Raw genomic sequence first — 72,089 nt, 5'->3', positions numbered from 1 at the left:
GTTTCTTTGTCTTCAAACCATTTGTCATTTGGATATTTATAAAAGACGTTATGGGTATTTAAGCAGAAGGTGTCCGACAAGGGAAAATTTTAATAGGATGTACAACTTGTATAGCACAAGTGCAAGGTACAACTCGACGAAGCACGGGCAGATTCTTTAAACACGGATTTGGCTTATTTCTTTCATTTCTCTCATTTGGCTTGGATTATTTTGGAGAGGATTTCAAGGGGGATTTCATCAAGCATCAAAGGTGAGTTGTTTCTACTTATTTCCAAGTTAAATACATGGATTAGAGCTGAAAACTTACGTAATTTATGGACAAAAATGGTGGTTTAGGGCTTGAAACTTAAGAGGATTAAATGAAGATTTGAGGGGTCATTTGAACTCTGATTTTGGTAAATTCGATATGTACGGATTCGTGGCGAGACAAGGAATCCGGTGATGTGAATTTCGTAATTTTTTGAGAAGTGGGCACGGGGCTCGGGTTTTGCGAATTTCGTGAATTTCGATATTTTTCGAGTCTTTTCGATTGGGTTATATTCCCTTAGCCTATTGTAATGTATTCGTTGTGGTTTTGACCAGATTCGACGCGCGAAGAGGTAAATTCGAGAGGCAAGGGCATAGCGGAGTAGACGTTGGACCGTCTTGAGGTGAGTAATGATTTTAAATGATGCACTGAGGGTTTGAAACCCCGGATTGCACAACATACTGCTATGTTGAGATGAGACACGCGTTGTATGACGAGCGCGGGGTCATTTACTATTGGGGATTGTGACTTGGTCCATCCCAGTTGATATTTTTACCGCGTAATTGATAAAGATTTATTGTTTTTCACTATGATTGGGCTTATTGCCATATTTGGGCTTCGTGCCAATTATCTGAAATCTTTTGTGAATTTACATCACTATTTTCCTCACGAATTGAAATATTATTTGAACTCAGTCCAATTGAATTATATTATTTTGTGAACTCAGCTACATTTATACTCAACTCGAGATTTAATGATATTTATAATGCTGTTGAGCTGAGCACTATTGTTTTACTGATGCCCAAGAGGCTTATGATTATTTTCTGGACTGATTGAGGCCGAGGGCCATACGTGAGGATATGTTGAGTGATGTGAGGAGGCTTTCAGGCCTCGAGTGTTATATGAGGAGGCTTTCAGGCCTCGTGTGTGATGTGTGAAGGCTTTCAGGCCTATTGATATTGCGCTTGGGCTGTAGGAGCCCCTCCGGAGTCTGTACACACCCCCAGTGAGCGCAGGGTACCCAGGTGAGTTGGGAGTGGGCCCGAGAGGCCGTTGCTTGTGTGTGGTGAGTTGGGAGTGAGCCCGAGGGGCTGATGTTGTGTGCTGGTGAGTTGGGAGTGAGCCCGAGGGGCTGATACTATACTGAGATTTACATATTGAGCCCGAGGGGCAAGCTTTTGATTTATCCTTACTGTGGAAATTATTTGTCTTTACTGTTTTAAAAGAAGAATTATCTGATACTCACTATTTTACTGTATAACTGATTTTACTGCTTGGGATAGCGCTATATTGTGCCGTTATGAGATTTCATGTTTTCAGTCGTTATTTATTTTTATTACTCACTGGGTCGGAGTACTCACATTACTCCCTGCACCATGTGTGCAGATACAGGCAGAGCTAAGTTCGCTCCTGAGCGCTGATTCTTTCCAGACCAGGCGATGACTAGGAGTAACGAGGTAGTTGTTGACGTCCGCAACCCCGTTTTTTCCCTTATCTTTGTTATTTATGATAATTCCAGACTTTGTAAAATATTAGTAAACTTTGTAGTAGCTCATGACTTGTGACACCCCGATTTCGGGCTGAGTTGGGATGGTTTTCCTTGTTCTATCACATTTATTTCGCATTTAAAATTATATTTCCCATGATTTAGACTTATTCCTGCTAAGTAATTATAAAGAGATGTATTGTTTTGTCGGTTGGCTGGCCTTGTCCTCATGAGAGGCGCCATCATGATCGGGTTGGGATTTTGGGTCGTGACAAGTTGGTATCAGAGCCTAGGTTACTAGGTCTCGCGAGTCATGAGCTGGTTTAGTAGAGTCTCGCGGATCGGTACGGAGACATCTGTACTTATCATCGGGAGGCTGCAGAACCTTTAGGAAAAACTTCATATTCTTGAATTCTTAATCGTGCCTCCTTGATTCAGCTTGAAAAAGTAACTTTTACAGTTCCTTCCACATATTCGTATGCGCGAACGAATGCTCAGTATTAGATGTGCCTTGATGGCTTGTAATTCCCCGATCGATGGGCGAGGTGTAATCTCTGTGAGTTTGATGTTAGGCCAGTCGGGAGGACTTGAGGCCGGATCATTGCCTATGGCTTGAGCACCGGGGTGTTGATTATGTGAGCAAGTGTTTTGAACTTATATGTTCGGTATTGTCCCTATTAGTGGGAATGATGGATGGATAGCTACGTGATGAGCATGTTACAACTGCGAGATGTATCTATATGACTTGGAAGTGACGATGGAGACCTGTTGGATGATAGATGGACTATTAAGTGTTTGATTTTTCATTTTGATGGTTTGTCAAGTTGTGGATGTGTTGTTAGGATGGTTTTGGTGATTCTCTGGCAGGTGGATAGGCCCAATTACAAAGGAAACTCTGCCGAAATTTTTGAAAAATTTGGGACTTAGTAAAAAAAAAAAATTATCGCCTAATAGTGGTCTTAACTGTTGTGTGAGTGAATGAAGGAGTGAGTTTAATCTCACCATGGTATTACGACAGCAATAGTGTATATGTGTTGTGATCTATGGCTTCGAGCCAAGTTGGGGAGTTTGCTATTGATTAGATAATTGTGTGGTCATGTGCTATGTTGGTTCCGGTTTGAGGCATGCTGGTGAATCAGCTCTGGTTACGAAAATTGGTCCGAAGATGGCACGAGTGAGGGAAAACTTGGACAAAGGCTACATGGTGCTTTATAGATGTGTGGAATCACAGTATGTCTTAAGTTGTCATTGGTAAAGAATGCTCGGTGCATGGAGCAGGAAGATGTTTGGTTGTACTGGAATGAGGTCATACCCTACGGTGTCAGAGTGCTAATGAGGCACGTGTGGTTATGTTCCTTGGATCAGGTGAATTGCATTTTGAATAAGAGTAAATGACTTGAGAGAATGGTTCTAATGTGTTCGAAAGTCGTGTAATAGTGGCTTTGAGCTAAGTGGGAGAGTCCCACCGCTTACGATTGGGTTGCATGGTTAATTACCTGCGTGAATTCTGGTTATTAGCGTATTGATGGGTTATTGCGGCTATGGAAAATGACTATGAGTGGTAATTTGAGTAAATGAATTGTTGAATGCATGTTATGGTTAGCCTTATTGGCTCATGTTCAGACTTGAGGGAAGATTCATGATTTATGCCTCGTATAGGTGCAGGCTTCGAGGGAAGTGATCCCGCTGGGTGCTTCATAGAGAGGGTATTCATATGTTATAAATTCAGTGGAGTGGTTGCATTCGGGGCCAAGTCGGAGCGGGTGGCTCTCAGTAACGGTCCTCATGAATTCAAAGGGCAAAGTGTGGTGCCTAATGATGTCGACATTATAGATACAGATAAGAATCAAGCTTTGTAGCAGCTTATGAGAAGGTGCCCAAAATGTTCTATAATATTTTGACTTGCGGTGTAGCATTTGGGAGACATGAAATGGTTCATGGGATTTGAGACAGCATGGTCTCATGATTTAAGGTCACTCCGAAGGAGTGCAGATGGAGTATGTTATGTGTTGAATGGAGAAGTATTATTTCTAAGGCAATTAAGGGTAAATTGGAAGGAGGTAGGTTGATTAGCCATAGTTGAATTGGCATATTGGTGTCAGTGATCAGTTCTTTCAGCGTGAGCAAGTTATGCAAGTGATTTGTGGCGGTACGTGTGAGGCTTGTCGGCCACCATAATTGATTTTGTTCAGAAGCATTCTTCTGTTATGGCTTGTTATGTGGAGGCCAATCCCGGAAAGGTTATGGTGGCTTGGACCACTACTTAGATATTGGCATATTCGACGGTTATGAGAATTCGCCTGTATGTTGCTATAGTTCTCCCGAAGTAAGTTAAATGGAAAGTCTTATGTGATGAAATATTAGCCTATCGGCGGTTCCAGAGTTGTGATGGAAATCATGTCTATCGTATATCGGCACGTGAGGTGCAGTGAGTGGTATGGAATTTGAAGTAAGGACCAAGGTCGCAGTTTGGTCAATGACTGTGATGTCACAAGCTCGGATGAGCAGGAAAGGAGTTCCAGTGTTTTGAGTAAGATGGGTATTGATGTCAGTATCACCTGAGACCGGTGTTCTGTGAGAAAGGCTTTGCATCCTGGTTAGGGATTCTTGATCACTTTTCAGCGTTAGTGCAGCCGGTGGTTTGAATGTGCGAACCCGTTAATTATTTCGGAAGATGGTGGGAGCTTGTCCCACAGGAAGATTGTATAAGTGTGACATGTAGTCACTTGATTAATTAGAAATTTAAACCAAGTATGAGAATTTTGGTAATATCATCCATTTGAGAATTTATGCCTGGAGGGCACTCTGCTTATTGGGTTATAGACCTGTGAAATATTATTGGCCTAGCTTGGCACGATCAGAATCGGCTTGAAGTCGATGGATAGATGTAATGTGAATAATGGCTCTATATCAGGCCAGATGTGTGCATTTTAGTAACGCGGTCCTCATGGAGGAGTAGTTAGGTTGATGTTTCATTGTTAGATATTTCGCGTAATGATACATTGCGCCGTGTGAGTTGTGAGATGACTTGAGAATTGCTATGTGTTGAGAATCTGTGTAGGAATGACGTTATATGAGCATCTTGGCTCTTGAAATTCAGATTGTACATCGCACCTCAGTTGTGCTTGAGTTTTGTAGCTTATAACGCTATATGTCCCTCAGAGATATTATTATGCACTTAGCATGCTTACGACCGATACTCGGTATTTTGTTGTAATGAGCAAATTTGGCTCGATGTGCATCTCCTTATGTGAGATCTATGTGTGGATCGGGTGGCACGCCGCCATGGGTATGTTATCTGGATCGGGTTGCACGCCGCAACAGTGTGATGTTGAGTATAGTTTTCTATATGCTATTTTGTATGCCTTGCTTCCTGTTTTCTAAGGAAAGTCTGTATTAGTGTGTGAGATTGGTAATTCCTTCCAGAGTTTGTTTTCCTTTTGTACCGCGTTCGAATTGGTAGCTTATTGGCATATTAGGGCATCATATGCGGCTTTTGATTATGTCTGGGGTGGATTATTGCATGAGCAGTTCGTAATGGGTGAGACGAGATCATTGAATTCGAGATCAGCGCAATCTAAGTATATGAAGTAAATTAAGGGGCTAAGACCATTGTTTGGTTCATAATAAGGTGATAGTTCTTGCCAGAAGTATAGATCCAATGAATTGTTGATTCAACAGTTGATTATGAATTTCAGCACATCTCTTCAGTCGTATCGGTGTTGTAAAAACTAGAGCAATAACTATGTAGGTCATGAGATGCAATGGGAGCATCAGATTTGTGGAATTTCAACTATTATGTTTAAAGAATGTTATTGTGGTCCTATGAGTAAAGTGATGCAAAGTGTGAATTCAGCAAAGTTATGCAGCCATGTTTGCGTACAACATGTGGAGATTGATATGGTGGTCGTATGATGGAAACAGGCTTGGCAGGAAATTTAGGATGTTGGAATTGGACCTAATGGCTTATTTGCTTGAATAAGAGAGTATATCTACAGAGTTATCGAGCTAATGTGCTCAACTGAGTGGTGGTAGCACGAGAAGGTGCATGAGGTGTTAAACAAGTGATTTCAGACTACTTCAGTGTAGTTCTCAGCACGTTCGAGGACGAACGTATGTTTAAGTGGGGGAGATTGTAACGACCCGATCGGTCGTTTTGAGCTCCGGCGCGTCATTCAGCAGTTTGAGGCCATGAGAAGTTTCATCTCAGGTATATTGACTTGTATGTATGGTCAGAATTAAAATTCAGGAAGTTTGGAGTCAAATCTAAATGGAAATTCTCTTTTTGAAAGCTTAAAATTGAAGAAATGAACTAGGATTGGAATTTTGAGTAAACTACCTCGGAATTGGGATCCGAAGGTTCCACAGGTTTGTATGATAATTTCGGACTTGGGCGTATACCCGGATCGGGTTTTGGATAACCCGGGAGCGTTTTGGCGCCTATTGTGGAAGATAGCATTTTAGAAGAAATTGCATCAGTTTGGCTTAAAATGCATTTCAGTGTTATTGATGTCCGTTTGGAATTCCGAGACTGGGAGTAGCTCCGTATGGTGATTCTGGATTTGGGAGCGCGATCGGAAGTGAATTCGGAGGTCCGTAGGTCATTTTGGAGCCGTTTGGCTAAATATAGAAATTTGAAGGTTTTTGAGAAAATTCGACCGGAAGTGGAAATTTTGATATCGGGGTCGGAATGCGATTCCGAAAGTTGGGGCAAGTCCATAATGTCGAATGTGACTTGTGTGCAAAATTTGAAGTCATTCCTGAATGATTTTGGTAAGGTTTGAGACACTTAGTCTCTTTTAAGGAAGCTTAAGTTGGAAAAGTTAACCGGATATTGACTTATGTGTTAGAGCGCTCGAAATACAAATTTTATGGTTCGGATAGCTTTGTTAGGTGATTTGGGACTTAGGAGTGTGTTCGAAATATTTTTGTGATGATCGGTGTAGAATTAAGCTTGAATCGGCAAAGTTAGTATTTTGGCGAATTCCGGTTGATAGGTAAGATTTTGATTCGAGGCTCGGAATAGAATTCCGAGAGTTGCTTTAGCTTTGTTATGTCATTTTGGACTTGTCTGCAAAATTTGAGATCATTCGGACTAGTTTTGACGTGCTTCGACATCGGATGTGAAAGTTAGAAGTTTCAAAGTTCATAGGTTTGAATCCGATGCGAATTTGGTGTTGTGATATTGTTTTGAGCGTTACGAAGATTGGAACAAGTTTGAACGATATTATGGGATATGTTGGTATGATTGGTTGAGGTCCCACTGGCCTCGGGTGAGTTTTGGGTGGTTAAACGGACTATTTCATCTTTGAAAAAATTGCAGGAATTTTTAGGTTTCTACTGTGCCCAGAAAATTTCAAGCGCGAGGTGTCCAGTTTGGAGGCTCATATCTTGTAATCTATAAATAATCAGAAACATTGCAAAACACGAAAGTTGTAGCCCTTACATTCTAGTTTTCAGAAAGTTAAACCATTAATGATTTAGATATTATCTCAGAAAGTTATGATGGATCGAAAATGGCTGGTAAAGCGATTTCGACAGAATTTACGGATGCGCTTTAGAAGCTCTTATCTCGGGATATATAAAGAGTTATATGGTTTACAACCTATCAAATTAAAGATCGTCGAGTGTAGTTTCTAAATCTTCAAACCATTTGTCATTTGGATATTTATACAAGACGTTATGGATGTTTAAGCAGAAGGTGTCCGATAAGGGAAAGTTTTAATAGGATGTACAACTTGTAAAGCACAAGTGCAAGGTACAACTCGACGAAGCACGGGCAGATTCTTTAAACACGGATTTGGCTTATTTCTTTCATTTCTTTCATTTGGCTTGGATTATTTTGGAGAGTATTTCAAGGGGGATTTCATCAAGCATCAAAGGTGAGTTATTTCTACTTATTTCCAAGTTAAATACATGGATTAGAGCTGAAAACTCAAGTAATTTATGGACAAAAATGGTGGTTTAGGGCTTGAAACTTAAGAGGATTAAATGAAGATTTGAGGGGTCATTTGAACTCCGATTTTGGTAAATTTGATATGTACGGACTCGTGGCGAGACGAGGAATCCGGTGATGTAAATTTCGCAATTTTTCGAGAAGTGGGCCCGGGGCTCGGGTTTTGCAAATTTCGTGATTTTCGATATTTTTCGAGTCTTTTCGATTGGGTTATATTCCCTTAGCCTATTGTAATGTATTCGTTATGGTTTTGACCAGATTCGACGCGCGAAGAGGTAAATTCGAGAGGCAAGGGTATAGCGGAGTAGACGTTGGACCGTCTTGAGGTGAGTAATGATTTTAAATGATGCACTGAGGGTATGAAACCCCAGATTGCACAACATACTGCTATGTTGAGAGGAGACACACGTTGTATGACGAGCGCGAGGTCATTTACTATTGAGGATTGTGACTTGGTCCATCCAAGATGATATTTTTACCGCGTAATTGATAAAGATTTATTGTTTTTCACTATGATTGGGCTTATTGCCATATTTGGGCTTTGTGCCAATTATCTGAAATCTTTTGTGAATTTACATCACTATTTTCCTCATGAATTGAAATATTATTTGAACTCAGTCCAATTGAATTATATTATTTTGTGAACTCAGCTACATTTATACTCAACTCGAGATTTAATGATATTTATAATGTTGTTGAGTTGAGCACTATTGTTGTACTGATGCCTAAGAGGCTTATGATAATTTTCTGGACTGATTGAGGCCGAGGGCCATACGTGAGGATATGTTGAGTGATGTGAGGCGGCTTTCAGGCCTCGAGTGTTATGTGAGGAGACTTTCAGGCCTCGAGTGTGATGTGTGAAGGCTTTCAGGCCTATTGATATTGCGCTTGGGCTGTAGGAGCCCCTCCTGAGTCTGTACACACCCCTAGTGAGTGAAGGGTACCCAGGTGAGTTGGGAGTGGGTCCGAGAGGCCGTTTCTTGTGAGTGGTGAGTTGGGAGTGAGCCCGAGGGGCTGGTGAGTTGGGAGTGAGCCTGAGGGGCTGATACTATACTGAGATTTACATATTGAGCCCGAGGGGCAAGCTTTTGATTTATCCTTACTGTGGAAATTATTTGTCTTTACTGTTTTAAAAGAAGAATTATCTGATACTCACTATTTTACTGTATAACTGATTTTACTGCTTGGGATAGCGCTATATTGTGCCGTTATGAGATTTCATGTTTTCAGTCGTTATTTATTTTTATTACTCACTGGGTCGGAGTACTCACATTACTCCCTGCACCATGTGTGCAGATACAGGCAGAGCTGAGTTCGCTCCTGAGCGCTGATTCTTTCCAGACCAGGCGGTGACTAGGAGTAACGAGGTAGCTGTTGACGTCCGCAGCCCCGTTTTCTCCCTTATCTTTGTTATTTATGATAATTCCAGACTTTGTAAAATATTAGTAAACTCTGTAGTAGCTCATGACTTGTGACACCCCGATTTCGGGCTGAGTTGGGATGGTTTTCCTTGTTCTATCACGTTTATTTCGCATTTAAGATTATATTGCCCATGATTTAGACTTATTCCTGCTAAGTAATTATAAAGAGATGTACTGTTTTGTTGATTGGCTGGCCTTGTCCTCACGAGAGGCGCCATCACGACCGGGTTGGGATTTTTTATACATTTTTTACAAATTTATTTGGTATTTTAAAAGCTAAATTGCATATAATTGCAATTTTAGCCTATTTTAAGACTAATAGCATTTTATAATTATGAAATTGGTTCCAATATTTTTAAATTAATATTTATATATTATTAACTGATCCAGTACTTTTAATTTGCTTTCAAAGTCATTTTTACTATTTTTATAAAATAGAAAGTTAAAAATTGGTTATTTAAAATCTGACCCATTTTTTATTTCAATTATAGCCAAATTTGATCCCCTTAATTGACTCAATTTCAAGCCCAATTTCGGACCAGCCCAATTTAAATTTAACCCACCCCTGACCCAACTAATTTAACCCGCCCGGCCTTCCCTCTTGATCCAGGCCATTGATCATTTTGATCAACGACCACGATTTTCCCTTTCCTTTTTAATTCACAAACACTACCCTAATCCCCTCATTTCTCATCAACCGCCGCCTCTGAATTCTCAAACTCTCTCAAATACTCTCTAACCTTCCCTAATCCTATCCCCCTCTCACCGTCTTCCACCATAAACTCACCGGAATCCATGGCTTCTCAAGCCATGGGAGTCTTAAACTCACCCCCTTTGCTCTTGTACACTTGGTACTTGAAGATTCGGGGCCTGACCTCGAAGGTTCTCACTCAAATCTTTGTCGGCTCGAGGTTTCACGGCCATCTCCGGCTTTGCTCTGGCGTATCCTGGTCTTATGAGCCTGTTTTTGACTTCTCCGACTCGGATCGGAGACCTTTTCAAAGCCTTTCTCATTCTAGGGTTCTTCTAAAACCCTAACCCTTCGAGGTTTTTTCCGATTTTTCTTAGATCTGTTATATATCTATGCTCTACTTGGGTTTTCAAACCATTTCCCCAATTTCTTCTTTTAATTTTTTTTAAGGTCTTTCTTTTCCAATCTAGGGTTTTCTAAAATGTTTAAGTGATTTCTGACTTTCCTTTCCTTTATTTATACTTGATCCTACTATGTTCTTGTATTCTTCCTTTTATCATGCTCTTGTATGACTATCTTACTGTGTTCTTCTATATGTGTTTTTCTGCTATAATTTTCTGATGTTTTTGTGTTCTTCTACTGTACTTTCCTACTAAGTTCTTAAAGTTCTTTGTTTGCCTTCTACTGAGCCCTGTTTAAGTTCCTTTTAGAAAAACTCCTTAAGCATGTTTCTTCTACTATTCCTACCAGTATTTCCATTATGTTCTGTGAATCTCTCTACTGTATTTTTCTACCGTGTTCTTAAGTGTGCTTACTACTTTTTTTCTACTGAACTTTGTTTGAGTTCTTCTAAAAGAGCCTTTTAAGCATGTTTCCTCTACTATTCTTATCAGTATTTTCCATTCTATCCTCTGAATCCTCCTACTCTTTGCATGTTACTTTGCTATCATATTCTCTCATGAGTTCTGAAAGAAGCATGTTAGAAGCTTCAATTCTCATCTGAAACCTCTACACATGTCTCGACTTAACTTGCTTGCCCTCTCCTTTATGTTTTTTGGTTTGTTTGAACTAGGGCTTTATTTCAAAGACCCCTTTGCTCTTTCAGACTGGTTTTAAACCTCTGAATGAGTTTGTATATCTTTGTTTTCATACAATGTTGAACCTTTTCTTTCTACTGATTTTACAAAGGCATGACAGTTCTTTCTTGTTTAATCATGTCTGTATGATTTTATATGTGTGTTGAACCTTTCTTCAAAAGGCTTTCCAACTTATGATTGATTCAAAATCTTTTTTTTTAGGATTGATTGATTGTTACTAATTTTCCTTAAGTAAAACCTTTCCTCACTTTACCTGACTTGGTTCATTCATACAAAGCCTTTAATTTTGATTTCTTGGTTGTTAACTAATTTCCTTTCCTTACTTGCGCAAACCGTGTGCTATTAGACTTTTTCCTTAAATAAATCTCTGTGTATTTACCCTTCTTGTACTGCTTTGGAAAAGGTTTTGATCAATCCCTTTCCTTAATTAGTTTTGCTCGGTTGAAATTAGAATACCTTAATCAAAGGGAAATTTTTGTAATTGATTTTCAAATCATTCTCCTACCTTATTCTGCTTGCCTTCTACACTATAAAAGGGCAAGACCCTTTTGCACTTTAACACACTCTCAATTTAACACTTTTATACTACTCAAGTATCATAGTTCTCTAATCATAGCATTCTGACTATTTGCTTGCACTTTGGCTTCACAAGACTACTGCTTTCTTTTCTTGTTTCTTGAAACTGGTATGTTCTAGTTTGATTTTCAGCCTCATCCCAATGTGTTTATTTTACAGCTTCTACACCCCTGTCTGCTTTACTGCCTATGTTTAATGTTAATTTCTTTTACTTGTTTCTGCTATGAATCCCTATACCCCTATTCCCCTCTATGTGATTTGAGTTGTAGTTCATGACATGACAATATGCAAGTTATTGTTCATGTCTGGACTTGATCCCTTAGAGGATCCTGACTCCCAAAACAATATGTTCTAACAGGCTTGTGGGGTGTGCCAGCACTTCCCATTGCTTGGTATGCCCACTAGCCTATCCCTGTTTCTCTTCCGCTTCCCTTTTCCCCTTTTCAAACTCTGCACTTACACTTACTCTTAGTTTCTAAGCTCTGCCCCCTCATGTAAGCCTTGCCTTGGGACCTTGAGTTCCCTCTAAACTTGGATACTCGAGAGCTGGCCCTTCTAAACTGCACTATGTTCTTAATCCTATATGTGTTTGGGTGTGAGCACTGCCCGGAGTCCATTTGAGACTCTTAGGAAACTCTGACACATCAAAATAAGAGAAAGGCTTTGGTTCATGATCTCTTGAAGTTGGTTCATCTCATATTTCAGACCTGGAGTCTGAATTAGGCTCCCCTTTCTTGTACTTTAATTTCTGATGTAAATTTGCTTTTCTTATTCATTCTGGACTATAGTATAGAAAAAAGGGAGGGTAAATCATGCATGCCCTAGGGTTAGATATCATGTTCATAGGTATTTATTATACTTCTGCAATCATGTCCTACTTTCACTTCTGCGTTTTCATATAGAAATCCTGTTTATAGGTTCCACATTTTCATATAGAAATCCTGTTTATAGGTTCTGCATTTTCATATAGAAAACATGTCTATAGGTTATACATTTCATAATGCTGAATATCATATAGATAACCTGTCTATAGGACTTCTTGAATTCCGTATATGCATCTATCACTAGGCAAACGTGTTCACAAGTTTTAATAACAAACAACATTTGAGATACCATGCCTATAGGACTCCTGCATTTTTATTTCGACTATAAACATTTTTAAATCTATAACACTTAGAAAGCATGCCTATAGGGGTAATCAACCGAATCTGAATCGCCTCGCTCGTTCTAAGTTTAATCTGCAGAACTTGGTAAAAAACTGGCAACCTTTCTGTAATCAGTTTACATCTTTGTTTCTTTGAATAATAGATAGCATGCCTATAGGTTTCACCTAACACCTAGGCAAGCTTTAGGGTAAAAGCTATAACTGCGCCAGTCTTTGATAATTACAACCAGCAGGCAGACCTAATTAGGACTTCTTATCTGAAAATATGTGATAAATCAGTCTGCTTTAACGTTTTTTAGTTTAATTCAGACCATAACCAGTACATGTAAGACATGCTAAACAATCTGTCTTTAAGTTGAGGAGGTCTGTTTGAGCCTTTTAATGTTATGTGTTTTCCCATATCTGCCATATGTGTTTTGTTTGTCGCCCTAATTTTGTCCTTTAAACCATAAAAGCCCAATCTCCCTTCCCTTTAGTACTAGTAGTCCCAAATGCCTCCGGACTGATAGGATTGGGACGGATAAGAGCATGCAATAAGTAACAAAACTATTCCGCATTTTAATACCTTAATGGAGTGGGAAAGGGTAGATATGGATATGATGACCGGTGCGCTAATACCACGTGTAACCCTCTTCTGAGGAGTGATTACCGGGTATTGCATTGATGTGATCCATATTATTTGTAAACCTAGGACTCCCTTCCCTTTACTTGTGTATTTTATTACTTTTTCAGAATTTTCAAACTATTTCCTCAAAATTTCCGCTTTCTTTGTTTCTTCAAACTTTAATTTATTTGCAGCCATAATGTGACAATCCCCCATATTTGAAACCTTTATTTGCTTACTTGTTACTAGTACTTAAAGTCACAATTGTAACCTGGCCGGGAACCACACTAGTGGATCGTGAGGGGTGCCTAACACCTTCCTCTCGGGATAATTTATAGCCCTTACCCAATCTCTGATTTTCTAGATCAACTCCTTCCTAGTGTCCTAATGCACTTTAATCATTAGGTGGCAACTCTTCAAAATGCAAACCCAATTCCCAAAAGGGAACGAGTTGTCCTCCCAAATGTTATAAATCCCATTTCGTCAGAAAAAGGGGGCACAACAATGGCGCCGGACACTGCTGTCAAGCAAGCCAACCAAAATACTTAATTAAATTCTTATTTTAATAATTTTGAAAACTATGATTTTCCTTCGATTTTACCAGTAAAAGATAATCATTTCAAATTGAATATGAATGTTAAGTAGTTAATACAAGATAACCCATAATCATCCCAGAATCCGGTGTCACAAGTGCATGAGCATTTACTAGGAAATGACGTAAAAGACAGTAACTGTCCAAAATACAAGTGGAAAAAAATGAAAATAAAAGTACAATACTGTGAAGGAGACTCTGCTGGCTGCGGGTCATCTCGATAATTGCAGCTCACCAAACTCTCCATATAAACCATGCCGGTATGCCACTAAGCCACTAGCCACATATAAACCTGTGCAACAAAAATGCACAATAATTGTAGTATGAGTAAGAAAACAACGTGTAGCCAATGAGTATCCCGTCTAATCTCGAAGAAGTAGATACAAGAGGTCGACTTCGACACTTTCTAGTAGTCCAATAGTAATATTATTAATGCGATGAATCATGAATTTATTAAGAACAACAATAAATTCAAATAAGTCACGAAACAGGTAAGAGTTCCTTTTTATTAAAAGTCTCCGGATTCATAATCCATTAATTAACAACTATTTCAAGTTAGGGAGAGCAAATATCAATATCAATAACTCTCAAGGCAAGCAATACAAGCATACACAAATCATGCCGAAGTAGTACGACCTGATCTAACATAAATATAAAATGTGCATTGTCAAGGGTCGAGCGGTGCGAACCATACATGCATATATTACCCCACTCGCGAATCATACATGCGACGCGGTCAAATTTAAATAAACAATCACCCTGCTCGCGAATCATACATGTAACGCAGGTACACATAGAAATACATGCTCAAACAGCCAATTAAGAATTTATCGGGGAACATTTATCCAAATAAAAGCCAATTCTTTTTTTAACGATTCAAGAAAATAAAGTTTAATCCTTTTAGAAATTCATTTAACAATTCGATAGGATTTAAGCAACTCAACTACCAACAAGATTTCAGATATTCCAAGTATAGCATATTTTTGGGTCCTAGACTACCCGGACCTACACATAATAGTAGCTACGCATGGACTCTCATCACCTCGTGCATATGTAGCCCCCACAAATAGGAGCACATAACCAATTATATCACATATGGGGACAATTCCTTCTTACAAGGTTAGAAAGGAGACTCACCTCGCTCCGAAATTTCCATAACCGGCTTCCAAGCCCTTCCAACGACTCCAATTGATACACAACGCTCCAAAACTATTCAAATAACGGGCAAACCAATAAAAATTCACTCTAATACTTGTAAAAATTCAAATTATATAAGTTCCCAACTCCGCTCGAAAAGTTGACCAAAATGCCCTCGAGCCCACGTGCCCGGATTCCGAAATTTCTCGAAGATAAATTCTACCCATAGCTTTACTAACTCAAATATACAATTTGCTCAAATTTTTATGCTCAAATTCAAGGTAAAAGTCCAAAATACCAAATTCTAGGTCTTTCTCAAAAATCTCAAATTTATACTAATTTTCCATGTCTAAATCCATGTAAGATCACATATTTAACTCAAAAATAGGAAGAAATCACTTACCTAGTGTTGCTTGGTGAAAATCCCTCCTTGAGCTCTCCAACCCAATCCAAATGAAAGAAATGGGCCAAAATTCGTGTTTAAAATAATATGTCTAGGCTTTATCGAGTTGTACCTTGCGCTGTGCAGATTGTACATCCTATTACCATTTTCCCCTGTTGTACACCTTCTGTTAAAACGCTCATAGCTCCTTGTGAAAATATCTAAATGACAAACGGTTAGCTGATTTAGAAACTAGACTCGAAGATCTATCATATGATAGGTTGTATACTATATAACTCTATATATATTCCGAGATATGAGCTTCTAAAGTCGGCTCCATGCATCAGAAAATTCTATCGAAACTGCTCCACCAGCCATCTTCAATTGATCATAGCTTTCTGATAAAATGTCCAAATCATGAATGGTTTAACTTTCTGGAAACTAGAATGCAAGGAAAACAATTTTGTGTTCTGCAAATTTTCAGATTCCTTATAGAGTTCGAGATATAATCTTCCAAAGTAGCCTCCTCGATTGCACCATTGTTGTCCAAAACAGCAGCTGCAGCAGAAAAAGCAGCAGATTTTCAGCAGCTTAAAATTTCCAAAATCGATCCATTAGCCTTCCGAAATCCACCCGAGACCCTCGGGACTTCAACCAATTATACCAACATGTCCCAAAATACAATACGAACTTAGCCGAGGCATTAAATCACATCAAACAACGTCGAAATCATGAATCGTACTCAAATCCAAACTTTATGAACTTAGAAATTTCAAACTTCTACATTCGATGCCGAAACACGTCAAATCACGTTCGATTGACCTCAAATTTGGCACACAAGTCAAATTCGACATTACAAACCTGCTCCAACTTTCGAAACTAGAATCCGACCCCGATATCAAAAAGTCAAACTCTCGGTCAAACTTCTCAAAAACCTTCAAATTTCTATCTTTAGCTAAATGACTTCAAAATGACCTACGGACCTCTGAATTCACTTCCGATCGTGCTCCCAACTCCAGAATCACCATACAGAGCTATTCCCAGACTCGGAATCCCAAACGGACATTGATAACCCTGAAATGCACTTCAACCCAAACTTATGAAATTCCTCAAAAATGCTAACTTTCACAATATGCGCCAAAACGTTCCCGGGTCTTCCAAAACCCAATCCGGACATACGCCAAGTCCAAAATTATTATACGAATCTTCTAGAACCTTCTAATCCTGATTCCGAGGACGTTTACTAAAAAATCCAATCATAGCTAATTCTTTCAACTTAAAGCTTCCGAAATGAGATTTTTCTTTCCAAATTAACTCTGAACTCCCTAAAATTCAATTCCGACCACGTGTACAAGTCATAATATCTGAAATGAAGCTGCCCATGGCCTCAAACTACTAAATGGCGCGCTAGAGCTTAAAATGACCGATTGGGTCATTACACGTTTATTCAAATAAAAGCCAATTCTTTTTAAAATAAAGTTTAATCCTTTTAGAAATTCATTTAACAATTCGATAGGATTTAAGCAACTCAACTGCCAACAAGATTTCAAATATTCCAAGAATAGCATACTTTTGGGTCCTAGACTACCCGGACCTACACATAATAGTAGCTACGCATGGATTCTCATCACCTCGTGCATATGTAGCCCTCACAAATAGGAGCACATAACCAATTATATCACATATGGGGACAATTCCCTCTTACAAGGTTAGAAAGGAGACTCACCTCGCTCCGAGATTTCCATAACCGGCTTCCAAGCCCTTCCAACGACTCCAATTGATACACAACGCTCCAAAACTATTCAAATAACGGGCAAACCAATAAAAATTCACTCTAATACTTGTAAAAATTCAAATTATATAAGTTCCCAACTCCGCTCGAAAAGTTGACCAAAATGCCCTCGGGCCCACGTGCCCGGATTCCAAAATTTCTCGAAGATAAATTTACCCATAGCTTTACTTACTCAAATATACAATTTGCTCAAATTTTTATACTCAAATTCAAGGTAAAAGTCCAAAATACCTAGTGTTGCTTGGTGAAAATCCATCCTTGAGCTCTCCAAAATCGCCCAATCCAAATGAAAGAAATGGGCCAAAATTCGTGTTTAAAATAATATGTCCAGGCTTCATCGAGTTGTACCTTGCGCTGTGCAGGTTGTACGTCCTATTACCATTTTCCCCTGTTGTACACCTTCTGTTAAAACGCTCATAGATCCTTGTGGAAATATCTAAATGACAAACGGTTAGCTGGTTTAGAAACTAGACTCGAAGATCTTTCATATGATAGGTTGTATGCCATATAACTCTATATATATTCCGAGATATGAGCTTCTAAAGTCGGCTCCATGCATCAGAAAATTCTATCGAAACTGCTCCACCAGCCATCTTCAATTGATCATAACTTTAAAATATCCAAATCATGAATGGTTTAACTTTCTGGAAACTAGAATGCAAGGAAAACAATTTTGTGTTCTGCAAATTTTCAGATTCCTTATAGAGTTCGAGATATAATCTTCCAAAGTAGCCTCCTCGATTGCACCATTGTTGTCCAAAACAGCAGCTGCAGCAGATTTTCAGCAGCTTAAAATTTCCAAAATCGATCCATTAGCCTTCCGAAATCCACCCGAGACCCTCGGGACTTCAACCAATTATACCAACATGTCCCAAAATACAATACGAACTTAGCCGAGGCATTAAATCACATCAAACAACGTCGAAATCATGAATCGTACTCAAATCCAAACTTTATGAACTTAGAAATTTCAAACTTCTACATTCGATGCCAAAACACGTCAAATCACGTCCGATAGACCTCAAATTTTGCACACAAGTCATATTCGATATAACAGACCTGCTCCAACTTTCGAAACTAGAATCCGACCCCGATATCAAAAAGTCAAACTCTCGGTCAAACTTCTCAAAAACCTTCAAATTTCTATCTTTAGCTAAATGACTTCAAAATGACCTACGGACCTCTGAATTCACTTCCGATCGTGCTCCCAACTCCAGAATCACCATACAGAGCTATTCCCAGACTCGGAATCCCAAACGGACATTGATAACCCTGAAATGCACTTCAACCCAAACTTATGAAATTCCTCAAAAATGTTAACTTTCACAATAGGCGCCAAAACATTCCCGGGTCTTCCAAAACCCAATCCGGACATACGCCCAAGTCCAAAATTATCATACGAACCTTCTAGAACCTTCGAATCCCGATTCCGAGGACGTTTACTCAAAAATCCAATCATAGCTAATTCTTTCAACTTAAAACTTCCGAAATGAGAATTCTCTTTCCAAATTAACTCTGAACTCCCCGAAATTCAATTCCGACCACGTGTACAAGTCATAATACCTGAAATGAAGCTGCTCATGGCCTCAAACTACTGAATGGCGCGCTAGAGCTTAAAATGACCGATCGGGTCGTTACCTGTTTATTCAAATAAAAGCCAATTCTTTTATTAATGATTCAAGAAAATAAAGTTTAATCCTTTTAGAAATTCATTTAACAATTCGATAGGATTTAAGCAACTCAACTGCTAACAAGATTTCAGATATTCCAAGTATAGCATACTTTTGGGTCCTAGACTACCCGGAACTACACATAATAGTAGCTACGCACGGACTCTCATCACCTCGTGCATATGTAGCCCCTACAAATAGGAGCACATATCCAATTATATCACATATGGGGACAATTCCCTCTTACAAGGTTAGAAAGGAGACTCACCTCGCTCCGAAATTTCCATAACCGACATTTCCCACTCTTCCGAAGACTCAAATCGATGCACAATGCTCCAAAACTAGCCAATAATTATGAAAATCCATTAATATATGTTCAATTACTCATTACAATCCAATTTATAACAATTCCTAACCCCGATCGAAAAGTTGACAAAATTGCCCTCGGGCCCACGTGCCCGGATTCTGAAATTTTTTGAAGATTAAGTTTACCCATAGCCTCACAAACTCAAATATATAATTTACTCTCAATCCCATACCCAAATTCGTGGTGAAAATTCAAGAATATCAAATTTCTAGGTCTTCCTCGAAACCCCAAATTTCTACAAATTTCCTTGTCTAAATCCATATATAAACCTTGTATTTACTCAAAAGAATAGAGAAGTTGCTCTGATGGTAAGCAACTTCCACTTCCAACCAAAAGGTTTTCGAGTCTCCCCAAGAACAAGGTGGGAAGTTCTTGGAGGGAAGGATGTCGGGGGTCTATTTGGAAACAGCCTCTCTACCCCAGGGTAGGGGTAAGGTCTGCGTACACACTACCCTCCCCAGACCCTACTAAGTGGGATTATACCGGTTTGTTGTTGTTGTTGTTATTGTTGTTATATTTACTCAAAACTAGTAGAAATTACTTACCTCATGCTTGGTGATGAAAATGGCACTCCAAAGCTGCTCCTAAATCGGCTCCCATGGAAAATGAAGTGAAAATGAGCCAAAAGCTCCGATTTTTAAAAGAACACTGCCCAGGTGACCCTTCATCGCGAACGCGGAACATCCCTCGCATTCGCGAAGCTTAGAAATTTCAAGCCCAGAAAATTCTTCTCCGCGTTCGCGACCCGCTGATCGCGTTCGCGAAAGCCAGCTGCCCAGACCCATCGTGTTCGCGTAGGCCAAATGGCCTTGGGCCTAGCTCTCCCTTACCTTCCTCGTGTTCGCATAGCCTTGGTTGCGTTCGCGAAGGCTAAAATCAACAGCCCCATTTACTCCTCTTCGCGAACGCGGCATTCCCTTCGCGTTCGTGAAGAAGGAAACCAGACACCAGTAAACAACAGCTCCAAAACAGCCCAAAATGCTCCGAAACCACCCTGAAACACACCCGAGGTCCCCGGGGCCCCGTCTAATCACACAACCAGTCCTATAACATAACACGGACCTGCTTGAGGCCTCAAATCACATCAAACAACTTCAAAATCATGAATCACACTCCAATTCAAGCTTAATGAACTTTAGAATTTCAAACTTCTACATTCGATGTCGAAACCTATCAAATCACGTCCGATTGACCTCAAATTTTGCACACAAATGATATTCGACATTACGGATCTACTCCAACTTTTGGAATTGAATTCCGACCCTTATATCAAAAAGTCCACTTCCGGTCAAACTTTTTGAAAACCTTCAAATTTCTATCTTTAGCAAAATAACTCCAAAATGACCTACGGACCTCCGAATTCACTTCCGATCGTACTTCCATTACCAGAATCACCATATGGAGCTATTCCCAGACTTATAATCCCAAACGGACATCGATAACACTGAAATGCATTTCAACCCAAACTTATGAAATTTCTTCAAAATGCTAACTTCCACAATAGGCACCGAAACATTCCTGGGTCTTCCAAAACCCAGTCCGGACATACGCCCAAGTCCGAAATCATCATACGAACCTGCTGGAACCTTTGAATCCCGATTCCGATGTCGTTACTCAAAAATTTTAACCTTAGTCAATTCTTTCAACTTAAAGCTTCGGAAATGAGAATCCTATTTCCAAATCAACTCTGAACTTTCTGGAATTCAATTCTGACCACGCGTACAAGTCATAATACCTTAAGTGAAGCTGCTCAAAGCCTCAAACCGCCAAACAATACGCTAGAGCTTAAAATGACCGGTTGGGTCGTTACACATATATAGATGCATACTGCTACATTCTGAGAAAAAAAATTGACAAAGAAAATCGCCAACTCAAACAAGATTTGTGCACAAACCACTTTAAACTCCAATGTTTACAAGGTATCTGAAGTAGATAACAGTACGTAGCAGAACAGCAAAATCCTATTTCAAGTCTTATAGCACCCTCCACTTATCAAGTCGTTCTACCAAGGTAAATTCCCGAATACGAAAAGTTATACAAGTTGGTCCAACTCCTAGCTGCTACACAAGTTTCCCTCCAAGTCAAACCCGGTTCACCTACATTGCACAAATGTTATTACCATTACAAAGAAATGAGTGAAAACAGATAAATACAGGAAAATCATGTGTATGCACACGGAAATAGCACACATAGAGAGGAAATGATTCATTTCCGTATGCACACGGAAATAGCTTCATAGAATTGTAAGGAAAACAGTATATGTACAGGATTCCCTAATTCCTTATTCTGCACTGGCGATTTATGTATAAATTTGTATGAATTTTTGGCAGAACTCCACCATTAGAAAAAAAGTCTATTTTGATTGTCAAATTCACAAACAAGAAAAACTCCCACATCAATTTACATACAAAATCCAAGTGTCTATTTATATAAACAAAAGAGTAGAAAGAGAGGGATGCAGCAAAAACAATTTCGAAATAATTTAAAACTTACCTAATCAAAGAGGTTGTGTAATGGTTGCTCTTGGTGTAGTTGTGTTAATCGGAGACCAAGAGAGCTGGTTTGTTGCTGCAGCTATAGCGAAGAAGAAGGATGAAACACCCAGATCTACTTCCAAGCAGGGATTTGCTAAGAAAGAGAAAGAGAAAGAGAAAGGTGAAAGAGAAAGAGAAAGGCGTGAGTGAGGCGGAGAAAGAGAAAAGAGTAAAAAAAGTTAGGGCTTTTGCTGAGAAAAGCTAATTGTAGCTATTACACTTTTTTACTTAATGTAATTATCAATAAATTGCCTAATAAATTTTTAATATTAATTAACGATATTGCTAATATAGTTTTACTTACTTTAGTTGTCAATTTAAGATAATTAAACAATCACTAATCTTTGTCAATTAATTAAATTCTAGCTAACAAATTACTATGAATCAATGAAAATCAAACTAATGTTTTACAAAAACCTAACATGGCTAATCAATCATTAATATTACTTAAGGATATCACTAATACGCATCTACATTCTAATGAATCAGTAATAGTTTTTAAGACTATACTAATATGTACTTAATTAGTATAATTATCAATGTATAGGCTAATGAATCACTAGCGTTACTTCAGGATACCACTAATATTACTTAACGATACCACTAATAAACTCCACTTACTTTAATTATCAAACTAAAGAAAAATAAACACAAACATTTCTCACAAATATCATTAATACACTTCCATTTAGTGTATAATTATCAATGTATCGGCTAATCAATCACTAATGTTACTTATATAAGGATACCAGTAGTTCACTAATTGTTAACGTTACTTAAGGACACCATTAATACACTTCTACTAATTGTTGTTGTAGGCAAACTCTGCTAAAGGCAAAAATTGATCACACGAGCCTCCAAAGTCAATGACACAAGCTCGGAGCATATCCTCCAAAATCTGAATAGTCCGCTCGGACTGCCCATCCGTCTGAGGATGAAATGTTATGCTCAACTCAACCCGCGTGCCCAACTCTTGCTGAACTGCTCTCTAGAAACACGAGGTAAACTGTGTACCACGGTTCGAAATGATAAACACAGGCATACCATGAAGATGAACAATCTCCCGGATATAGATCTCAGCTAACCTCTCGGATGAATAGGAGACTGCAACAGGAATGAAATGCAGTGACTTGGTCAGCCTATCACCAATGACCCATACTGCGTCGAACTTCCTCTGAGTTCGTAGGAGTCCAACAACGAAGTCCATAGTGATCCACTCCCACTTCCACTAGGGAAGCTTAATCCTCTGAAATGAACCATCGGGCCTCTGATGCTCATACTTAACCTGCTGACAATTCAAACACCGAGCCACATATGCAACGATATCCTTCTTCATTATCCGCCACCGATAATGCTGCCACAAATGCTGATACATCTTTGCGAAGCCCGAATGAATAGAGTACCAGGAGCTAAGGGCCTCCTCTAAAATCAACTCCCAAAGCATATCCACATTTGGCACACAAACTCGACCCTGCAATCTCAAAACTCCATCATCATCTAAGGTAACCTGCTTTGCACCTTCGTGTTGCACCATGTCCCTGAGGACACACAAATGGGGATCATCATGTTGCCGATCTCGGATACGCTCCAATAATGAAGAACGAGCGACTATGCAAGCTAACATACGGCTGGGCTCAGAAACATCCAACCTCACGAACTGATTGGCCAAAGCCTGAACATCTAAAGCAAGCAGTTTCTCACCGACCGGAATATAAGCAAGATTGCCCATATTGACTGACTTCCTACTCAAAGCATTGACCACCACATTGGCCTTTCCCGAATGATATAAGATTGTGATATCATAATCTTTCAACAACTCCAACCACCTCCTTTGTCTCAAATTCAACTCCTTTTGCTTTAACGTATACTGGAAAAAAATTTGATCCGTGAACACCTCATATGCCACGCCATACAGATAATGCCTCCAAATCTTCAACGCGTGAACAATGGCTGCCAACTCTAAATAATGAACTAAATAGTTCTTCTCATGAATCTTCAACTACCGTGAAGCACAGGCAATGACCATGTCATCCTGCATCAACACTTCACCGAGTCCAATACGAGATGCATCACAATAAACTGTATAAGGCCCTGAACCCATGGGTAAAACCAACACCGGTGTTGTAGTCAAAGCTGTCTTGAGCTTCTGAAAGCTCGTCTCACACTCGTCCGACCATCTGAATTGGGCACCCTTATGGTTCAACCTAGTTATCGGGGCTGCGATAGATGAAAACCCCTCCACGAACCGATGATAGTAGCCTGTCAATCCCAAGAAACTTCGAATCTCTGTAGCTGATGCTGGTCTAGGCCAGTTCTTGACTGCCTTAATCTTCTTTGGATCAACCTGAATACCCTCCGCTGATACAACATGACCTAGAAATGCAACTGAACTCAACCAGAACTCACACTTCGAGAACTTAGCATATAATTGACTATCCCTCAGAGTCTGAAGAACCACCTTGAGATGCTACTCGTGCTCCTCATGGCTGCGGGAATATATCAAGATGTCATCAATGAAGACTATCACGAACGAGTCCAAATAAGTCCTAAACACTCGGTTCATCAAGTCCATAAAAGCTATTAGGGCATTTGTCAACCCAAATAACATAACCAAGAACTCATAATGCCCATACCGAGCGCGGAAAGCTGTCTTAGGGACGTCGAATGCCCTAATCCTCAATTGATGGTAGCCAAATCTCAAGTCAATCTTCGAAAATACCTTGGCACCCTAAAGTTGATCAAACAAATCATCAATCTTTGGCAACAAATACTTATTCTTGATTATAACCTTGTTCAACTGCCGGTAATCAATACACATTCTCATTGACCCATCCTTTTTCTTAACAAACAACACCGGTGCACCCTAAGGAGAAACACTGGATCTAATGAAACCCTTCTCAAGAAAGTCTTGCAACTGTTCCTTCAACTCTTTCAACTCCGCCGGGGCCATACGATACAGCGGGATAGAAATGGGCTGAGTGCCCGGAGCCAGATCAATGCAAAAGTCAATATCCCTATCGGGTGGCATACCCGGCAAGTCTGAAAGGAAAACCTCAGGAAACTCACGAACAATGGGCACGAAATCAATAAAAGGAACCTCAGTGCTAGAATCACGAACATATGCCAAATAGGCCTAACACCCCTTCTCGACCATACGCCGAGCCTTCACATAAGAGATAATGCTATGGGTAGAATGACCAGGAGTCCCTCTCCAACCTAAACGAGGCAAACCCAGTAAGGCTATAGTCTTGGCATGACAGTCTAAGATAGTGTGGTAAGGTGATAACTAGTCCATCCCTAATATAACATCGAAATCGACCATGCCCAGAAGCAACAAATCTACTCGAGTCTCAAGACCCCCAATCAAAACTGCACAAGAGCGATGGACTCGATCTAGAATCACCTACCAGTGTAGACACATAAACAGGAACACTCAATGAATCACTAGGCATAACCAGATACAATGCAAAATAAGATGACACATACGAGTATGTAGACCCTGGATCAAATAACACTGAAGCATCTCTATCACAAACCAGAACAGTGCCTGTGGTAACCGCATCTAAAACCTCAACCTCAGGCATGGCTGGAAGAGCATAACATCGGGTCTGGGCCCCAACACCCTGGACTACCTCTCTGGGACGGCCTGCAGTTAGTTGGCCTCCACCTCTAGCAGTCTGAGCTCCACCTCTAGCAACTCTACCTCCACCTCTAGCACCTCTACCTCTACCTGGAACACTTGGTGCCTGAACCATGGCATGAGAACTCTGATGCTGAGAGCTACTCGGTGCTCGAGGGCAAAACCTAGCAATGTGACCCACATCACCACAAGTGTAACAAGCCCTCGGCTGCTGAGACTGCTGGCCATGCCGACCTGAATGACCACCTCGAAAACTCTGAAGCGGTGGTGCACTGATAGGAGCAGGTGGTGCACTGTAGAACTGCTGATCAAAATACTGCATCTGATGACCACTGCCATATGAATTACCGTGAGAAACCTGAAGTGCTAACTGGAAAGGCTTAGGAGGATGGCCTCTACCATATGAATCCCTACCGCCAGACGAGGTACCACTGAATCGGCCTGAATGACGGGGCCTATTGTCTGACCCATGACCACCTCCGTGCGACAGAACCATCTCCACTCTCCTGGCCACATTGGTCGCCTCCTAAAAAGTAATCTCACTCCCAACCTCCCTAGCCATATGAAGACGAATCAGCTGAATAAGACCGTCAATAAACCTCCTCACCTGCTCTCTCTCGGTAGGAAGTATGATAAGTGCATAACGAGCCAAGTCGATGAATCTGGTCTCATACTAGGTAACAGTCATAGGACCCTGCCGGAGACGCTCAAACTGCCTCCGATAGGCCTCTCTCTGAGTAATGGGGAGAAACTTCTCCAGAAATAGCTGTGCAAACTGCTCCCAAATCAAGGCTGGCGATCCGGCTGGTCTTGCCAAGAAATAATCTCTCCACCAAGTCTTGGCGGATCCAGACAAGCAAAATGTAACAAAATCGACCTCATTGATCTCAACTATCCCCATGTTCCTGAAAACCTCATGGCAGCTGTCTAGATAATCCGGGGGATCCTCAGTAGATGCACAGCTGAAAGTAGTAGTAAAGACCTTGGTGAACCTATCCAGCCTCCACAAAGCATCGGCAGACATAGCTGCTCCATCACTGGTCTGAGCTACCACACCCGGCTGAACTACTCCAACTGGCTGAACCGCTAGAGTCTGAATCTGGGGAGATACCTGCTCCGGAGTGCGAGTAGCAGGAGTCTAGGCTCCTCCTCCAGCCTGAGAGATGGTTGGTGCTACAAGAAGCAAGCCGGCTCGGGTGACACTCTCCATGAGGCCCACCAGACGGACTAGAGCATCCTAAAGAACTAGGGTGCAATAAACCCCTCTGGGACCTGAGCTGGGCCTACCAGAACTGTTGGGGCCGGAACCTCATCATCAAAGTCAACCTGAGGCTTCGCCGCTGGTGCTGCTGCTTGGGGCTGAGCTTTACCCCTACCTCGGCCTCTAGCACGGCCTCGGCCTCGCCCTTTGCCCCTTGTGGGAGGCTGGTCAGTGGATGAGGAAGTGTGTATTCTCCGCATCTGCGAAAGAATAGAGTAGAAATTTAATTAGCATTGAGAAACCAAACCGCACGACAGGAAAGAATAAATGTGAATTTTTTTCTAACTCTGTAGCCTCTAGGGGATAAATACAGACGTCTCCATAACGATACCTCAGACTCTACTAAGCTTGTCTGTCAACTGTGAGACCCATGTAACCTAGAACTCTGATAACAACTTGTCACGACCCGAATTTCCCACCTCTCGGGAGTCGTGATAGCGCCTCCTAATGAGAGCTAGGCAAGCCAATCTTAACTACGTACTTCATTATCAAATTACTTCTTTTTAACAAATATAAGTCGATAACATGAAAACAACGGAACTTTAAATAATTAAGCGGAAGATAATAATTAAATGTCTAAAATATGCATCTATTACAAATACTTAAGTCTTAACCACCCAAAACCTGGTGTCATAGTATCATAGACGGTCTAAGATTTACTAGGCACTTACCTAGAGGTGGGAAATCCGGATCATGACAATTTACTTGCTTTTCAAATGTAATAAGGCCAAGTTCCATTAGCAATATTATTTTGTTTAGTTTCGTTTTGGGGCGTTTATTTTTACATTAATGAAATGAGGCAATTATTGGCACTAAATTTCTCCAAATTTATTTGTCGCTGGCCTACCTCGGGAACAACGAGTCTCCCAAATTAGGACACGAATTTACATTCTCGCAATATGTGTTTAAATATTGCAAACATTTCAGAATCCTTACTGACTTATTTACCTTTTTGTTTTTCTTTATTCTTTATTCACATCACCTAAGGTTGGTTCGCTTATACTGGCATCATCAGCATATCATACCAGATCTAGAGGCCCCCCACCTCCTCCTCCTCCAAGTAATACAAAAGGCAAAGGAAAAGCAAAAATGGACGACTTAAGTGGTATTCAAAAGGATAATGCTGAAAACGCAGAAACTTCAGACGGTCGGAGTACTCCGGCACCAAATGATCTAGTCTTGAGATTGGAACAAAAAATACTGGAACTACAGGGAGAACATGAGCAGGTCCGCAACTTGACAAACTTGTCACTCACCCTGAATATCCCTGACATCAACCAACACAAAGAACCTAGCACCTCCCCAAATCAAACCAAAGCAACATCCGCAAAACCCTCTTGCACCGCATCAATACGCAACCCTACTCCAAAATCTCAATCCCCTACCAATACCAACTCCGCCACAACACCCCCATCAACCAATTCATTACTCACCAACTGCCACCTATCATACTCCCCAGAATACACCACAACTCATTCCTGACCCTCAAAACTCTGCCAATGACCACCATTACACCCAGTCACCTGGCACTCACCAAAATAACCCCATATACGTGGAAAACGTGCATCACTCTATCCAACAATCTCCTATACCCTAGAATTCTCCGAGAAGGACCTACTCATTAAAAGTATGGTTGAAGAGCTCAAGAAGTTGACGAGTCGAGTTTAGGGTGTCGAAGGCGGTAAGGGAATAAGAGGTTTGAACTATGAAGACCCATGCATATAGCTAGATGTAGAACTGCCAAAGGGATACAAACCTCCCAAGTTAGAGATGTTTGATGGTACAGGTGATCCCAGGGTTCATCTGAGGACCTATTGTGACAAGCTTGTCGGGGTCGGGAAAGACGAAAAGATCCCGATGAAACTCTTTATGAGGAGTCTTACTGGAGATGCTTTATCCTGGTACATCATCTAAGATCCCAAGAAATGGTCCAATTTGGTGAGTATGGCATTGGATTTCATGGACCAGTTCAGGTTCAATACAAAGAATGCACCAGATGTTTTTTACATCCAGAATCTTAAGAAGAAACCTACCGAAACCTTCCGTGACTATGCTACTCGTTGGAGGTTGGAAGCGGCCAAGGTCAGGCCATCTTTGGACGAGGAACAGATGAACAAGTTCTTCGTCAGAGCAGAAGATCCGCAGTATTATAAAAGATTGATGGTTATTGAAAACCATAAATTCTCTTATATCATCAAGCTTGGGGAAAGAATTGAGGAAGGCATCAAAAGCGGGATGATAACGAATTTTGAGGCATGACAGGCCACAAATAAAGCATTGCAATCAGGCAGCATATCAAAGAAGAAGGATGTTGGAGCAGTGATGGTGGCTCAAGGCCCGAAATCTCCACCCAGCTATCAAACACCTTCACCCACCTATCAAGCACCACTACCCACATACCAAGCACCACCACCTACATATCAACCATCATCTCCCAGATATTCCCAAATAGCCACTGCCTATCATACCTATAATTCCCAACCATCTCATTTCCAGTCACCCCCAACTCGCCAAAATTATCCAAGACCACGACTCAATTTTGACCGCAAGCAACCCATACAATACACCACCATTGTTGAACCCATCGACCAGTTGTATGAGAGGTTGAAAGCCGCAGGTTACGTCACTCATGTTCCTACCGTAGCATTAGAAAATCCATCCCAATAGGTCAATCCAAACAAAACTTGTGTGTACCATTCCGGTATGAAGGGGCACACCATTGACGAGTGCCTAACATTGAAACAAAACATCTAGACACTGATTGACAACAAGGTTATACAGCTAAAAAAAGCTGCACCCAATGTCCGCAACAACCCCCTCCCTGATCATAGGGGTGGCGAGACACATGTGATAGAAATGGATGAGGAATGGATTCCTGAAGGGGACAATTGGGCTTATTCTAGAAGGCGATGACTTTAAGCTTGCAGTCACACTTACTCCCATTGTAGTACAAACTCAGTCGCCGCTCGAGGTTGAGATAACTGCATCAGTTCCATTTGAGGTAGAGGTAGCTCCGTCTGCGGCCACCCCTGTTCCATTTGAAGTGAAAGTGGCCACACCTTTCACGGTGACAGTATCAACCACACCTCCTTTCGACTCAAAAACAATACCCTGGATTATGTTGTCGAGGCTAGGCGAAAAGGGGAGGCAAAGATGGAGGAATCCGATGCTGCGCAAGGAATGACCAGGAGCGGGAGAATCTATACACCTGAACACTTGGGAGGACCAAGTAAGGATGCTGCTACCAAACAACATGTCATTGAAATAGGACCAGATGACCTTTGGAGGAAAGTGCAAGAAAGGGCATATTCCGTCATTAATCATTAGAACAAAACCCCAGCTCAGATATCCATACTGTCACTATTGCAAAATTCAGAGGCATATAAGAATGCTTCGATGAAGGTGTTGAGTGAAGCCTACGTGCCTAACAATATCAGTTGCGGAGAGATGGCCAATATGGTAGGGAAAGTGCTAGAAAGTCATAAGATAATCTTCCACAAAGATGAGTTTCTGCCTCAAGGGTTAAATCACAATAGAACATTGCATATCATAGTGCAATTTGAAGACAAGTTCTACTCTCATTCCTGCTTGCCATTTCCTTTTTAAAGCTGCTCATTCTTCAACCCCAGGATGTGATGACCTATTCTATCTTAACTTTAGCTACTCAGAAACCTAAACGATGGATGTTTTTCCCCCGTCTTCCCAAACCAATTTACCTATTTGAGATGTCTCCATGTGTGGCGTGATAAGATAAGGACCACTAGGGGCCCGGTTTGTCCTTCTTCCCGCAAGAACCCTAACCCTTCATTCTATTCCATACAGCCTTGGTAGGACATCTATTTCTCAATTCTATAAACCGGTAAGCTCCATTTTTTTTATGGGACCTGAAGGCTAGGCTAAACCTCCCTCAAAGGGACGAAGTGACTCGACTGAAAGGAGAGGGATGAAGTGAGTTGCCAAGGTCTTGATTGATGGAGGTTCAAGCCTCAATTTGTCCGTTGGATACTCTGAAAAGATTGGGCAAAGGTTTCCATGAAATACGGGCAGGGAGCATGAATGTGAATGCTTTCGATAGGTTCCAAAGGGCCTCGATTGGGGAAATTAATCTTTGTCTACAGATGGGGACAACTTGGTTCTATGTTGAATTTCAAGTGCTCGACATATTAGCCTCATACATTCTTCTGTTGGGCCGACCATGGATACATGCCGCTGGGGCTGTGGCTTCCATACTACATCAAGCCGTGAAATTCGAACGGAACCATCAGGAAGTGATCATTCACGGAGATGGGAGTAACCCTATTTACACCAGTCAAACCATCCTAGTTATTGGAAACAGAAGAAGGTTAAGTGGAGAGACCTATCATCACATCGAATGTGTCAATGTCATTGAAAAGGACAAACGGTGGAGTAGTAAAATAGAAGGCATACTGGCATGGTCCGGGTATGAACCCGACAAGGGGATTAGGAAGAATCTCCAGGGTATTACTAAGCCGATACAGCTAAAGCGTCATGGCACTAACTTCGGGCTCGAATACCAGTATACATGGAAAGAGTATGATGATTGGTCGCCTCCATGGTGCGGACCTTATTACCCTCTCGACCAGCCAGTGCCGCATATAGATTAGACATTTCACCAGGCTGACACAATATGGGGAACTGTAGAAGAAGAAGCATTAGCCGGTTTGAAGAACTTATTCTTAGAGGATGAAGACATGGACTGCAGTGCAATAATTAAGGAGAAGGAGGAAGAAGGAGTCACTATGCAGACTGTGGAGAAGGGAGTTGTTCTCAGGAACTGAACTGCCACACCATCCCGGGTCCGCCGAGTCCCTGGGTAGCTTGGCAAATTTTATTTCTATAGACATTCTAAGCATTTAAGATTTTTAGTAATTTATTTTTAAGATTCACTTGTTTCAAAATAAATGCTCGATTCATCGAGCCGCACTCGTTTGGATGTTTTATGTATTAATCAAATGCATTTGTCTTTATTATTTATTATTATCTTTCGTATTTTTCTTTCTACAACGTTATTGTTACTTTTTCTGATAAACCAGTGACTGTGACATGTAACGAGGCAACGCAACATGAGAATAGTGATTCGGATGAAGAAGATGATATACGTGAGGAAGTTGCGAGGGAAGTTGAAAACTTTGAGAATAAGCCTAAGTCCAACCTGGACGAAACTGAAGCAGTAAATTTGGGGGACGCCGAGACCAACAAGGAGACTCGCATCAACATTCACTTATCGCCGATAGAGAAAGAGGAGTACATCCGTTTTCTAAAGGAATATGAGGATATTTTTGCATGGTCATATGATGACATGACTGGAGCACATCCATAGTGGCTCACAAGTTGCCTACTAATCCCGTATATCCGTTGGTGAAGCAGAAAATCAAAAAATTCAAACCAGATATGAGCCTGAAAATCAAGGAGGAAGTTACTAAGCAGATCAAAGTCAAAGTCCTCAGGGTTGTTGAGTCCCCAACCTGGTTAGCCAATATTGTGCCAGTCCCGAAGAAAGATGGGAAAGTCAAAGTATGTGTTGACTATTGGGATTTAAACAGAGCAAGTCCCAAGGACGACTTCCCACTGCCAAATATACACATCCTAATCGACAATTGTGCCAAGCATGAACTCCAATCCTTTATAGATTGCTTTGCGGGCTATCACCAGATCTGGATGGATGAAGAAGACGTAGAGAAGACAGCCTTTATAACACTATGAGGGATATACTGCTACAAGATGATGCCATTCGATCTAAGAAATGCTGGGGCTATTTACATGAGAGCCATGACAACCATCTTCCATGATATGATACACAAAGAAATAGAGGTGTATGTGGACGACGTCATTATCAAATCTAAGAGGGCCGCAAATTACATAGTAGACTTGAGTAAGTTCTTTGACAGGTTAAGGAGGTACAACTTGAAACTGAACCCCGCAAAGTGTGCATTCGGGGTCCGCGCAGGAAAGTTACTAGGATTCATGGTCAGTCGTCGAGGGATCGAGTTGGATCCGTCTAAAGTCAAGGCTATTTAGGAATTACCGCCTCCTAGGAGCAAAAAGGACGTGATGAGCTTCCTAGGATGTCTCAACTATATCAGTAGCTTCATAGCATAGTCCACAGTTATATGTGAACCCATCTTCAAGATGCTGAGGAAAGACGCCGAAACAAGCTGGAGTGAGGATTGTTAGAAAGCTTTTGACAAAATCAAGGAGTACCTGTCCACACCACCAATCTTAGTCCCACCAGAACCGGGACAACCTTTGCTACTCTATCTATCCGTATTAGACGGAGCCTTTGGATGTGTTATGGGACAACATGACGAGACATGGAGAAAAGAGCAAGCAATATATTACTTGAGTAAGAAGTTCATACCTTACGAAGAACGGTACTCTCTGCTAGAACGCACTTGCTGTGCTTTGACCTGGACAGCCCAGACGTTGAGGCATTACTTCTGTGCCTACACTACATACCTCATATCCAGGATGGACCCTTTTGAAGTACATATTTCAAAAATCCATGCCAACTGGAAAGTTAGCCAAATGGCAGATACTGTTGAGTGAGTTCGATATCGTCTACATAACTAAAAAACGGTCAAAGGGCAAGCATTGTCAGATCATCTTGCTGAAAATCCGGTGGGAGGAGAATACAAACTTTTGAAAACGTATTTTCCTAATGTAGAGGTATCATTCGTAGGAGAGGACATTACCAAAGCATACGACGGTTGGAGGATGTTCTTTGACGGAGCTGCAAATTTCAAAGGAGTGAGCATTGGAGCAGTTTTGGTATTAGAAATAGGTCAACATTATCCGGTATCTACTAAACTCAAATTTCCCTGCACCAACAACATGGCAGAATATGAAGCCTGCATACTAGGACTCAACATGGCAATCGACATGAATATTCACGAGCTGCTAGTAATTAGTGATTCATATTTGCTCGTGCACCAGGTACAAGGAGAATGGGCTATCAAAAATTCCAAGATATTGCCATATCTGCACCATGTGCATGAATTGAGAAATAGGTTCATGAAGATAGAGTTCCGACATGTGCCTAGAATTCAGAATGAGTTTGCCGATGCATTGGCCACTTTGTCATCCATGATACAACATCCAGATAAGAATTTCATTGATCCCATCCCAGTGAGAATCCATAAGCAACCGGCTTACTGTACTCACATCGAGGAAGAGGCAGATGGAAAGCCTTGGTTCCATGACATCAAGGAGTGGTTGGTGAAAGGGGAATATCTGGAGCATGCGAACCACACTCAGAAACGCACACTCCGGAGATTGTCCAATCACTTCTTCCACAACGGAGGAAACTTGTATAGGAGAACTCCCGATTTGGGATTGCTAAGATGTGTGGACGCAAAAGAGTCTTCTAAACTACTTGAGGACGTACATGTTGGGACTTGTGGCCTGCACATGAATGGTTTTGCCTTGGCTTAGAAGATACTTAGGGTCGGTTACTTTTGGATGACCATGGAGACAGATTGCGTCCAGTATGTCCGCAAATGCTACCAATGCCAAGTGCACACCGATATGATAAAGGTGCCGCCAAATGAACTCAATGCCACAAGTTCACCTTGGTCATTCGCCACCTGGGGAATGGATGTCATCGGTCCTATCGAGCCCACGGCTTCAAACGAGCAGAGATTTATTCTAGTAGCCATTGATTACTTCAAAAATGGGTAGAGGCTGCGTCTTACAAAGTCGTAACCAAGAAAATCGTCGCAAACTTTGTCAAAGATCGTATTGTTTGCCGATTTGGAGTACCCGAGTCCATTGTTACCAATAATGTCGTCAATCTCAACAGTGATCTGATAAAAGCCATATGTGAAACTTTCAAAATCAAACACAAGAATTCCACAACCTATAGACCTCATATGAATGGAGCCGTAGAAGTCGCCAACAAAAACATCAAGAAGATACTAACGAAGATGGTAGAAAACCACAAACTGTCATAACCCAAACTGATGGGCCGCGATGGGTGCCTGAGTCTTACCTGTTAAACACCCCTAAGCATGTATCTAAGATATGAACCAGAGTAACATTTGCTGAATTACAAAAATAACATACAAGAAGGAAGGAAACCTACCTTCAAGGCGTATGTACGTATACAGGTAGAATACAGTGGGCGAGCCGGCAAGGCTACTATAGACAACTATAAATCCAAAACTGAAAGCCGACTAGGCCACATACAACCCAACTAGATATACTGTCTACAGACCTATAATAGAAACATAGATGTACAAAAACGGGACTGAGCCACGTCATACCCATATACATACATACATATATATATAACTGTATCATACTAAAATCAAAGAAGATCCAGATCAAGTGGAGCACGCCAATTCTCGCTAATCAAGGATCCTAAGGAGGGGGACCGTCAGCTTGCCTACCTGCACCTACGGGCATGAAATGCAGGCCCCGTGAAATAGGGCGTCAGTACGAAAAATGTACTGAGTATGTAAGGCATGAAAGTTAGTACATAAAAGACAGATGAAACATGGAATAAGGAAACACATCTTTAAATTTGAATAACTTTGTAAATTCTGAAACGTTTATAATGCCATGCACGTGCGTATAAATGTCGTGTCATGCATAGTTATGAGTGTACATAATATCATCAAGCCACTGAGGGCATCCCATCATATCATCTCGGCCACTGTGGGTAACATCATCAACATATACCAGCTGATCAGGTGGTGGTGCGTATATAACGCCATAACATTTTCCCATATTCCATATACATATATTTACATATATACGCGTATATAACGCCATCTGGTCATGGGTCAATGCACATGTATAAATGAGTGAAATGCATGAAAAATACGTAATAATCTCAATATTCCTTCCGGATAAACTTTTTCAACTGTGTATTATTCTGAGACACACGAACAGAAAATAATAATATTTTTCATGGGGAATCAAAAATATAGACATCCCTACTATTTCTATGAATAGAGTAATTTATGAAAACTATGTGTTTGCTCATTTCTTCAGTATAATTTGGATCATGCCAAAATAAAGAAGGGAGGGTCTTAACATACATGTTCCTTGAATTATTTGAACAAAATGAAGCTTTCTGCTTCTGCGAAATATGAATGAAACCTATGCTTGGATTGAAACAAAATTGTTTCTGCTTCAAAATATTTTTGTGTACTATGAAATTCAACTTATGATCTCTAAAATGTTTTCTTGCTTTTGTATACTTTGGGACGTTAGTTTCCAAGTTCTTGATTTCAAGACAAAGACACAAATTGAAGCTTTGGACAGATTGTCTACATGGATAAGACTTTAAAGTCTTACTAAGACTTTAAGCTTAAGTCATATTTGGTTAAGTTACTTTAATTATTAGGTAGACACCTACACTTATGTTTAGTGAGTCATTCTTCCTGATTAGTGGCCTTGTGCCATGTTTCTTTTGGCATAATTAGTTAAGTTTTGTCAACTTATTAGTTACTAGGTAATGTTTTGTTACCTGGTAATTAATCAATTACCCGCATAATTTAAAAAATTTTCACAAATTACTTAAAATTTTATTTATTTTTAAAATACTTCATATATACTTTATATATTATACTACCGTGGTTATATGGTACCTTGCATGGTACTAGTTCACAGTTATCGGGTATTATCGCTCGACCCGTATTTTATTTCAAATTGGCCACTTTCAACGAAACTCGTTTTCTTTAATCCGTGTACCCATTTATCCTCCATAACACTTATTTATCGGTTGTTATAAATAGCGTAAGCACGTTAACGTCAAGATGATCTCATCCCCGAGTCCACGTAGGTTAACTGAAAACGAAATTTTAACGTACGAAAACGCGATATGTAACATCCTTTCCCCCCCTTAGAAAAATTCGTCCTCGAATGTTCAACTCCCCGTGATCTATATAACTTTGGCAAGGTCGCCTCTGTAACAACACCATTACCAACTCTCCTCGCAGAAGCTTAATAACCCAACGACACACAGGACCCTTTATGATTATGACGTCTCAATCGGACCCTTCTATGGAGGAGGAAATAAGTAGGGATATCTAGATTTCATGTTTTCCTCGGCCTCCCACGTCATTTCTTCCACATTGTTGTTTCTCCAAAGTACTTTCACGGAGGCTACCTCCTTATTCCACAGCTTGCGAATTTGTCGGTCTAGGATGGCAACTGGAACTTCCTCGTATGATAAGTCTTCTGTAATTTGTACATCATTCGTGAGCACCACTCGAGTAGGATCGCCAATGCACTTTCGTAACATAGATACGTGAAAAACCAGATGCACAGACTCCAACTTCAAGGGCAATTCTAACTCATAAGTTACTTGGCCCACTCTCCAAATGATCCTATAAGACACGATATATCATGCGCTATGTTTGCTGTTCTTGCCAAACCTCATCACACCCTTCATAGGTGACACCTTTAAGAATACCCAGTCATCAACCCCGAACTCTAAATCTCGTCGTCGCACGTCAAAATATGACTTCTAACGACTTTGAGCTGTCAATAGTCGATCCCAAATAAGCTGTACTTTTTCTATGGCTCGCTGAACCAGGTATGGCCCGTGTAATCCAGATTTTCCAACATCAAACCACCATATAGGCGACCTACACTTCCGTCTGTAAAGAGCTTCATATGGAGCCATCTGAATACTGGAATGGTAACTATTATTATATGTGAACTCAATAAGCGGCAGATGATCATCCCAGCTACCTTTGAAGTCTATTACACAAGCTCGTAACATATCCTCTAGTGTTTGAATAGTACGCTCAGCCTGTCCGTCTGTTTGGGGATGAAATGTTGTACTAAGGCTTACTTGAGTCCCCAATCCTTTTTGGAAAGACCTCTAGAAGTTAGCTATAAATTGAGCTCCTCTATCCGAAATAATAGATATAGGGACACCGTGCAGTCGTACTATCTCCTTAATATAAAGCCTCGCATAATCCTCTGAGGAATATGTATTTCTAACGGGTAGAAAGTGGGCTGACTTTGTAAGCCTATCAACAATCACTAATATCGAACTTACGCTGGGTACAAGGTAAGCCTACGATGAAGTCCATATTGATTACTTCTCATTTCCAAGTCGGAATCTCCATAGCCTGCAATAATCCACCGGATTTTTGATGCTCAATCTTAACCTGTTGACAGTTAGGACACTAAGCAACAAATTCTGCTATATCCTTTTTCATTTCGTCCCACCAATATACTTCCCTGATGTCATGATACATCTTTGTCGCTCCTAGATGGATAGAATAACGAGAATAGTGAGTTTCTCCCACAACCTACCGACGCAACCCTGCAACATTAGGCACACATAATCGCCCTTGATATCCGAGAACCCCATCTTTTGTAATTTCAAATGGTGTCTTCTCCTTCTGAAGAGTGGTATCCCTATAATGAATTAGCATAGGATCCTCGTACTGGCGTTCCTTTACTTAAATTACTAAAGAGGATGTTGTCGTATCCTAAAGAGTAATTCCAATATCACCTGAGTCCAGTATCCGAACTCCAAGACTAGATAGCTGATGAACCTCATGGGTTATTCCCCTATTTTATGGCCGTAAATACGACATGCTACCCATAGATCTACGACTGAGGGTGTCGGCTACTATGTTCGCCTTCTCCGGATGGTATAAAATATCAACGTCACAGTCTTTAAGTAGCTCCAACCATCTCCTTTGACGTAGATTCAATTCTTTTTGCTTGAAGATGTACTTGAGGCTCTTATGATCCGTATAAATATCAACATGAATGCCATACAAGTAGTTCCTCCACATCTTTAGTGCATGAATCACCGCAACTAACTCTAAATCGTGGGTCGGGTAGTTATTCTCGTGTTTTCTTAGTTGTCTAGAAGAATAAGCCACAACCTTACCATGCTACATCAGCACACAACCCAATCCAATGCCTAAAGCATCACAATACATCACATAACTATCGGTCCCTTCTGGAAGCGTTAGAACCGGTGCTGACGTTAATCTATCCTTTAATGCCTGGAAACTCCGTTCGCAAGCATCATTCCATTGAAACGTTGCTCCTTTCTGAGTCAACTTTTTCAAATGTGCTGAAAGGGAAGAATATCCTTCCACAAATCTCCTGTAATAACCTGCCAAACCGAGAAAGCTACGAACCTCTATCGGTGTTGTGGGTCTAGATCAAGTCTTTACTGCCTCAATCTTTTGTGTATCCACCCGGATTCCTTCACCTGAAATAACATTCCCAAGGAAAGCTATAGAGTTCAACCAGAATTCACATTTAGGAAATTTTGCATAAAACTTTCCTTCTTGTAGAACTCTAAGCACAGTACGCAGATGATTAGCATGCTCAGCCTCTGAACGAGAATACACCAATATATCATCTACAAATACAATTACGAACAGATCTAAAAAAGGCCTGAACACACGGTTCATCAAATCCATGAATACTTCTAGGGCATTGGTCAGACCGAACGACATAACCCAAAACTCAAAGTCCTTATTTCTAGTCCTGAATGCTGTCTTCGGTACCCGGACCTCAAGTCTATCTTTGAAAAATACTTGGCACCTTGCAACTAATCAAATAAATCATCAATTCTCAGGAGCGGGTATTTATTCTTGATCGTCGGCTTGTTCAACTGCCTATACTCAATACACATTTGTAAGGAACCATCTTTCTTTCTCACAAACAAAACAGGTGTTCCCCACGGTGACGTACTAGGTCTGATAAAGCCTTTTTTAAGTAAGTCCTTTAGTTGTTCTCTCAACTCTTTCAGCTCTGCGGGGGCCATTTTATAGGGAGGAATAGATATTGGGTGAGTATCTGGTAGTAGGTCAATAGAAAACTCAATTTCTCGCTCTGGCGGGAGACCCGGAAGCTCATCGAGAAACTCATTAACCACAGGGATGGACTGAATGGTTAGTGACTCTACTTCCACATCCTAAACCCGAACTAATTGATAAATACAGCCCTTTCTGATCATCTTCCTTGCCTTGAGATAGGAAATAAATCAACCTCTCGGCGATGCTGTGTTACCTTTCCACTCCAAAATAAGCTCCCCCGGAAATTGAAATTGGACTATCTTTTATCTACAATCAACGTTGGCATGACAAGAAGCCAACCAATCCATACCCATTATAACATCAAATTCTACCATATCTAACTCGATTAAGTCTGCTACGGTAGTTCAACCATGAACTACTATTATACAACCCCTATATACTTGCTTAGCTATCACCGAGTCCCCAACAGGTGTAGATACCTTAAAAGGTTTAACCAATTCAGGCTTTATTCCAAATCTACCAACAACTAGCGGAGTAACATATGATAAGGTGGAACCTAGGTCAATCAGTGCATATACATCATATGGGGAGATTGATAATATACCTGTAACAACATTAGGCGATGACTCTTGGTCTTGTCGTCCTGCCAGCGCATAAATGTCGTTCTGAGGGTTGCTCGAGCTAGATGCTCCGCCTCTGCCTCTACCACGACTCATTGGTGCTTGGGGGCCTTGCCCAGGGGGCAACAGATGATGACGAACCAGTTGCAAATCCCGACGGCTAAGTTATGCTTGCATCACCTCTTATCGGACAATCCCTCATAACGTGGCCCGAATAGCCACAAGTATAAAAAACACCTAACCCCAAACGGCACTGCCCGGTATGCTGCTTACAACATTGAGTACATCATGGCAAGGGTGGCCTCATCTTTAACTCACCCCTATATTGAGAACCCGAGGCCCTGAAATTCTGACCAGACCCTGAATATGTAGAACGATCGAATCTATTACCGCAAAACTGAGGGGGCACGCTAACCGGGTTGGTATGGATACCTCGAGTACTGCTGCCTCTGACCACCTCAAAACTCACTAGAAGGACACAAAGACCTCGCTCTCTTATTCTGGGCCCTGTCATGCTTATGATCGGCCCTCTGTTTCTGTTTACGCTCCTCTACATCCTGAGCGTATGCCTGAATACGAGAAATATCCATGTCTGGCTGAAGTGAGACCGACATACAATCGTTAAGCAAGTGAGGCTCTAATCGCATCACGAACCAGTGAACCCAATCCTCTATCTTAGATACAATAGTGGGAGCATACCTAGCCAACGAATCAAACTGAAGACTGTATTCCCGAAGACTCATGTTACCCTGTCGAAGGGTCAAGAACCTATCAACTCTGGCTCGTCTAAGCTCTAGTGGCAGATAATGACGAAGAAAAGCTCCTATAAACTCCTGCCATACTGCTGGAGGGGCATCCTCACCTCTGGACAATTCCCAATACTCATACCAATTAACTACAACATCTCGGAGTCTATAGGAACCTAGCTCAACTGACTCAGTCGCAGTGGCCTTCATTGCCCATAACGTCCTCTGCACTCTATCAATAAATACCCGAGAGTCCTCGTTTGGATCTGCTCTAGTGAATACCGGAGGGTCTAAATTAATAAAGTCACGAACCCTCACACTTACGCACCAATCTGCATGACCAATACCTATTTCCTGACGTCGATCCTGTGCGGCTACTAATCTTGTCAATAACTGAATAGCATCTCTCATCTCCTGACCCGGTGCATCCGGCTAAGGTGTTAAATGTACAGGGGCAAGCGCTGGAGCTGGTGCCCCTCGGAGCTTTTCTGGAAAGGGCGGGGTATGTGAAGTCTGAGATGGAACCTCGCTGTGAGACTCTCCCCAAGCCTCGATAACTCGTGGCGCTCGACTAGTATTCTCACCGACCATGGACTTCCCCTTCTAGGTGGTCGTACTCTTTGGAGGCATTGCTGAAAATGTAACATATCGTTAGGAACATGAATTCTTGTATCACACGATCTGAGATAAAAAGAGAGGATAACATCCTATATGTCTTGTAGCCGCATGTTTATAAGTGTGGTACACGACACACCCATAAACAGGACTCTACTAGACACGGTTTGTCGACAACCCTAGGACAGAACTGCTCTGATACCACTTTTGTCATGACCCAATTTGATGGGTCGTGATAGGTGTCTGAGTCCTACCTATCAAACACCCCTAAGCATGTACTAAGATATGAACCTGAGTAATATCTGCTGAATTACAAAAATAACATACAAGAAGGAAACATGCATTCAAGGAGTATGTATGTATACAGGCAGAATACAATGGGTAAGCCAGCAAGGCTGCTATAGACAACTATACATCTAAAACTGAAAGCCGACAATGTCACATACAACCCAACTAGACATACTGTCTACAGACCTCTAATAGAAACATAGATATATAAAGACGGGACTGAGATACGTCATACACATATACATACACACACACACATATATATATATATATATATATATAAAAACATGTCGTACCAAAATCAAAGCAGCTCTGGATCAAGTAAAGCACGCCAATACTCGCTGATCAGGGATCCTAAGGAGGGGGACCGTCAGCTTGCCTACTTACACCTGCGGGCATGAAATCCAGGCCCCGTGAAATAGGGCATCAGTACAAAAAATATATTGAGTATGTAATGTATGAAAATTTGTACGTAAAAGACATAAATGAAACATGGAATAGGAAACACATCTTTAAATTTGAATAACTTTGTAAATTCAGAAACGTTTATAATATCATGTACGTGCGTATAAATGTCGTGTCATGCATATGTATGAGTGTACATAATATCATCAAGCCACTGAGGGCATCCCATCATATCATCTCAGCCACTCTGGGCAATATCATCAATATATATCAGCTGATCAGGTGGTGATGCGTATATAATACCGTAACCTTTTTTCATATCCCATATATACATATATTTACATATATACGTATATATAACGTAATCTGGTCTTAGGTCAATGCACATGTATAAATGAGTGAAATGCATGAAAAATACGTAATAATCTCAATATTCCTTCCGGATAAACTTGTTCAACTGTGTATTATTCTGAGACACACGAACAGAAGATAATAATATTTTTCATGGAGAATCAAGAATAAAGACATCTCTACTATTTCTATGAATAGAGTAATTTATGAAAACTGTGTGTTTGCTCATTTCTTCAGTATAATTTGGACCATGCCAAAAGAAAGAAGGGAGGGCCTTAACATACATGTTCCTTGAATTATTTGAACAAAATGAAGCTTTCTGCTTCTGCAAAATATGAACGAAACCTATGCTTGGATTGAGACGAAATCTTTTCAGCTTCAAAACATTTTTGTGTACTATGAAATTTAGCTTATGATCTCTAAAATGTTTTCTTGGTTTTGTATACTTTGGGACGTTAGTTTCCAAGTTCTTGATTTCAAGACAAAGACACAAATTGAAGCTATGGACAGATTGTCTACATGAATAAGACTTGATAAGTCTTACTAAGACTTTAAGCTTAAGTCATATTTGGTTAAGTTACTTTAATTATTAGGTAGACACCTACACTTATGTTTAGTGGGTCATTCTTCCTGATTAGTGGCCTTGTGCCACATTTTTTTTGGCATAATTAGTTAACTTTTGTCCGCTTATTAGTTAACTGGGTAATGTTCTGTTACCCGATAATTAATCAATTACCCGCATACGTTAAAAAAATTCACAAATTACTTAAAATTCTATTTATTTTTAAAATACTTCATATATATTTTATATATTATACTACCGTAGTAATATGGTACCTTGCATGATAACAATTCATATTTATCGGGTATTATCGATCGACCCGTATTTTATTCCAAATTGACCACTTTCAACGAAACTTGTTTTCTTTAATCCGCGTACCCATTTATCCTTCATAACACTTATTTATTGCTTGTTATAAATAGTGTAAGTACGTTAACGTCAAGATGATCTCATCCTCGAGTCCACATTGGTTAACTGAAAATGAAATTTTAACGTACGAAAACGTGAGATGTAACACAAACAATAGCGCGAGAAGCTTCCTTCTGCTCTATTGGGATACCGCATAACGGTTCGCACATCAACCGGGGCAACCTCTTACATGCTGGTTTATGGTACCGAGGTTGTCATCCCAGCCAAGGTAGAGATTCCTTCTTTAAGAATCATACAGGAAGCTGAACTGAGCGATGCAGAATGGATAAGGAGCTGCTATGAACAATTGGCCCTCATAAATAGAAAAATGATGAATGCAATGTGTCACGGTTAGCTTTACCAGAATAGAATGTCTACAGCTTTCAACAAAAGGGTCAAACTGAGGCAATTTGCACCAAGACAACTAGTACTGAAGAAGATCTTCCCACACAAATATGAAGCCAAAGGGAAATTCTCTCCCAACTGGCAAGGTCCTTACATGGTTCACAGGGGGCTAATAGGAGGAGCACTCATACTCGCAGAGATGAATGGAGAAATCTGGCTAAAACCAATCAATTCAGATGCAGTCAAGAGATATTATGCTTAGATTATTTACGTTTTCTCATCTGATGTAATTGAACTACGCTTGACCTGATTCTCGTTTAAGAGAGGATACCTAGGAAACCTTATGGGTTCGGTCATATCATAATAAAATTTCCATTTCCCCCAAAATTAGAAACCGGGGCAGAATTTTGAGGACCCTCAAAATTCCGGAGCAAGTCCAGCCAATGCCAACATATACCAGACGGTCAGAAATCTGTTACGAAACTAGGGCAGAATTTTGAGAAGGATTCTCAAAATTCTAAAGAAGGTTCAACAAGGCTCATCACCCGCAAACAGCCGAAGGATCATATGCCAAACTAGGGCAGACTTTTGAGGAGAACCCTCAAAATTCTAACATGAGAAAGCTACAATGTCTCTGAAATGAGTTACAGTCACTAGTTTATTTAAAAATCACTTGATATATCAATATGTTTCTAAAATGACTCTATTTTTATCAGTAATTGCATATTTTTGAAAATTCTATTTTCGTAATAGTCAGGTGTTACCTAGGGACATTCGAAAAGGCCTCCAGAACGGAGCAAAGCAAGGCCAGCGGATAGAAGCACGAACCAACCTCCCCCTCACTAAACTTACAATTTTTTCTTTGAACGCAGGCACATCTGACTTAGCAATAGCGTTGCCTGCAAATATAGACACGTAACAAAATCACTATCAATCAGACCATCAGACACCGAATATATCTCCAACTAAGACATATACTATTCTTATTTGCTACTCGTTCTTCGGATTGGACTAAGTCCTATCCTGCATACTCGCATGAGGCTAATCTCTGCCTCCATACTTGCATGAGGCTAATCCTTGCCTTCGTACCTGCATGAGGCTAATCCCTGTCTCCATATTTGCATGAGGTTAATCCTTGCCTCCATACTTGCATGAGGCTAATCCTTGCCTCCATATCTGCATGAGGCTAATCCTTGCCTCCATATTTGCATGAGGTTAATCCTTGCCTCTACACTTGCATGAGGCTAATCCTTGCCTTCATATCTGCATGAGGCTAATCTCTGCCTCCATACTTGTGCCACACCTCTTTTTTACCACCTGAGAGGGGGTATAAGGGAGTTTTTCCAATTAAAGTGACATTATTCGAAATGAATTTTTTTTAGAGTCGCCACTTGGAATAATCTATTTGGTGTCTCAAGTCACCGATTTATTTTAAAATCCCAAATCATGGAAAATTGACTTTATTGAAAAGTTTGCGAAACCAAAAATTCTAGATAAGGAATTTTGTTAACCTGAAAGAATGTGTTAGGCATTTTCGGGTTCCGTGATTCTAGCACGGTCGCTTAAACTATTAATAATTGGCTGATTATCTTATTTACTACACGTTTTAAACCTAATGTGTATTTTAACTTTATAACCGCTTTTAATTATTTATGGAATTATTCTGAAACAAGTTACGATTGTCGTACACTTGCCATTTTGGAACACACCGCATACCACGCTACATAAAATGCACTCGTGATTCGCGACATGTTTATTTTATTATTGTTCAAAGTTGTTATGATCGGGTCACATGAAATGCACACCCGAATTTAGGAATTATGTTCATGACTATGCCACAGGAATCATACCCATAGTCACGATTATTTATTAATTGAACGCGCCTAAAACAATTACAAGGTTTTTAACTATTGATTTTACTGAATTTGAGATTAATTGTAACAAGTCTAGAATTACGGAACTTTAATTTGTTTTTGGAAAAGGTATGACTTTGACCATTGTTATCAAATCATTCGTTATACCTTAACGTTTCATCCTTGGAGATTGTTAACAAAAAGTTGCACACTAGACTAACAAAATGACATACATTACCAAGAACGTCTTGGGCTATCATAACAACAGGCCTAAAGTTTATTTAACTCAACCTTGCGTGGGTGTTACCTGACTAGTTATCAGGTCCAAAATAAATGAGAAATAGCACCCAAAAACTTAGAACGTTCCTATAAAACTTATTACGCTGCCTAACCACAAATGAACACGATTATGTAATCACCATTGATACTAGTTCGTGGTTAACAAGATTTTGACTTCAAATATGAAATCATCATGCTAAATGAATAATTAACAACAACTCTTTTGGGGATAGCAAAATTATTAACTACGTTAAGCTTTGCAGCACATGCCTTGCAAACAATTAATTCTTTTAACAACTTTACAATTATCCCTCGAGACCCGACTGTTTCTCTACACATCATCATATGAATTCTTCGTCAAATATTTCCAGATCTAATTTACCAAGAGAAACAGTAGGTCGCAGAAGCACGAAGGTGATTTCAGGGGAGATTAATCACAATTACGTCGGATCATAGGTTCGTACAACTAAATAAATTTACTTAGGTTCATTAGGCAATTTTTGCGTGATGGTGGAAATCTGAAAACAAGTTGCAAAGCTTTAACTAACTAGTAACTAACGATTAAGTCGTCTTATCAGAACAGAGTAATCACTAGACAAACAAACGGACAAATCAGACACTAAAAAACTAGCGAATGCATATGCGATTTCATTATAAGAAACAAATTCCAAAGTGCAGGTTTAGATGGATACCTGACTGTGCAGGAATTAGCTTGGAAAAATCAGAAAGAGGCTAAGGGATGAAAGACGGAGCTCAACCGAACAAAAAGCACACAGATTCAGCAACATACACTAGAACCAAATTAGTGATTTGAGTTCAAATAAAACCTCCCAAACTCGAAACAAACTCTACAGCTCCATCAAACTCTGAAATTTCCAAAAAATGTTAAAAATGATTAAGATTGAACTCAACTTTGTGGTGCAGGGGGGATTCGTTTTCTTCTTGAGAGTGAGGATAGGAAGCTAGGTTTTTTTTTAGCTCAAGGGGGAGGGTTTGATTATCTGTTGAAGATGAGGAACGAAGACGCAGGAAAAGGGAGGGGGTTGCGCCGTTTCTGGTTTTTTTAGAGGGGAGGGATTCTCTTCTATCTCTATCGCTAGGTTTAGAATGGGGAAGGGATTTTTTTTTTTAAGCAAATCCATTAGGCAGGTGCCTAAGATTAGTTTTATTAATACTAAAAGCAAAAAAGAACCACATATGAAGAGTACAAATAAGGGGGACAATAGCACCAGTAATGTTGCCTCTATGCCTTGGCTATATAATCACTCCTCTACGCTTCACAATGCCCTTATGGCAGCCTCATGTAGAGGAATCATAGTGTAGCTGCCGGCAAAGTCTCACGAGGACATATAATCTCATAGACATTTGGATATCTTTCCAAAGGCATAGGTCTAGAGCAACATAAATTGGGCTAAACCTTACCTTACTAATCCTATTGAGACAAATAAAAGTCTCACCTACTAACAAGCATGTAAAAAGAAAGAACTAGCAAACACTAGATATTCTATGATCATCATAAAATTTATAACATACTCTGTGATGATATTACATAAAACTATGTTAATGTGATGGTAGAATAAAAATATGTAAAAATAACAGTGATGTCCTTTGTTCTTTAATTTTGTGAAGTCTTCAACTTGTAGGTGCTTGTCCTCATCCTCTACCCTTTTTAAAATATCTTCAAAATTAATGCTTTCTTCTTTGAACAAGTGAACTTTATTGACGTAGTTGGATAAACCTGTTTTTGTTTGGCAACACTCATTGGGAGTCTCCTTGTGTTCACATCTTCATTCATCTTGTCGTCCCAACTTTTTTCTTTTTTGTGTGTCATTTTCCTTTTGTCACTATGCATAGGTGAAAGATCCCTTTTTCTTGCTGCCTCTACTCGGTATTGATTCTGATTATATATCTCTAGGTTTTTTTTAGGTAAATAGGTAATGGGTCAATGGTCTGGGCCGGTTTGGGTCATGGGCTGGGTGGAATTTGGTTTGGGCTGGATGATTTAAAATCAATAGGTGTGACGACTCGGCCGGTCGTTTTAAGAATTTATGCCTTGATCCCCCATTAACTGCTTTCCCCAAGTTTATTTCTGCTTTTTTGATTTATCGAGATGTTCGGTTTTGAGATTCGGAGAGTTTTGGGATACTTAGTCCCTAAATGAGAGCTAAAGTGTTGGAAAGTTGATCGTAGTCGGAACAGTGTGAAAACGGCCTCGGAATGGAAATCTGATGGTTCTGTTAGCTCTATCGGGTGATTTCGGTCTTAGGGACGTGTTCGGATTGTATTTTGGAGGTCCGTAGCAAATTTATGCTTGAAATGACGAAAGTTGAATTTTTGAAGTTTCCGGTCCGATAGTGAGATTTTGATCCGAGGGTCGGAATGGTATTCTGGAAGTTGGAGTAGCTCTTTAGTGTTAAATGTGACGTGTGTGCAAAATTTCAGGTCATTCGGATGAAGTTTGATAGACTTTTTGATCGAAAGCGTATTTTTAGAGTTTTTGGAATTCTTAGGCTTGAATCCGATGAACAATAGGTGTTTTGATGTTGTTTTTAGCGTTCCGAAGGTTGGAACAAGTTTGAATGATGTTTTAGGATTGGTTGGCAGGGTTGTTTGAGGTTCCAGGGCCTCGAGTGTGTTTCGGATGCTCAACGGGTCATTTTTGGACTTAGAGAATTGTAGAAAAATATTGCAGCAGTCAGTTCTGGTTTCCTTCTTCGCGTTCGCGAGTGGGGTCTCACATTCGCAAAGAGGAGCTGGGGCTAGTGAGGAATTAACGCTTCGCGTTCGTGAAGGAGCTTCCACATTCGCGAGGCTGTGGGACTTTGTGCCTATGCGTTCGCGAAGGCAGTCTCGAGTTCGCGTAAGGGAAGAGAAATGATCTTCGCGTTCGCGGCTCAGGCATCGCGTTCGCGAAGAGGGAGAATGGTCAGTGGAACTTTAGTGCATTGCGTTCGTGGCAGTAGCCTCGCGTTCGCAATTAAGGAATTGCCTTGGCAGATTTTTAAAACCCAAAATCGAGGGTTTAAGCCATAATTCATATTTTGGACTTGGGAGCTCGGGAGATTGCGATTTTATAAGACATTTTCTTCTGGGCGATTTGGATTTTGGCCATTTTGAGTCGAGTACTCATGGCAAGAGCGTGATATTTGATATATTTGATATTTGAAATGCCTTGTATGTGAGGAGACGAGTACGTACTTGAGCTAATTGTTGAAAATCCGATTTTCTTTAAGTAAATTTCAATTGTGTCCCTTTTCCTATTACATTTTACCTGTAATTTAAACCTGTTGTTAGCTTAGAAAAAGCATGTCTAATTGACTTAACTATTTGTTGCTTAAACTGCCTTAATTGAATTATGCGAACCATATTAGGTTAGAATTACTTGTTTACTTGGTATGAAATTGGGCTTAATTGAGTATTCTTGTGTTGCTGCTGTGTGTTTTACTTTGGCACTACGGGACGGTATCCCGGGAGATCCCCTGTACATATTTATGATTTGAACTAAGGTGCGGGATACCGAGAGATCCCTGACAGCGTATATTTAGGATTCCAAGAGATCATCGGGATACCAAGAGATCTCTAGCACATATTGAGAATACCGAGATATCCTCGGGATACCAAGAGATCCCTAGCATATATTGAGGATACCGAGAGATCCCCGGGATACCAAGAGATCCCTAGCATATATTGAGGGTACTAAAAGATCCTCGGGATACTAAGGGATCCCCGATTATTTCCTTGTGATTGTTTTTGCCTCTATTTCAGTTATTGGATTCCTTGTTTTCCTATATTAGATTCTTATCGTTAGTTTTTAAGTGTACTACTTATTTTATACTGCCATGTCTTATATTTTTTATTTTATCTTAGTAGGGCCCTGACCTTCCTCGTCACTACCCCACCGAGGTTAGGCTTGGCACTTACTGAGTATCGTTGTGGTGTACTCATGCCCCTTCTGTGCATGTTTTTCATGTGCAGATCCAGGTACTGCGCATTAGTCCTACCACCCGTGAGGCAAAGCGACTGCTCTAAAGACTTCAAGGTACATTTGTCGCGTCCGCAGACCGAGTAGTCCCTTTCTATCTTTTTGTAATAGTATAGCCCTTCAGTATTCCCCTTTTTGGTTAGACATTTCTGGAGTTAGAGCTTCTTATGTAACTCTTAGCTTGTGATTCATGGGTTTTCGGATTTTGGAAAAATATATTGGTTTTAAGAGTTAATATTGTGTATGCCGAGCGGCACTTTTAAACGCTGTTTATCACCTTATTTCTGCTTTAAATTGTTCTATTTCTGCAAATTTGGTTTTCTTCTGCAATTTAGGCTTACCTAGTTGTAGAGACTAGGTGCCGTCACGATAGCTCATGGAGGACGAACCGGGGTCGTGACAAGTTGGTATAAGAGCTCTAGGTTCATAGGAGTCATAGATCACAAGCCGTTTTATTATAGTCTCACTGATCGGTACGGAGACGTCTGTACTTATCTACGAGAGGCTATGTAACTGTTAGAAAATTTCCACTTTATTTGATTTCCTTGTCATGCGATATTTTGACATCACAATTCTGAACTTCTGTCTTCTATACTCTCACAGATGGTGAGAACACGTGCTACCCGGGATGATCAGGCACCCGCGCCCCATACTACAGCCGTCAGAGGCTGAGGTCGGGGTAGAGGCCGAGGACGCGCACGTGGTGCAGCCAAATCACATGCGCGAGCTACCGCCGATGTACCACCAACAGTTCCAGCCGGAGTCCAGGCACTTGACACGCCTACTGCTACTACTACTCCAGCTTTTCAGGAAACTCTGGCACAGTTCATGAGCATGTACACCACGCTGACTCAAGCAGGGTTGCTTCCCCTTACTGCAGCTACATCTCAGGCCGGTGGAGGAGCACAAACTCCCGCCGCCCACACTCCTGAGCAACGAGTGCATGTTGAGCAGATCCCTGAGATTATTCCTGTACCGCCTGTAGTGCCAGTTCAGCCCGAGGACAGGGCAGCGGTTTCCGAGGAGGAGCAGCTGAGGCTTGAGAGGTTCAAGAGGTACAAGCCTCCTGTATTCAGCGGTCTAACATAGGAGGATGCTTTGGGATTTCTAGATGAGAGTTACCGCATTCTCCGTATCATGGGTATATCAGGATCGAGCGGGGTTTCCTTCATTACCTTCCAGCTTCGAGGAGCCGCCTATGAGTGGTGGCGCACCTATGAGTTAGACAGTCCGAATGAGGTTGCTTCACTAACTTGGACTCAGTTTTCAGATATGTTCCTGTGAGAGTATGTTCCTTAGAGTCTCAGGGACACATGGCGTGCCAAGTTTGAGCATTTGCACCAGGGTGCTATGACTGTCTCAGATTATGTTGTCTGTTACACCAGTTTGGCTAGGCATGCACCAGCCTTGGTTTCTACTGTTCACGAGAGGGTTCGCCGATTTATTGAGGGCCTTATTCCCAGCATCAAGTCTAGCATGACTCGTGAGTTGGAGATGGATATATCTTATCAGCAGGTGGTGAGCATTGCTAGGAGGATTGAGGGTATGCATGCTTGGGACAGAGAGGAGAGGGAGGCCAAGAGGTCTCGGGAGTCGGGCCATTTCTCTAGTGCCCGTGCCCCAGCAGTAGGTCATCATAGTAGGGGTTATATGAGTCGCCCTGTTCATTTAGCTCTTCCAGAAATCAGTGGTATTCCAGCTTCTCCTAGACCTCAGGAGCCTTATTATACACCACCGGTATCTAGCGTGCCTCCTGCACGGGGTGTTTTCAGAGGTCAGTCCAGCAGATTGGCCCGAGCCAGTCACAGCTAGCACGTCCTCCCAGAGCTTGTTTTGAGTGTGGTGAGACATGCCATGTGGTGAGGGATTTCCCTAGACTTGGGAGGAGTGTACCTCCACAGACTTCTCAGCCACAGCGTGCCCTGCAGAGTTCTCAGGCAATGGTTACAGCTCCAATTGCTACTCCACCTGCTCAGCCATCCAGAGGTGGAGGTAAGGGAGGTAGAGGTCACCCTAGAGGGGGAGGCTAGGCCCAATACTATTCCCTCCCTGCCCGTACCGAGGTTGTTGCCTCTGATTCTGTCATCACAGTTATTATACTGGTTTGTCACATAGATGCATCGATTCTATTCGATCCAGGCTCCACTTATTCTTATGTGTCTTCTTATTTTGCTCCCCATTTGGGTGTATCTCGGGATCCTCTGAGTTCCCCTGTTTATGTTTCTACTCTTGTGGGAGATTCTCTTATTGTGGACCGTGTTTATCGGTTGTGTTTGGTTGCTCTTAGTGGTTTTGAGACCATAACCAATTTATTGTTGCTCAGCATAGTAGATTTTGATATTATCTTGGGCATGGACTGGTTGTGACCCCATTATGCTATTCTTGATTGTCACGCCAAAACCGTGACGGTGGCTATGCTAGGTGTATTACGTGTTGAGTGGAGGGGTACTTTAGATCACACTCCCAATAGAGTTATTTCTTTTCTTAAAGCTCAGCATATGGTTGAGAAGGGGTGTGATGTATTTTTGGCTTATGTGAGGGATGTCAGTATTGATACTCCTTCAGTTGATTCAGTTCCAGTAGTACGGGATTTTCCCGATGTGTTTCCAACTGTTTTTCTAGGCATGCCGCCTGATAGAGATATTGATTTTGGCATTGATCTGTTGTCGGGCACTCAGCCCATTTCTATTCCTTCATATCGTATGGTTCCTCCTAAGATGAAGGAGTTGAAGGATTAGTTACAGGAATTGCTTGATAAGGGTTTTATTCGGCCTAGTGTATCACCTTGGGGTGCTCCTGTCTTGTTTGTGAAGAAAAGGATAGTTCTACGCGTATGTGTATCGATTATCGCCAGTTGAACAAGGTTACAGTGAAGAACCGCTATCCTTTGCCTCATATTGATGATCTGTTTGACCAGCTTCAGGGCGTACGGGTGTTTTCTAAGATTGATTTGCACTCAGGTTACTATTAGTTGAAGATTCGGGAGCCAGATACTCCGAAGACTGCTTTCAGGACTCGGTATGGTCATTACGAGTTCCTTGTTATGTCATTTGGGCTAACCAATGCCCCAACAACTTTTATGCACTTGATGCAAAGTGTGTTCTGGCCGTATCTTGACTCGTTTGTCATTGTCTTTATTGATGATATTCTGGTATATTCCCGGATTCGGGAAGATCATGAGCAGAACCTGAGGACTATTCTTCAGACTCTAAGAGAGAAGAAGTTATATGCTAAGTTCTCGAAATGTTAGTTTTGGTTGAATTCAGTGGCATTCTTAGGCCACGTGGTATCGAGTGAGGGTATTCAGGTAGATCCGAAGAAGATAGAGGCCGTGCAGAGTTGGCCCAGACCATCCTTAGCTATCGAGATCCGTAGTTTTCTTGGCTTGGCAGGCTACTACCATCGTTTTGTGGAGGGGTTTTCATCGATTGCAGCCCCTATGACTAGGTTGACTCAGAAAGGTGCTCCGTTTTAGTGGACGGAGGAGTGTGAGGCGGGCTTTCAGAAGCTCAAGACATCTTTGACTACAGCCCTAGTTTTGTTATTGCTTACAGGTTCGGGGTCTTATACGGTCTATTGTGATGCCTCGATGATTGGCCTTGAAACGGTGTTGATGCAGGATAGTAGGGTGATTGCCTACGCATCCACGTAGTTGAAGATACATGAGAAGAACTACCCAATTCATGACCTTGAGTTAGTTGCCATTGTTCATGCCCTGAAGATTTGGCGCCATTATTTATACGGGGTTCCCTGTGAGATTTATATTGACTATCAGAGCTTGCAGCACCTGTTCAAGCAAAAAGATCTAAATTTACGCATGAGTAGGTGATTAGAGTTGTTGAACGACTATGACATCACTATTTTGTATCACCCGGGCAAGGCCAATATGGTGGCCGATGCTTTGAGTCACCGAACCGAGAGTTTGGCTTATTTATAAGCATCGGAGAGGCCTATGGTGATGGATATTCAGGCCTTAGCCAGCCAGTTTGTGAGATTGGATCTTTTGAAGCCCAGTCGGGTTCTAGCTTGCGTGGTTTCTCGATCCTCCTTATTTGATCGTATCAGGGAGCGGCAGTATGATGACCATCATTTACTTGTCCTCAAGGACAAGGTTCAGCACGGTGATGCCAGAGATGTGACTATTGGTGATGATGGGGTATTGAGTATGTAGGGTCGGATTTGTGTACCCAATGTTGATGGGCTTCGAGGGTTGATTCTAGAGGAGACCCATAGTTCGCGTTATTCCATCCATCCTGGTGCCGCAAAGATGTACCAGAATTTGAGACAGCACTGCTGGTGCAGGCAGATGAAGAAGGATATAGTTGGACTTGTAGCTCAGTGCCTCAACTGTCAGCAGGTGAAGTATGAGCACCAAAGACTGGGTGAGTTGCTTCAGCAGATAGAGATTCCGGAGTGGAAGTGGGAGCGAATCACATGGACTTTGTAGTTGGGCTCCCACGGACTTTGAGGAAGTTCGATGCTATTTGGGTGATTGTGGATCGGCTGACCAAGTCCGCTCACATTATTCTTGTGTGTACTACTTATTCCTCAGAGCGGTTGGCGTAGATCTATATCCGGGAGATTGTTTGACTGCATGGTATTCCGGTTTCCATCATTTCAGATAGAGGTACTCAGTTCACATCCCAGTTCTGGAGAGCCATTCAACATTAGTTGGGTACTCGGATGGAGTTGAGTACAACATTTCACCCGTAAACGGACGGACAGTCCGAGCGCACTATTCAGATTCTTGAGGATATGCTCCGTGCGTGTGTGATTGAGTTTGGAGGGTCTTGGGATCAGTTTTTACCATTGGCAGAGTTTGCTTACAACAACAGCTATCCGTCCAGCATTCAGATGGCACCATATGAGGCCTTATATGGGAGACGATGTAGATCCCCTGTGGGTTGTTTTGAGCCGGTTGAGACTAGATTGTTGGCACAGACCTGGTTCGGGATGCTTTGGAGAAGGTTAAGGTAATTCAAGATAGACTCCATACAGCCCAGTCCAGACAAAAGAGTTACGCAGACCGGAAGGTTCGTGATGTTTTTCCTATATGGTTGGAGAGCGGGTTCTGTATTGGGTTTTGCCTATGAAGGGCGTTATGAGATTTGGGAAGAAAGGAAAGTTGAGTCTGAGATTTATTGGCCCTTTTGAGATATTGAGGTGTGTTGGGGAGGTTGCTTATGAGCTTGCCTTACCTCCCAGCTTGGCCAGAGACCATCCGGTATTTCATGCTTCGCTACTCCGGAGGTATCACGATGATCCGTCGCACGTGTTGGATTTCAGTTCAGTCCAGTTGGACAAGGATCTATCCTATGTTGAGGAGCCAGTGGCAATATTGGACCGGCATGTTAGAAAGTTGAGGTCAAAGAACATTGCATCAGTAAAGGTTTAGTGGCGGGGCCAGCCGGTCGAGGAGGTGACCTGGGAGACCGAGCAGGATATGCGCAGCCGTTACCCTCATCTTTTCACTACTTCAGGTATGTCTCTATGCTCGTTCGAGGACGAATGAATGTTTAAGTGTAGGAGGATGTGACGACCCGGCCGGTCGTTTTAAGAATTTACGCCCCAATCCCCCATTAACTGCTTTCCCCAAGTTTATTTCTACTATTTTGATTTGCCGGGATGTTCGGTTTTGAGTTTCAGAGAGTTTTGGGACACTTAGTCCCTAAATGAGAGCTTAAGTGTTAGAAAGTTGACCGTAGTCGGAACAGTGTGAAGACGACTTCGGAATGGAAATCTGATGGTTCCGTTATCTCCGCTGGGTGCTTTCAGGCTTAGAGGCATGTTCGGATTGTGTTTTGGAGGTCAGTAGCAAATTTAGGCTTGAAATGCCAAAAGTTGAATTTTTGAAGTTTTCGGTCTGATAGTGAGATTTTGATCCGAGGGTCGGAATGAAATTCCGGAAGTTAGAGTAGCTCCGTAGTGTTGAATGAGATGTGTGCGCAAAATTTCAGGTCATTCAGACGAGGTTTGATAGACCTTTTGATCGAAAGCGTATTTTTAGAGTTTTTGGAATTCTTAGGCTTGAATCCGATGAAAAATAGATGTTTTGATGCTGCTTTGAGCGTTTCGAAGGTTGGAACAAGTTTGAATGATATTTTAGGATTGGTTGGCAGGGTTGGTTGAGGACCCGTGGGCCTCGAGTGTGTTTCGGATGCTCAACGGGTCATTTTTGGACTTAGAGAATTGTAGAAAAATGTTGCAGCAGTCAGTTCTAGTTTCCTTCTTCGCATTCGCCAGTGGGGTCTCGCGTTCGCGAAAAGGAGCTGGGGTTGGGGAGGAATTAACGCTTTGCGTTCACGAAGGAGCTTCTGCGTTCGCGAGGCTGTGGGACTTTGTGCCTACGCATTCGCGTAAGAGAAAAAAAATAATCATCACGTTCGCAGCTCAGGCATTGCGTTCGCGAAAAGGGAGACTGGCCAGTGGAACTTTAGTGCATTGCGTTCGCGACAGCAGCCTCGTATTCGCGATTTAGGAATTGCCTGGGCAGATTTTTAAAACCCAAAATCGAGGTTTAAGCCATAATTCATAATTTGGACTTGTGAGCTCGGGAGATTGCGATTTTTGAAGAGATTTTCACCTGGGCGATTTGGATTTAGGCAATTTGGAGTCGAGTACTCATGGCAAGAGCGTGGTTTCGGGTTGATTATTGAGCCGGTTCGAGGTAAGTGGCTTGTCTAACCTTGTGTGGGGGACCTTCCCCTTAGGATTCAGTATATTTGATATTTGAAATGCCTTGTACGTGAGGTGACGAGTGCGTACTTGAGCTAATTGTTAAAAATCCGATTTTCTTTAAGTAAATTTTAATTGTGTCCCTTTTCCTGTTACATTTTACTTGTAATTTAAACCTGCTGTTAGTTTAGAAAAAGCATGCCTAGTTGACTTAACTGTTTAGTTGCTTAAACTGCCTTAATTGAATTATGTGAAGCATGTTTGGTTAGACTTACCTGTTTACTTGGTACGAAATTGAGCTTAATTGAGTATTCTTGTATTGTTGCTGTATATTTTACTTTGGTACTACGGGACGACATCCCGGGAGATCCCCTGTACGTATTTATGATTTGAACTGAGGTGCGGGATACCGAGAGATCCCTGGCAGCATATATTGAGGATACCAAGAGATCCTCGGGATACCAAGAGATCCCTAGCACATATTGGGGATACCGAGAGATCCCTAGCATATATTGAGGGTATCGAGAGATCCTCAGGATACTAAGAGATCCCTAGCATATATTGAGGGTATTAAGAGATCCTCGGGGTATTGAGAGATCCCCGGTTATTTCCTTGTGATTGTTTTTGCCTCTGTTTCAGTTATTGGATTCCTTGTTTTCCTGTATTAGATTCTTATCGTTAGTTTTTCACTGTACTGCTTATTTTATACTATCATGTCTTACATTCTTTATTTTATCTCAGTAGGGCCCTGACCTTCCTTGTCACTACCTGACCGAGGTTAGGCTTGGCACTTACTGAGTACCGCTGTTGTGTACTCATGCCCCTTCTACGCATGTTTTTCATGTACAGATCCAGGTACTGCACATCAGTCCTACCACCTATGAGGCGAGGCAACTGCTCTAGAGACTTCGAGGTACATCTGCTCCGTCCGCAGACCGAGGTGTCCCTTTCTATCTTTCTGTAATAGTATAGCCCTTCAGTATTCCCCTTTTTGGTTAGACATTTCTGGAGTTATAGCTTCTTATGTAACTCTTAGCTTGTGATTCATGGGTTTCCGGGTTTTGGGGAAATATATTGGTTTTAAGAGTTAATATTGTGTATGCTGAGCAACACTTTTAAATGTTGTTTATCACCTTATTTTTGCTTTAAATTGTTTTATTTCCACAAATTTGGTTTTCTTCCGCAATTTAGGCTTCCCTAGTCGTAGAGACTAGGTGCCATCATGATGGTTCACGGAGGGCGAACCGGGGTCGTGACAATTGGATCATTTAGGAATTGGCCCAATTTAAAAAACAAGATCAAATATTCTTCCCATTTTCCTTTTCTTTGTTTTTCTCCTTTTTGTTTTTCTTTGATTTTAAATTCTAATTAAATTAAATTAAATCCAAAATTAAACCTAACTTGAATCTTATCAGCAAATTAATTATATTTATCTGTTAACAAATGCATGTACAATCTAAAAAAATATTTTGTTTGATTATTATGTATTAATTTTAACAATTAAAGAGTGACTAATTCATAAAAATGCAAATTAAATCTAAGATGACATGAAATTAAAATGTGACAATTTTTTTATGATTTTTCTTATGATCTTAAAATATTAAGCATGCATGAAATGCAACTAAATAAAGAAAAACTTCTAAAATCCCTTAAAAATTATTTTTGGTCTATTTTTAGGAATTATTTTTATGTGGGCCAAAAATTAGGTGCTCATAACTTGCATGAGGCTAATCCTTGCCTCCATATTTGCATGAGGCTAATCCTTACCTTCATACCTGCATGAGGCTAATCTCTGCCTCCATATCCGCATGAGGCTAATCCCCGCCTCCCTATTTGCATGAGGCTAATCCTTGCCACTATGTCTGCATGAGGCTAATCTTTGCCTCCATACTTGCCTGAGGCTAATACCTACCTCCATACTTGCATGAGGCTAATCCCTGCCTCCATACTTGCATGAGGCTAATCCCTGCCTCCGTATCTACATGAGGCTAATCCCTACCTCCACTAAGCCTTGTCCCTCCTTATATAAATATTGCTCTATTCCGGTATTGTCTATTTGCTTTTCAATCAGGCTAAGCTCAGTCCTTCATTTCACAAGACTAAGCCTTGTCTTGTTAACATTATATCATGGGCTGAAATATTGCCAACCTATCCAAAGGCGTCATAGTTTAAAAGGCACCATCCTCATAGCCGGAAGACCCCATGCCATGGCCTGAGGATCTCTCGAATTTACAAATCATTATTCAAAGGCGTCATGGTTCGGAGGCACCATCTTCATGGCCCGAGAACATCATTTCATGGCCTGCGAATCCCTCACCGAATAATTCATGGCCAAGGATATCATGGTCTGAGGACGTCATCCTTAAACCGTCTGAAGACAGCTTTCATGGTCCAAAGGGAATCTGTATCATATTTAAATTTTTGTACAAATACAGGTTCATAGCGTCTCTTAATCTGCAGATGATCAGCAAGCAATCGCTATCCTAGCAGGAGCGACCTTGCTCCAATTCCTTCAACTGTCTCAAACCTGGACCATTCATCATATCCACTCTTGCATCCATTCCGAAATCTCGTGTCCATTCTCGTAATGACTTCATCAGTATATTCTACAAATGAATCGGGAACTACACATGTCCTGATTCCTGTAAAACCAAGGATATGTAGGCAGCTCAAAGACAAGAGTTCGGCCTCTATCTTTCAAAACATCCCATCCGGTCGAAATTGGCCATCATTTCTTTACTCGAAAACTCTTTCATCATTCCCGGGTAAAGAGAGGCAGCTGTTGATACCCAATTTTTTCCTATAATATTTTTGAAATGCATATATACTTTTGAAACCATGAATTAGCATCAATGGTTATTTTCATATAATTTTAATACCCTTAAAATAATTTATTTTAATATTTTCTTCATACAAATAATTGCAAAACTGCATCACAAATATATTTAGAACACGTCTTGATTTAATATTACTATTATAGGTCCTATTGAGTCCACATTATTTCATAAATAGCCAAATTGGCACCTTTTGGCTATAATTGCAATAACCTTGCAATTATAGCCCATGCACACATTTTTCGTATTGTTTTTACTAGAAATTAGTCATTTGCATTTTTAAACACTAAATAACTATTTTAAAAATATTTCTATGCATGAAATATATTTTTTATAATTAGTAATTATTGTTTAATCAATTGTTATGGGTATTTAATAAATAGCATCTTCTATTTTCAATTTTGTCTTGAAATTAACCAGCCCAATACCCCTTTAATACCAGCCCAATACCCCTTTAATACTAGCCTAATTCACCCAAGCCCAATCTCCACCTACCCGACCCAAGATCCCCATCAAATCATGGCCGTTGGTCCTTTAGATCAACAATCTACATCAATACTTACCTTTTTTAATCAAACGACCCCCTAAACCCTAATCATTTCCTCCATACAGTCGCCCTTGAATCCCCTCCTCTTTGGTTCTCTCTAAGACCAATCCCTAACCCTAATCGTCGTCACCCAAAATTAGCCCTAATCCTTTGAATCCATGTCTGATCTATGGCGTCCTATGGCTGTACGAAGCCTCTACTTGTCTCTTATCCTCCTGGTTGTTCAATTTTGTGATTTTTGTGGAAGAACCTCGAAGAGATCTGGTCCAGATCTCGTTCAAGGCTCTTCAAGAGTTCGTCCATGGTTTGTGAGTAATTTTTATCGAAGTTCCACGGTTCAAATCTCTGGTTCAAAACCAGATTCTCTTCACCCTCCCCTTTCTCCTCAAAACCCTAATCTTTGGACATGAATTCGTCCCGATTTTTGTAGATCTGGAATGATTCTGAGTTTGCCAATGATTTTTCTTTAAAGATCTCTTGTTTCTTTACTGTTAATCGATTTTAGCACTATATTTTGGGTTCTTTGCTATCTACTGTTTGAATCTCTGCATACTTGAAATGTTTTCAAGTTTTTGTGATTTTTCTTTAAGTTCCTCTTATTTCTATGCTACTGACCGATTTGTAAACACTACAATACTTCAGGTTTTTGACTTCTATGACTTTTGTTTGTTCGAATCTCTGTATGTTGACACGTTTTCCAGTTTTCTCCTTTAAGTTTTTCCAAACTAGGGTTTCCCAAAAATTTCTTTCTCCAAAACGTTTGATAATTTTGAGTGTTTAATCTTCTGTTTCTTATGTGTTTTAACCGATTTCATGAAGTTTTCTTTAACCCTAACTTGTTTATGCTAAAAAGCCTTAATTTTTTTCAACATTTTGTTTCTGAGTCGCTTGTGTACCAAATTTTCCCTATGCTTTGATTCCTGTGATTTTTCTTTAGCCTAATTAGATGGCTTGTGATTTTTATCCTAATGTTCTCCTACTAAGGTCCTTGGTTTGATCTTTTCTACTGATTCTATGTGTCTATAATCATTTTTTTGCCTATTCATGGTAAACCTATACTTTTCTCCTTAAATCAGTAACTAATTTAGATTCTTGATTTATCAATTTGCATTGTTAAGACCTATGTGCTAGTTCCTGACTATTTCCTTTATTTACAATCTTGATTTAGCTTTCTTACCTTATTTGCTTAACTGTGATATTTACTGATTCTTCACTAATCATTTTTTTAATTAGAATTCTGTTTATTTACCCCTAATGACTCACTTGATTGTCTTTCCTTAAACGTATTCTGCCTTTACCATTGGTTAATTACCCTTAATTAAGGGAAAATTGCACTAATTGGTGTATAATTGATTTTGTGGCTTCCTTAATTGCAGAAGGGTTGATTCCCTTTACCTTATTTTCCTTGCTCTTAACCGCTTTATATACTCTCCTTTACTCCTCACTTCAAACACACGAACACTAGTTCATCTACACTCTCACACTCTCAAAAGCTCTCTATTCTCTTCTGTTACTTGAAATTCTCACTAATCCAGCCGGCTGTAAGCCAAGGCTGGCTATTTGCACCATCTCTGCTTTATACTCGATATTCTCTCCTTAACTAGTATGTCCTGATTCAATTCACATTCCAAAACTATGTTTTTTCATTGTTACTGTAGTTCATTAGTTGTGATTTCCAATTATATTCGCTATTCTACTGTCATATGCTCAATATGTAACCATCATGCTTAGATTCCACTGCCTAATTACTGTATCACTCAGCATGTTTAAGTTTGTTCTGTTAAAAGCTATAACTAGTATACTGTTTAGCATGCCCAATCATGCTTTAGATAATTGCATGAATCCTATTTGTTCACTAGTATGCCCAAGCTGCATTGTTTGCTTACTGTCTCACCCAGCATGTCTAAATTCTGCTTGTTTTACATGTAATTAGTATCTCTAAAACTTTGAATGCTTCATGAAGTGCTTGTTTAGTCTGTTCATCTAAGTCTTACCTACTCTACTTCATTAATGAGATCCTGTTAAGACTTCTAGCCCTTTCAAAGGTACTCTAGTTGTGTGTATTGGTCATGTCTAAGACCTATGTGTTCTCAACATATCTTTGTAACTAACTTGTCAATTCCATAATTTCTTGAGGAATCTGTGTATTTGTTTGCTATCACTAAGGTGCATTCTAGGTGTTCCCTACACCTTTCTCCTTGTGTGAAATCTATTTGCCCAAGTGTTTTTCTGAAGTTGTTCTAGGATTGGTATTCTGATTTCAATATGTTCTTTTGCAGCTACTGTTTTACTCAAACCAGTACAGGTTTTCAGAAAACTCTTTTCACTCCTAAGACCTTTCTTTATACTATTTACCAAACTCTTTCAAATCATTATGCACTCTCACATTACTCTTAGATTACTAAGTCCTGCCTCTCTGGTATGTGTACTGCTTTAAGACCCTTGAAATCTCTCTAAACTATGGCATATCAGGGCTGGCACTTCCACATTGCATATAATCAGTCTTTGTTTAAGGAAAGTTTGGGTGTGAGCACTGATTGGGAACCTTGAGGTCCTTAGGGAACTCTGACCAACCTAAAAATGAATTGGACTATGGAACTTTGGGCATTTGAGACTAGTGATGGCTTGGTATACCGGGATTGTTTTGGGCCTACTTCAGGATCCCTATAGTTTAACTTCTATTCTATTTATGTGATTTATATTCAATTCTTGGTCTGTAATAATTATTGTAAACAAATACTAGGGTGATTAGTGAAAAAGGGAGGGTAGTCACATACTGTGGGTAAAGTTGGGGTAGATAACATGCCTATAGGTCCACTTCAATTCAAATGTGTTTTGTTAGATGACATGCCTATAGGGGTTCATTTGGTTCAAAAAATGTGTTTGTTGGATAATATGCCTATATGATCTGCTTTGGTCCAAATAATTCTGCTTGCTTTACTTTCACACAATTAGAAGCCATGCCTATAAGACCTAAATCAGCTTTAATAATAGAGATCATGCCTATAGGTTCTAAATCAGTTTTAATAGAAATAATGTCTATAGGGATTTCGCTTTGGTCAAATAAATTTTGCTTGCTTCGCATTATGTTTAATTAGAAATCATGCCTATAAGATCTAAAACCGGTTTAGTTTAACTTTAACTCATATTTGTAGACTCTGAATCGATTTAATTAACTAATATGTTCGTTTCTTTTATATGTTTTCAACGCTGCCTTAATTAATATTACTAGAGAGCATGCCTATAGGATCCAAATTGTCCGTTGAAATTTGTTCACCGTCTCATTGCATTCCTGATTATTGACTAGATACTATGCTCATAGAACATCACTATTATAAGCGTAGGCAAGCCTATAGGGCGATTAAAAATCCTGCAACTGTAAAACTATGCTCTGTTATCTGTGACTGCTCATATTTAACAGGTCTAAAATCAGTAGGCAAGCTGAATAGGTCTTTGACATTTTGGTCCAAATTCAGTACTGCATATTCTCTGCTCACCTAGATATCCTGTTCTAGGGCTTCTCTTAAATATCTGAAAACTGTTGTTTGAGACGTGCACTTACTTGTTCTGTTTGTGGAGGTAAAGTATGAGCCTTTAATTGTTCCCTCTTTAATGCAATCCTAATTGTTTTGGTTGACGCCTAGATTTTTATCCTTTAAGTATCTTAGGATGGTCTAGAACTACCTAAATTAGGGGTCCTAAATACCTCCAAGGCCACAAGGAAAGGACGGGCAGTGCACACATAAGATATCTTTCAAGATTGCTAGAACACTTTAGGCTATGACCAAGGGTAGGGAATTGGGTAGTGAGGATATGATGACTACGCGCTAATATCACGTGTAGCCCCTCACTAAGGAGTGATTACCGGGCATTGTGCGGGTATGATCATGTAGGCTAACCAACCTAGGACCACTCTTTCCCAACTCCTGTTGTTTAAATGAATTTACTTTTCTTCACATATGTGCAAATTGTTCAAATCTTTTTCCTTGATTTCATTACTTGAACCATACATGTACTTAGAATGTCAAAACATGCCTCTATTTGCGAGTATGTGTTAAAATTATTTATTTGTTAAAATGACTAATTCACATAGTTTAAGCTCGGTCGGGACCCACCGTTGTGGACCGCGAGGGGTTCCTAACACCTTCCGCTCAAGGTTATTTTGAGTCCTTACCCTAATTTCTGGTAATGCAAACTAGTTCATGAGTTAATTGCTCTAGGTGCCCTAACGCACCATAATTCATTAGGTGGCAACTCTCCAAATACCCAAATTCTCAAAAGGAAACGAGTTATTTCCCCCATGAATATCGAAACCCGGACTTCCCCGTCAAAAAGGGAAGAAAGGAGGCGCGACATTTTGAACTGCTATTTTGTGTCTTCTAGTTTTCTTCTTCGTGATCGCGAACTGTCTTTCGTGTTCGCAAAGTGTTTCTACTGACTACCTCGAAATCGTCCATCTCATTCGTGATTGCCCACCTACGTTCGCGTAGGCCCCGTTTCTTGTCTTCGCATTCGCACTCTTTCCCTCACGTTCGTGAAGGGTTCTTTCTGGACAACCTCACTTTCCTCTACGCTTTTGCAAGCCTTCTATCGCGTTCGCGAAGCACATCTGGACAACCCTCATTTTTCCTTCTTCGCGAATGCGAGTAGCCTTCCGCGTTCGCGATGCATTAACATCTGGGCAGAATACAAGTTTTCCAAATCGAGGGTTAGGCCATTTCTATCATATTTTGACTTGTGGAACTCAGTTTTGAGCGGTTCTTTGTGGGTTTTTCAAGCAATTCGATTGGGCAAGTATTCTTCACCTAGTATTTAATATATTCCATGATTTTATCTTCATTTTTATCATTTAGATTGTGTTTTGGGTTGAGGAAAATGTTGGTTTTTTAAGAAAATTCCTAAAATGAAAAATCACGATATGAAGGACAAAATGGTATCAGAATTTGATAATTTTTGGATGATCGAACTCGTATTGGAATGGTATTTGGTTTTTGTAATATTTTTCAGGTTTTGAGATGTGGGCCCGGGGGTCGACTTTTGGACCAATTTTTGGATTTTGTTAAAGGTTGAGACTTTATGATCCGGAATAGTTTCTTATGAGTTTTATTTGTGTTTTGAAGTTATTTTGGTTAGATTTGAGTCGTCCGGAGGTCTTTTCACAGGAGAAGTTCATTTTAGAGTATCGGTTAGTCTTCTTTCAGGTAAGTATCTTGTCTAACCTTGTGTGGGGGATTTCCCTTTAGGATTTGGGTCTTCTATGTTGTTTGTAGCCTATGTACGCGAGGTGACGAGGGCGTGCTCAGACTTATTTGTGGGAAATTGCCCTTTTAGGGTTCTTAGGTCCTTATATTCACTGTGTATGAAGTTGTTCTTGATATGACTGAGTGTATTTATTGGTTTCATCTCTACTTGCTTAAATTAGAATTAATTGCTTTAGGATTCACTCTTATTGCCTATTTTGACTCTTAATTGACTTAACTGAATATTTTTCCTCTTCTATTGTCATGCTTTATTTTCATAACTGCTTATCTTTATTTGAAATTATCATCATCTCATCTTATAATTATTTAGTCTTAATTGTGGTTATGATTATCTTTCCGCTACTTATCCTTAATTGAATTGTCAAATATCCTCGAAATTGCTCAACCTTAAAAGAAGTTTAGACATCATATATCTTAGTTGACTTCTCTTTATTTGGAACTATTTGACTCGTGTTAGCTTCCTTACTGTTGAATTGTATATTGTGGGATCGTTGCTACATATTGGTTTTTCCTTGTTGAACTGTTCTCTCTACACCTAGTAGTCTTTATTGTAGTTATTCCTTGTGAATTGGTTCTATCGTTTCTTTGTGATTTAAAGTTCTTAAGTTGATTTACTTGTCGTACTTGTATTATTATCATTATTGTTGTTGTACATTTTTGTGGTGATGCACGAGGTTTTGGCCGTGCTGTAACTGTTATCTTTGTTGGTTGCGCTGCATATTTACTTTGGGAGTATGGAACGGTATTTCGGGAGATCCCCATGTACTTCATATTTACTTTGGGACTACAAAACGATATTTCGAGAGATCCCCCAGCCCTGCATATTTACTTTGGGACTACGAAATTGTGAGCACGTGATTTTTGCTTCACATAAAGTACTCCTACAGAATTCCAAAATTTAGATTTTTTTCATTTTAATTATTTGTTATTTTAGAATTTCCCTGATTGTTTGCATTTTGTGTGCATGTTTAATTTTATTTTAATACAAAAATATATTGCATTTGCATTTTAGGATTTAACTTTACATTTTAGATTAATTAGTAATAGTTTATTTTATAAAAATGGAAAAATCACAAAAATAACTCATTTTTTGCATTTTTAATTTTGAGTTTCATATTTTGAAGTTTTTTCTTTTAATTTGGTGTGGTAATTATTACTTAGAGTTAGTTAACTTAATTTGGTAATATAATTTGGTTTAGGAATTGGTTTAAATTTTTATTTTTTATTTTTTGAGAAAAGAAAAGAGTTTTAAAATAAAAGAAAAAAGGAAAAGGAATTGAAAGGGATCAGATTTTGGGCCAAACCTTTGAAATTCCCCAGCCCAAGTCAATTATGCACCCTTACCCGTCTCCAAATCCAGGCCCAAATCACGACCATGCCCGGTCCACCCCGTATGACTCCCAAACGACAGCGTTTTGGTCACGCCTCATCACAGCCGTTGGATTTTCCATCATCCAACGACTCGGAACTGCTGTACCCTTTACCTTAAAACTGTCCGAACAAGAGCCTACCTTCCCAAACCAACTCTTTCACTCTCATTTCTCTCTGAAGACGAAACCCTAGCTGCACATGAAATCCTCACCCCCTCCGCCGCAAACCGCCCACGAAGATCGCCTCACGGTGGTTTTGATGGTCAAATCAGTCCCAAAATGATACCAGAAACTCCCCCACATCTCCCCATTCCATATCTTCATTTTATTTCCCTCAAATCAAACTTGATTCGCTCGAATCGTAAATCAAAATTCGGTCCAAGACTTGAACCACTCAAAACCGCTCCGAACACCCCAAACTCCTTTTCATTCCCTCTCTATGAATCCCTAACTGTTTCCCCTCAAGTCATGGTCGAGTGTGTCGAATATTGGATCAAAGTTCCGGTCAAAAACCCTAATTACCCCAAGTTCCCCCAAAATCAAACCTTACCACCCTTTGATTTCCCCTCTTCATGATTCCCTTAATGGTTACCCGAACACCCTTGTCAAAAGCCCTAAATCCCAAATCTACAAAAGGGGTCAGAAGCACAGTCGATTTGTTTCTTCGGCTTGAGGTTATCCAAAATGCATGTTAGTCAGTTCGTTCTTAGTAAGAACAACTGATAAACGTTAATTTTTGTTCACTTTCAAGATTAGAGCCGTTTTGAAGTTCTTCGTCAATTTTTAGGTATTTTCTTTGCCGTTTTTAGCTTTCTTTACTTTTTCTGAATGTCGACTCCATCTCTTTTCCTTTTAGGTGTTTTTCCCTGCATATGGTTTTAGCTAGTTTGTTTGATTCGATCCATTTGTCCAGTTTAATTAAGCCTTTTGCTCTCATTGCTTGAAGATTCTATTGTGTTAGTTGGATTTTCTGAACTTCGGTGATCAAAGATTGTCTAAATTGTTTATTTTAGCTAAGTTGTGTTTGTTAAAATTAAGTGTCTGTTTCGAGTGATTGACTGCTTAATTTAAACAATCATATTGGTTAGAATTTCATCAATTATTTTAAGCTTAATAGTTATTCTTTGAAGATTCTTGTTAATATTAGTTTCAAAGTTTTTCCTCCATGCTTGTTTCTTCAATTGTTGCCATTACTGCTATCAGTTTTGTCCAAATTTATTTCTCATTTTAGGCTTGATTAAAATAGCTTTTGCATTTTTACTAAGTAGTTAGTTTTGGATTATATTATCATACTTGTTAGTTTTGTCATTTCAATTCAATTATAGGGTATTTCCTTTGTGTTTCTGCTTCTATTGGTTTGGATTTGAAAGTTAGTAGAACTTTAGGGGCCCTATTTGAATTAGAAAGTTTAGGTAACACCTGAAATAACTGATAACCTAAAGGGTAAAAAGGGGTTTTTACTTAGGCTAAAAAACAGATATTTTAGGAAAGGTGTACAGTTGTCCTAGTTATTTTAAAATATGCTGAAAATGGGACAGTTGTATTAGGGGCTGTTAAAAAAGACTGTACTAATATTCTTTAGGATAAGGAATATGCTAAAAGATGCCCTCCCTTTAGGCAACCTATATATTGCCTCTTTTGCTCTGAAAAAGACAGATTTTGGAGGCACATTTTTATCATCTGTTTTCTCTGAAAAGTTTCGTTTCTTCTCTGAAAACTTCAGACTCAAAATGGCTTTGAAAATATCAAAAATCTCCTATTTTTTCCAAGTATGAAACATGGTTTGAAGGAGAAACACTCTTAGTCTTCTTAGCTGGATCTGTTGGATTTCAAGCTGAATCTTAGTTTCTTTTTCTGATTTGAGTCCTTGGTTCATTTTGGTGTTGTTGTTGCTACCTTGATTGGTTTACTGCTAAAGTTTGGGGTCTCTAACTCTCTCTCTTGGCTTTGTTGACCTTTATTTGGTCATTTTTCAGTCATATTTCTAGTTTCCAGGTATGTACAATGTCCATATTGAATTAAATCAATCTTGTGTTTAAAATCTACATTTGGAACTTGTTTCTTTAACTGATCTTTGGGTATTTGGTCTGTGAATCATGAGTTTTTGTGGATTTAGAGATAATTAAACCATGTTTAGTATTAGATGATTGCTGAGTTTAAACCTTGAAATCTGTGAAGTTGTGCCATATTCGTATGTCAAAACTCATATCTTTGGATTACTAAATCACTATGTGTATGCACTTGTAAAACCTATGTCCAAAGCTTTCCTCCTATGGCAACACAACAGGGAAGTGAATCTGACCGTTTAAATGGTCGGATTCATCCCTTAAGAGTGCATAATAATCTGGATTTTTTTAGTATATGTTTATGTTGTTCCCTTTCCCTTCTCTTCTCCTTTGCTAAAATGAGAACCATAGAATAAATTATGGTTTGGGAATCATTGTTTGACTATAAGGCAGACTTATGGACACATTGTTTGTTCCCTTTACTCATTTTTGTGTTAGGATCAACTTGGTTACATTACTCTAGTGCATGTTGCATACTTCACTTAGCTTAAGTTCATTTAATGAATAAGAGGATGCAGAATGTTTGAATCTGAACACTTGTTTGGCTGTTGTTTCCCTTTAGTTAATGTTAAGGTTACACTAGTTCAAGACTCTTATGCAAACTAATGGCTATTTCTTACTATTATTTTGTTTGTGTTGCCATGTGGTATGGCCATAAGGCCAAGAGGTTTTCAAAGCTGAAGCTGAAATGTGAACTTGTGAGGGACAGTTCCATAGCTTCTTTCTCGAAAATACACACGTTGTAAGAGAAAACTTGTGGGCAAAAGGGAGTCAGAATTAGAATATTCTTGAGCCTATTCAGGCAGTACTATAAGTTGTAAAAGATAGCTTCTTCTTTTTTTGTTGTTGTTCTATTCTAGACTTGTAAGTATTGTAAATGGACTTTCTATAACTTTAAAATTCATTTCCTTTTTTTTGGTTCGTTTTAATACTGGGTCACTGCAATTTAGACCCATTGTTTATATTTCACAGCACTAATTGGGCCAGGCTTACAGCCAGGCCCAAGCTAAGACCCATTCAAACAGATTTGAGGGTCTAGGCTGTTGGCCTGGGCTTCAAGCCCAGTAGTTTAATAATGTGTAAAATGCCTCTCTTGAGTTATGATGTAACACATGCCCTTTGCTACTTTTCCTCTTGCAAATCGTAACAATATGGCAAAATTTTCGAATTTTAAGTGCTTTACTTTCTGAAGTTTCATTTTTTTAATGAACTGCGCTCCTTGCCTTTCTCTTTTCTTGTCCAGTTCGGTTAAAACCTGCAAAGAATATAGATAGGCCACCCTGTGCCAATGCACAACTAGGCTTGCTTATAACCCAAGCCCAACGTGGGCTGTTTGTCCCAGAACTTGCAATTTGTGTCTTAAAACCTCTGATTTCTGGGCCATTCGTGAGCCCCCCCCCCCAATTTTTAGCCCTTCAAACTGATTCATTAGTGGGCTGTTTCTAGCCCATTTCGTATGCCCCAAAAATATTTTAAGGCCTCTCCAATGATTAACTAGCCTTGTTGAATTAATTCCTAAATAAGAGCGTACTAAGTGACCTTGAATAATTAATTTTTATTGTAAGAGGAAATCATTCGAGGCATGCCATGCCGAATAAAGTCTCAAAATACATGGCCCTCGTATTAGTTTCATAATTTAGATATAATAAATATCAAATACTCGTAGTTTGCTTTAGGCTCGATTTAGATTAGTTTTTTGTGATTATGTATACGTTCGCGTAACATAGTTGCAAATTTAATTCTAAAAAAAAGTTCTTGAGGGATATGTTCGCGCAACTTCAACCAAACTTTTCTTAATAAAATAAACAAAGCGTTATTAATTGTGGACACGTTCACGTGACATGATTTTGACGCGCCAAAAGAAAAGAGTATATGTACGCGTAACTCAATTCTTTAAATACGAATAATCAAGTGATTTAAAAGCATTTTAAAAAGTTAAATGCACATAGGTCCTAAAAATGAGTAGTTAAACAACTAAGCCAAGTATAAATTGCTAAGCGATCGTGCTAGAACCACGGAACCCGGGAATGCCTAACACCTTCTCCCGGGTTAACAGAATTCCTTATCTAGAATTTTTGGTTTGCAAACTTCAAAAAGGAAAGTCGAAATTTCCTCGATTTGGGATTTAAAATAAAGCGGTGACTTAGGACACCATAATTTATTCCAAGTGGCTACTCTGATAAAGATAAATACTCCCATTTCGAATAATGTCACTTAAATTGGAAAAATTCCTTATATACCTCTTGGGGTGTAAAAAGGAGGTGTGACAGCTCTGGCGACTCTGCTGGGGATAAGAACCCAGAACTTCCGATTCAGGGTTCAAGAATTCGAGCTTGTTAATGCGATTTTAATTTGGCTTTATTGTTGATATTACTGTATTTTGTGGACTTAATGTGCTAATTGTCATTTACCGCTTTGATATTACTTGAATTGTATTTAAATATCTTCTTACGCCACCCATCTGAGTCTTCTGAAAATGGTGCACACATTCGCGTGGCCTGCTTTTTTTGTAGAAAGTATACCAAATAAGACGGGGCTGGGCAAACAACAAGGTCGGGCAGACTTTCATGCTCCCAGTACATTGCCCCTCCTCGACCCTAATTGTCTGCTCGTTTAACCCAAGTCTAGAACACAAACCCTAGGTTTTAAACCTAGAATAACGCAACCTCATGCTGGATCCCTAGTAGGAACGATTATTTGCATCACGTGCATTTGACCTTGTAGACTCAACACAGGGGTTGGGTCCGTCTAGGACAGGTGTACCCAAAATAAAGACCATTTTGATGCATCCTACGTGCTATGTGAATATTTATTTGTTTCGGCTTGCATGTTGACTAGTTAATAAAGAGAAAAACCAAGAGTGAGGTACGATAGAGAATTTACTCAATTTCTAAATCATGGTATTTGAAAATATCTCGACACTCTGCCGAATATTTGAAAAAAAAGAAAAAAAAAGAAAATGTATTTCAAAAGAGTGAGTCAAATATCATGTTTTTATGTCAAAATTGACCGAACTACGCAGGTCTGATTCTCACCGGATGTAGGATACGTAGGCAACCCATATAAGGTTCGGCCTCATTTTTACAAATAATAAAATAAAGGGTGTTTCAGGGCTTTGGTCAAACAATAAGCCGACCCAGCGTCGGTTGTATTTTAAGTCGTTTCTTACCAGAATAGCCTTAGATTACATTCCAATTGTCGAAAGGCTATTTTCGGGAGGAATATGCAAGTCTGTTTAAAAGGTGTCTTTTCCAATTAAATACTTACCCCCCCAGCCTCAAAATTCGTTTGGAATTGTGAAGGGGTCATATTTGCAAAAACGACCATTTTTGCTAACATAGCAATAAAAGGGATCCTTGTCCATTGATTTTCTTCAGAAAACTTGTTTTGCAAAAAGAGTTCACAAGAGCCAACCCTATCCTTAACCTCCACAGGTACAAATGAATACTGTCCAGGACTCATCGTAATTTGTCATACAACGGGCTCGGTTGCAGCTT

General features: G+C 40.2%; 1 protein-coding gene across 6 annotated transcripts; it reads right to left on the bottom strand.

The window, feature by feature from the left end:
- Positions 1–13,910: 13,910 nt before the first annotated feature.
- LOC138870094 (uncharacterized) lies at positions 13,911–46,978 on the bottom strand. Of its 6 annotated transcripts, none has more exons than XR_011400329.1 (5): positions 46,550–46,978; positions 41,951–42,043; positions 39,990–41,383; positions 21,677–21,811; positions 13,911–14,127 (listed from the first exon to the last, which is right to left on the bottom strand). XR_011400329.1 is itself a non-coding variant. In XM_070147671.1 (5 exons), the coding sequence occupies exons 4-5, from the start codon at positions 25,851–25,853 to the stop codon at positions 21,276–21,278; spliced, it is 654 nt and encodes a 217-aa protein (XP_070003772.1). In that variant the 5' UTR covers positions 25,854–26,818; positions 34,720–35,032; positions 41,951–42,043; positions 46,550–46,978; the 3' UTR covers positions 20,967–21,275. The 6 variants fall into 6 exon arrangements, 4 of the variants coding, with proteins under 4 accessions (XP_070003772.1, XP_070003770.1, XP_070003769.1 ...); XM_070147671.1 differs by lacking the exons at positions 13,911–14,127; positions 21,677–21,811; positions 39,990–41,383 and adding exons at positions 20,967–21,279; positions 25,204–26,818; positions 34,720–35,032; XR_011400328.1 differs by lacking the exon at positions 13,911–14,127 and adding an exon at positions 20,972–21,279.
- Positions 46,979–72,089: the final 25,111 nt, after the last annotated feature.

This window comes from Nicotiana sylvestris, chromosome 6 (genome assembly GCF_000393655.2).
Source record: "Nicotiana sylvestris chromosome 6, ASM39365v2, whole genome shotgun sequence".
In the NCBI taxonomy this organism is placed as follows: Eukaryota; Viridiplantae; Streptophyta; class Magnoliopsida; order Solanales; family Solanaceae; genus Nicotiana; species Nicotiana sylvestris.
The sequence above is the reverse complement of the archived record's forward strand: the minus strand, read 5'-3'. Positions and strand labels throughout refer to the sequence as shown.

What these genes read in the sequence shown, in the direction of transcription:
- LOC138870094 (XM_070147669.1), bottom strand. Translation starts at nt 25,853, where the DNA reads ATGGTTCTGTCGCACGGAGGTGGTCATGGGTCAGACAATAGGCCCCGT.